This window comes from Enoplosus armatus, chromosome 22 (genome assembly GCF_043641665.1).
Source record: "Enoplosus armatus isolate fEnoArm2 chromosome 22, fEnoArm2.hap1, whole genome shotgun sequence".
NCBI lineage: Eukaryota > Metazoa > Chordata > Actinopteri > Centrarchiformes > Enoplosidae > Enoplosus > Enoplosus armatus.
Window position 1 is genome coordinate 2251024 of NC_092201.1, and position 72089 is coordinate 2323112.

The following is a 72089-nucleotide window of genomic DNA, read 5'->3' on the forward strand; positions in this document are numbered from 1 at the left end:
GGAGTATCAGGATGAGGGTTTTTTTCTTCTTCCTCCTCCTCCTCCTCTTCCTCTCAATACTACCCCCACCCCCCCTCCTCCCCAATGCCTGAGGGTTTATACGATTCCGTCAAGTCAGCAAGAGTTCGCTTCATTAGCACCAGAAGCATGGTGAGGCGCCTTTCAAAATAAAAGCCGCGTCTTCCTAACTAGTGGAGGGAATACTAGAGAAGAGCAAAAACATCAGTAAAAGTCCAGCATTCAAACCATGCTTCAGTAAAGTAAATTATACTTAAATATTTAAAGTATTAAAAGTAAAAGTACTCATTGCAAAATGGTCCCTGTCAGTGTTTTCCTGTTATATATGATGTTTCTGGATTAATGTGTATTTTGCATTTTTACAGCTGTAAGTGAAAAGTGGTAATCTGAGGAGTAATTCACTTTTTACTGCAACAGCTGCACAACATTGCCCCTCGAGATAAATAAAGTTTTATCTTATCTTATCTAGTAAAGTCTGTCTTGATGGCAGCAGCAGGCCCGTTGTGTTGTGGGTTGATTCTCTGTGTGGTGACCGACGTCCAGTATCTCCAGATTGGGTTCAGACTGAATGCAAAGTGAACTGTGGAGTTTGTGTGAATGAATTTCATGAAGGAAGAGGGAAGGGATCTGCAGAAAAATAAGAGAAAAAAACTGGAGGTCCAAGCAGTCACAGCTGGCTGCAGCAAACATCTGTATAATTAAAACACATTTTCAGACTCATCTTATCAGACTGTAAATCATTTTATAAATATCTGAATGTATATATTTGAAGGTAATGCTGTGACAGTAACAGCAGTGTTACTTTTGGAAATATCACCCGTCTTAAATTCTAACTGTGAGCAGTAAATCATACACACACATAAAGTCACAGCACACTTAACACATCAACATAAAGCACTTTATTCTGTATGTGCAGCTGTTGGACGCAACTGTCACACAAAGCAATGCAACATGGAGCTTTAACAATTTAAGATGTGGACATGATTAGAAAACATAAGATTTGTATTAGTTGTTACAATATTTAAATGAACCCTGTAGAATGATAGATTGACAGTACAGCATTGACTTTAATTAAAATAGTTAATTTAAAATAGTTAGATGAGATACAGTATATTTAAACTTTTGTCAAAACCATGCTTTGCCGAAATGGATTTTATTTTGGAAATTGCATCAGGAAGACTTGCTGTGTATATTTTGTGATTTGCGAGTGGCAGATTAGACTCAGTCCCATGGGTTTAAACTGAAAGCCATTAAAGAAAACCACCTACCTGTTTAAAAACAACAGAGAAATAAAACAACATTATTATTATATTATTAATAAGAGAGTGATCACCATAAAAACAGCCTTTAACAGAAAGAAAACAGGCCACAAACAAACAAACTGTTGCTTTTTTTCTGGCAGATGTTGGTTGTGCTGCAGCCTAATCCACACTTCAGATTAAAACCTACTCTTAAATAGATTACAGAGAGTTTAATTTACATCTTTAATAATCTATTTAGACTCCCCAGAGATGTGGAGTGGATTTGCTTTTTAATTTTAACTCTACATACTTTTCCCTCCGGTTTGATTGCAGACATTTGAAGTCGCAGCAGTCTGAGTATAAATCTTCACAGAGGTCCGGCTGTCAAGCCCAGTTAAGCGTGCAGTCGCCCCCGCTGCTAATTCGAGGGCTTGATGGGGCACAATGGAGGCTTTGTTGCTGGAGAATTTGTCTGAGAAGTAATCCTTGACACTGGGCCATTCAGGGGGCCTAACCTTTTGTTTCATAAGTCTCCTGAACGTTACAGTAGGCACCAGTGCATCAGAACAACTTAAAGCAGCGCAAGTCGCCTGGTATGGCAGGAAAGCTGCGGCGTTGACGCATGCGTCTGTCATTTCGGAGCCTCTGACTGTAGAAAGGTCAAGGGTCATGAGCAGGTAGATAGAAACACACACATTCTTCCTCTTAAATGTTAAAGCTGGGGGTATTTCTAATATATATATGTATATATACTTCTGTTTGAGGAACCTTTGCTAAAACACAAAGTATTAAAACACTAAAACATCCACTGTACCTACAAATGATATATTTTATAGTTTAAGTACTCACCATCATCACTGTCAAATAGCACGCTGTATATAATGTATATAGATATGTAAACATATCCACCTATTTCATGTATATAAAGTAAGCTATTACATTTCCCAGTCAATACTTATTCCAGCACTCTGCTCCCTTTGGTGATTGATTGATTGATTGATTGATTGTATTTATGGATTATCAGACACAGGATAGAAAACAACAAAACCAAACAAGACATTCAACATTATTAACACATTATATACTTGTTTACAATTTACAGAAGCATATGTAGAAATTGTATGTTGTTGTTCATTGTTGCTTTTATTACATATATTTATATTCGCATCTATTTTGTTCTACTTATATGAACGTTATGGCTGAATCTTTCTGTTCAGCCGGCTGTCTTTGTTTTTTCTCTCTGTGTAACGTTGAGAGCAACTTCAGTAAAGCTGAAAAATAAATTCTGATCCTAAAAATCAAAGTGTCCCAGTGTTTTAATCACAGAGCCTTCTTCTACGTCTTCTGTGTAGCAACCAACAGGCTTCGGGCTGAGAAACGAAATGACGCTCTGTTGGTTTTGGTCTTTTTATGGGATTTGTTGACTGAAACATGTCCTATCACAAGGATCTGTTATAGCAGATTGTACCAAGTGGAAATGATGACTTAAATTGTGAGTTAACTCTTGTCATTTAACTAAAAATATACAGTTATACTCTACAGACAACTGAAACTGAAAATCTGTGATATCACCTGTTTGTTTTTGGAGCCTGGCTTTTTGTTTACTGCTTCGTGTCATCTTATCATGTGGAGGTTAAATGTCTCGCCCCGTAATCTTCTTTTCTAGAAGGTTCTTTCAATGACTTTTCAAAACAAAAGATGGGGGGAAAAAACTGGGTTTTCTGACCACATCATAAACTAAATGAGAAGACAGTAACATGTAAGCATCTTGTCATTTTAACAAATATAAGCTGCCAATTATTCTAACAGCTACAACTGTGGTGACGTCTTGGAGCACACCGATGTCTGACAGTCATGGGAGATGACACCGTGTGTCAGTCATGTTACACTGATAGACTCTTTAAGTGTGTAAACTGACTGAAAGACTAACTGACTGATCAACACGGCTGACAAGCTGACTGCTTAATTATCCGTCTGTCTGTGTGTGAGTCACTCTGAAGCCTGTCAATACTCATCGTTTAGACCTGGGCCGGCGCCCACACCAACATTCACATGTTATTTCTTGTCTGCGGTCTCTCTGGCCGTGTTCAGGCTCAACAACCCCGTCGCCGGACAAGAACGCCGACATTTGTCAATCCTGCAAAAAACGCAGATTGCGTTTCCAAGACGGCAACTTCAGCACGGTTAAAGTTAAGTTAAGGAAAAGTTAGGGAGCAAACCTTTGGCCGTTGGGCTTCTCTATAATTAAAGTTACAGATGATAGAGAATGAAGTCTGCAGAGTTCAGCCATGATGGAAATACTGAGATGACAATATCTGTCAGTACTTTCAGCCCAGCTGGCTCGAGGGACGACAACGTCAGCCGTCCCCTTCAGTCCGCCAGCAGCTGCTGGATATTTTTGTCTTTTACTGAAGTATTTTAACAGTGTTTGATGGAGATTTGGCGCAGATATTCACAGCGCCCAGAGGGACGTGAAACCTGTAAAGGTGAAAACTCTGTCAGGAGTGGGATTTGAACCCACGCCTCCATTTGGAGACCAGAAGTCCCTTTGCTCAGGAAGGAGTCCACCCTTGAGTCTGGCGCCTTAGACCACTCGGCCACCCTGACGAGTGGATGTGAAGCATCAGTTAAGGTCATCCGATTCTACAGGTTTACCAAACTACATGGTTGTCTACGGAAAGATCAGAATCTGAATTGATTTTATTAACTACTGACGCCTTTTTTTGTCTCTACTAGACAAGACAAGTCGAAATTCGAGAGCTAGCTCTTGTTTTAAAGGAGAAAAACTGTAAGATTTCACGTTTTAATCTGTTTTCTTTCAGTTTTGCTCTCTTGTTCTGTGGTGTCTGTAGATGTCTTTTTGTCCCCGTCACACATGCAGCGTTAAGCCCACCTGCCCTCACTCAAAGCCTGATGTTGACCCATGACCTTTGACCCCATGTGTCTGGTGACCTTTCCACATGCCAGTATGCCTGTATGTCATCCATGGATAATACATTCCCGCTAACTGCCCGTCTCTCTAGTTATCACTTCCATCGTCATCAGGATGTTTCAGTCTTATTTAATGAAGCAACATTTAGAAAAACAACAAACTATAAGAAACACGGCAACAAAACAAACATACACATAAATGAAAAAGCACCACAGAACGCCTGTTTCTGTGTCCACAGTCATGTTATGTTTATTTTAACCGTGTTTTTAGAATATGTATCGCGGGAAGAAAATATAGTTTTCATTATTCAAACCCACAGACCTGTATTTTAAATTCTAGTAGAGACCCTAAAGTTTCCAACAACACCACATCCTGTATGTCAAGTCTGCTGAATGATACCAGATATACACTCTGAATGGAAATGTGGGCTATTTTTGTTTGAGCTGAAAGAGGTATTCAAACACCTCATTATAACAAAGTGTGTGTGTGTGTGTGTGTGTGTGTGTGTGTGTGTGTGTTTGTGTTTGAGAGATGTCAGATGTGAATGATTTATGAGAATGTAAATGAGATTGTTGAACTGTTGAAGGACAGTGAAGAGCAAGACTGTAGACACACACACACACACACACACACACACACACACTCGATATTCTGCTCTGTCAAAGCCGCCAATCTGAAACTCAGTTTGCTCCCCATCTTAAATGTGCAATAAACATCAGCTGTGTTTCTCAGCCAATAAAAACACTCACAATCTAAATGAACTGTTTAAATTACAGACAGCCGAACCAGAAAGAAGCTGCATTTAAATTGAGTCATTTCTAGAAAACAAATGTGTGTTTTTGTGAAGCTATTCAGTGTGAGACTTCTGTCGATGACAATGTCCACTCCCAGAAGTCTTTATCCTTACATGATTATAGATCATGCTTCAATCACATGTGTGGCAACATTTAGCTCTCTCATTACACCAGTAGACACTCAATGAGTAAATACTACGTCAAATCTAACAGTCGAGAAAACGTTTGTAGCTGCCAGGCGTCCTTAAGATACACAAACATACAAAAACATTGGAAAATGTTAAATAACTTGTCGAATCGAAGTCCCAAAATACGTTTTTTGTAGACATTTTATTGACTTCATTCATGATCAGTTACATGTTCTGGAGAAGATGCAGAAAGTTGGAGGTTTTTTTTAATGAAATGCCAAGAATATGGTCTCAAAACTAAAATAACTAAACATTTGGATCCTGAATGCTCAGCACACAAACTTATGCACAACATAATTCCCATAGACAAACAAGAAGAAGAGTTTACTGCGGTGCTTTAAGCTAAATGCTAATGTCAGCATGCTAACATGCCCGTAATGGTAATGTTGACATGCGGATAAACAGGTATAATGTTTACCATGTTCTTAGTTTGCCGTGTTAACATGCTAACATTTGCTAATTAGCGCTAAACACAAAGTACAGTTGAGGCTGATGGGAATGTTATTAGCTCTAATAGCTCGCTGTTCACACCGAAATATCAAAACAGCAGGAAAATGCTTCTCCGTCGTCCTCTTTTAGTTCACAGACAGCAAAAATGATTATTTCGACATATGGCTGGATACTCTCACAGCGAGATGAAGCTCCACTCGGTCGCCTCTGAGTCAACAACACACTGTAGTTGTGAGACGGCCGCACGAGTCGAAAGTAATGACTTGATCGAGGGTCGTAAATGCTGCCTGCCAGCCGCGGCTCATGTAATTCCCAGGCTGCCGGGTTGACCCCTCGATTAAATCACTATTTCATACTTGCGCAGCCGTGTCTCAAAGGAAACATTGAGAAACTGTACGTCATAAAAGGAGTCACACAAAAGGGCTGGAAGTTGACTGAAGCGCTTGAACATCGTCATTCTTTTGAAGGAGGTCTGTGGACCGAAGGCCGAATCAGAGAGAAAAAGATGCCTGCATTAGCGTGGACACGTGAAAGTCAGACGTGTGGATTTCTTCTAGGTATGTTAACATCTTGCTGAGAGCAGAGAAAGTCCGCTTTGACTGCAGATGTGGAGCGAAAAAGAAGAAAACCCTGTTCCATCCTGACACTGCAGCCTGATTTTTTAAGGCCAAATATTGCCCCCCATACATCAGCAGACCAATATACAGTCCATCGATCTCACCCTGCTGTGTGTCAGACAGAGAGAGAAAATGAAAGAAGAGGCCAGGTATAACATCAGGCAGTGGGATGTAAATTGAAAAGCATGTAAGAGCGGGACAATACAATGAACCACAGTGCACCCAGGATGTTATTTAAAAACCTTCATTCACTCCTTCCCGGTGTAATGATGTGTTTTTCTGCGGTACACCCACTCCTCACACTTCATTTCTGTCTGCATGTAAAAACCTCTCCTCGCATGTCTCTGTAACGAAGCCTTTGAAGAGCCACAATAACGGCGTTTTGTGTTTCATAGAAAGAAGATGATCCTGAATACCAGCTACTCTTTCAAATACGGAAAATACGTCTTATTTCTACTGATGGCTGATATAAAAGCATTGTGTTTCATTACGTAAATATCTAAAAAATAACCCTGTAAAAGCAGCTTTGCACTATACATATATTGGAGTTGGGACAAAGGTTGGTTAAAGCCCCAACAAACTAAATTTGCTGATGCACCAGTTTATGTTGCCGTCTGTGAACAGGATACAGGATTGGAAAGTATTGATCGGAGGGAATCATACAGAACTGGGTTCATCTTCTCTGCAATTATGGAAGAAACAAATTGAGCGATTCCTCGAGTCCATTAAGGAACAAATAGAATATCTCACTTACATCAATACGGGACTTGTTAACAGCTCGACCAGCCTGCTTTGGAAGATTAATTGCCCCCGCCACTTTGAACGCCTTCCACCGCACAATTTATTCTTAGAGCGCTGCCAACTGTTGAGAGGGAGTAGTGCCGCTAATGACACCTTTTAATTCACAGTGTAACATAATGCAGTCTGGTATTGATGGAAAGGCACTGCTGGCTAAATGTGCAGTAGTGCTCTCGGGGGGAGTATAAGTAGTAGTACTAGTATGAGTATCAGCAGAGTAGTATCCTGGGTTTCAGCGGAGCAGAGATAAAATAAGAGGATATATCAACATAAGCAGTGAAAGTCGTGTCATGTTGCAAAGGTGACCCCGTGGGAAAGCGAGTTGAGTATGAAGTATTCCTTTAAAGACGCTGAATTTGAGTACATCACAGCAGGCCGCCGCACCTCTTCATCGAGCTGCTCCTTGAGAATTTACTCAGTGAAGACGAACCTCTGACACAGGCCATGTTAGCGCCTTGCTCCACTCATTGACCTGGACAGGGAAGAGCAACCACCAAACACGACCATGCAAAGAGAGAGAGAGTGTGTGTGTGTGTGTGTGTGTGTGTGTGTGTGTGTGTGAGATGAAAATATGGCGGTGGTGACTGCAGAGGGCTGTGAAACAAAGAGCAGGTAGATTGATGATTGATTAGCTGTGGCTGTCTGGCTGACTGAGACTCATTGGCAGCCGTCACTTTGATGAATTACACCGCTGAGAAAAACACACTGCACTCTGATTACTGCCAGCAAGACGAGTGTGTGTGTGTGTGTGTGTGTGTGTGTGTGTGTGTGTGTGTGTGTGTGTGTTGGGATCAAAGGCCTGTGTCTATATAGCCTTTGTTAGGACATGTATGAACTGTGTATGTTGCTGCTGACATGCGTCCCTCCATGACAGCGAATCGCTCTGCAGGGACCGTTTTTCGTGGATGTTGCTGGTGTTGTTTACATGCTAATCCCCCCCCCCCCCCCACACACACACGCACACCATCCAGTGCATCCATGTTCACGCACCCCAAAATCCTTGTTTAGTATTCTGCCAGAGGAAGCAGTACATCCCCACAAGTCTGGCCCAAGGTCCTACGCCACTCGTTTACAGAAGGCGATTTGTTCATATTTAACAAGCTGGATGACAGGCGTGTACGTGTTCGCTCTCCCTCAGCTGCACCTGTCGTGGGATGCGCTGAATAATTGATGCTGATAAAGGCCATTCCGTGTGTTTTGATCCCGGCGATGATCAAGATTTGACGGGAGCGTTAAAGTGATGGGCGATTTATTTAATAAAACATTTCAGGGTTGGACCTACATCAGAGGTTGAAGGCTGGTGTTGGTGTGGGTGGTTTGAAAAGCTGCTGACGGCGGATATTTGGAGCTGAAAGTGTTTTAAAATGTGCAAATCTTTAATGCAAGAAAATGACATTCAGTGTAAAATTTGGACTCGTATTTTCAATCCTCTTACCTCGACGTTTTTAGCCCTTTATCTCTGAACATCAGCCTTTTCCTTCCTGTTTACTGTAAAGAGAGGGTTTCTTTATTTTGGGTCATGAAAGGTGATGAAGAGGACTCTTAAAATGTGGCTTCAGTTGATTAATTGTTAATTCAGAATGAGAATACCTCTGATATTCAAATACCCACCGGTGGTTTATTAACTCTTCACATGAACAGGCAATGAATCCGCATATTGATTTGACTCATTTCACCAGCTGCTATTTAGTGATTCACAATTTGTTCTTGTTTGTACAAAAAGTAGGTCCTGAAGAAACGTTATCAACCCTGTTTTGGACTTTAAAAAGAGCTGCTGGAGAGACGTCGACGTTTTGAGTCAGTGGACCTCCAAAACTGGTCCAATCAAAAACCCATCAATCGTTTGGTAAAATAACAGACACAAAATAAAAGGCCTTGAAGCTTCAGAAGGTTTACGTCTAAGAAACAAACAGAAGAGGGTCTGGATGAAGGGACACGACACAGACCTCGTCTCTCCATCGTCTTGTGTTTGCAAGGTCACTGGTTCAGAAAAAGAGATCAGCAGGTGAGACTATAAAGACTATAAAGACTATAAAGACTGTGAAAGCCTCGTGGTTTTCATTGTAAGTTCCCCTAACCTTAGCAGAGTAGTAATTTTAAGCCAAACCACGATCTTTCCTTAAACCTAACCAAGTCATGTTTGTGCCTAAACCCAACCAAACCTTAACCGTTTTGTTATCACATCATAAAGCAGCTTTGTGACAGACGAATGATGTTGGACTTCTGATAGACGTGAAGCAAAACGCTCATATATATGTGTCGTTCTAGAGGAGATGGACAAAAAAAAAGATCTATTTTGTTGTGACTTTGGAGGACTTGTTGGAGGATTTGTACCCCATCAGGACTGAACACAAAGCCGGGCGTCAGTCTGAATTGCTGCGCTCTTGAGGGGTTTTAAGATGCCTCTGGCAAGAAAGAGTATTTACAAAAACGTCCAACGCAACTGGAATTTTAAACATGAAATTGTAGTTGTTGTTTTTGTCTTTCAATGTTCCACTATTGCCAGAGAGCACTCCATGCTGTGTTTACATATCAGTAATGCTTGTTTGTTGTTTTCGTAGTCTTTAAAGTTGCATTTTATTGAGGTCAGGCTCACTGCATTGTGTCCATCGTATCACAGCTGGGTGACACCTGCCAGGAGAGTCACCATTCAAGGACTAAATGTCGTTCCCAAGATGAGATTTCCTATTTCTGCTTTGGTCTTTGCAGTTTTCTGGCTCTAACTGTGAATAAAGTTTGGATAAGAGTACAAACCTGTCCAACCGCTGCTCCCAGCGCTCCTCCGTCCTTGATGAAGGCTGACCTGAACGCCGTGTGCCGGTGTGAACGCAGGACGTCCTATCTGGCTTTTTGCCCCGAGGCTGAAAAACGAGAAGCAACGCTCAGCAGTGTTTCCCGCAGAAATAAATAACTGCCCGTGTGATGTTACAGTACGTGTGGGTGCTGCTTTGTGACCTGTCCTTTGAGCTATGCAGGATAAACACACTGAAGCCATAAATCAGAAAATAATAACAGTATTTGTTTAAAAAAAAAAGGGCAATGTTAAAAGGAACTCTGACGCCAACCTCTCTGGCCTGCAGGCCTGAAGCAGCACAATTACAGTTGAATAAACAAGTCAATGGGAAATCACAATTCAAGAATACAGCAAACTATACTGTATACTGTAAATTATACGTTATGTGTTCTGATGACATTGTAGAAGCTGATATAAAGGTTTTATGAACATGTATATTGTGAATTATGTGCCAAAGGATTATATTTAGGATTGTGCTCTCCTTGTGTGCATGTGTAAGTCAGTAAGGCCACCGTGGAGCTATAAGCTAATAAGAACAAGGGTTCCCACACTGGGGGGCAGGACCCCTACAAGGGCCTGAAAGACAGATCCAAGGTGTTATGAGATAATTAACAGGACAGAAAAGCTACACCAAATTATATATATATATATATATATATATATATATGCTTTTTGTTCTTGTGAATTACCTGATAATTTTACCTTGAAAATTAGAGATAAAAAAACTAATTTGGATTTAATTACATAGAACAAGAATCAAAACTAGGCACTAACTTTGTGCCCTGCTGCGCTTCAACTTTACCTAATTAAGACAAGGACGCCCTCTAGTGGTCACACTGTTAACAGTAATGGCAGCATGCACAGATATACCAGACCAGATTGTATAGAAATAATTGCCTATTTAAGCCCCACAATTTTACCGAAATCTTTTTATAGAATATACCAACTAAACAGTGTATTTATTACCCTTTATTACATAATCTAACTAACCCTGTACCAAATATTTAAAGAAAAAAGGTACTGGTACTGAATTTATTATTATATCACTGTACTGCCAAACCCTACAGGGGGCATTGAGAAAGTTTGATATAGGAATGGACACAGCTCACAGTTAAAACTTTTCTTTGCCCTATTTGGCCACCTGATAGTATTATTGGTTTTATAATCAGATATTTAACGATCACATGTAGGTAATGTTGGGTGCCCACATAATCGTGTATCACCGCTTTTGCATGCAGGGAAAGAAGGAGCTTAAAATTAAGCAAATATTAATGGAAGATTGGTACACAAATGTGATTTTGATGTCAATAAGCTCTGACAACCCACTTTAGTTTTTATTGAAGCATGTCATATGTGTGACTTCATGCATTTAACTGTGATGGAGGAGGGAAAGTACGACCTTTCATCATAAGAAATACACTAATTTTCTACATCTCACCAGATTCTATCAATTTATGTCATGAACAGGTGGTGCCCTCTGCTCCATAAACGAGTGGGTGGGTGATTTGTGGGTTTGCCTCCTGATATTTCTGAGTTGGAGTCTTTGTGGGTTGCAGCCTCAGCAGGATTGTAGCTGTCAAACGCTTTGTTGTCTTCCCACCCGCTCCCCTCTCATCAAGCCTGCCTCTGTCTCACCTGTTTGCGTTAATGATTAAAAAAAACGGAACTAATTTCCTTTAATTCGCAGGAATCACGTCGAGCTCAGATTGACGTCCTTTCATTAAGGACTTTAACGGCCGGCTGCTGTCGAATAACAGGCTTCACCGAGCAGAACAATCCAATAAAAAAAAAAGTTTTGAATGTGGAATGAACGTTTCCTGCCGCCTGTTATCTCTACTGTCTCTCTGATCACCTTCGAATGTCAAAGAAAATAATGTGCTGTCATCTCTCTGCAGGTGGAGGAGGATATGATGAAAACTTCAGGATGATACTTCATTTCACTCACTATCTTCTGAGTTTATTAACGTTTCAGTTTGATTTATTGCTTTGCTGCTGGAGGAGCAGCTCGGCAACAGTTTGACATGTCAGCAGGTCCCCAAAAGGTGGCAGTACAGACTCATAGCTAATCTGTGTGTGTGTGTGTGTGTGCAATTTTACTTCTATCTTTGAGAGGACCCATGAGTTTTACAGTGAGGACATTTTTGGAAAATGAGAACACTTTTAGAGACTGAGGACATTTTTTGGACAGTGAGGGCATTTGGTGATATTTTTGGAAAGCAAAATGGAAAGTGTCTTCGCTTACTACTATGTCATCACTTTCATAAGTTATTATTATTATTATTATTATTATTATTATTGGAAAATGAGGGTATTTGGCAAGGTGAGGACATTTTTGGAAAGTGAGCACATTTAGGAAAGCAGACATGTTTTTGGAACGCGAGGACTTTTGGCGATTAAGGAGATCAAGGACATTTTGGATATTGAGTACAATTTAGGAAAGTGAAGACATTTATTAGAAAAAAGGAGGATGTTTTTGGAAAGTTAAAATTTTTCAAACGGTCTAGAAATAAGAATATTTCTGGAAAGCGAGGACATTTTTGGACAGTGAGGACATTTTTAACCTCCAGGGATGGCAAAGTTGCTCAGTCGGTCGGTTGGTGTGCCACTTTGGTCCAGAGTGAAATATCTCAACAACTTTTAGATCGATTGTCATGAGATTAGGTTCAGATATTCAGGGTCCTCAGAGGACGAAGCCTTTAACTTTTCCTCTAGCGCCACCAGCAGGTCAAAGTTTGCACTTAACCAGTGAAATATCTCAATATCTACTGGATGGATTGACTTGAAATTTGGTTCAGACATTAATGTTCCCCTCAGGATGAATCTTTTTGGTGATCCTCTGACTCATCAGGTCAGAACACACACGTGTGTGTGTGTGTGTGTGTGTGAGTGTGTGTGTGTGTTTGTGTTTGTGTGTGTGTGAGTGTGTGTGAGTGTGTGTGTTCTGCAGAGGGGAATAGTCCCCACTTCCTGTTCTGGGGCGGCATGTCGGTCAAACACTTCCCCCAGGAGAAAGCTTTCTCACGCTTTAGAGTATTACCACATCAACACACACACACACACACACACACGCACACACACACACACACACACACACACACACACACACACGGATGCAGGGCACATGAACATAGTAAAAGTTGAAACACACATATTATATCAGAAGTGCTGCAACAGACATTCAAAGCAAGACAAAACTGTGAATTCAAAGTGTCACAGGTGTTTCGTCATGCTCATTCTTTATTTTGTCTATTCATAGAAATAATTTAATCTCCATCATCCTTCTCCCTGGGTGTCACTGCGGGTTTTCCTGTGACGATGGGTCACGAGTGCTACTTCCTCCTCTGGTGACATAAAGGTCAAAGGTGAAAGTTGAACAGCTGTCTGGTTTTATGTTTTTTTCTGCCGTATATGAGTGTGTACATGCAGAAACAGAGGAAGAGAGGATCAGTGGGAGTTTTTATCGGACCCTGGGGGAGATTAAGGGGTTAGGGGGTATGGCACTCTGTGTGTGTGTGTGTGTGTGTGTGTGTGCGTGTGTGTGTGTGTGTGGGGGATAGAGGTCAAGTTCTTCCCTTGACAGTTTCTTGGGAAACACTGGTGGATGGGAATCTCCTCACACTGTCCCTAGCTGTGATGTAAACACACACACAGTCGTGAAGGCTGATGTCTCTTGATCTCCCTGATCACAAATCCTCCCACACACCCTCTCTTCCACACACACACACACACACGAACCCCTCCACCTCCACCCCCCCTCTGGTTCTGCCCCTGCCCCGGGCTGTGGCCTCTCCAATGGAATCCCAGGCTCCACATCCAAGATGGGCTTGGGGGGGGGCCCCCTCGTGGGGTCACAAGTTACAAATACTTTGGAGGGAGAAACATATTTCTAAGGTAAAAATGTATTTTTGTTTTTATCTCATTATATATCATTCAGATTAGATGCAGAGGGGATGATCTTCACCATATAAAAGCTGCCCAGGCAACTGTTTCAAGCAGTGGTGGAGGAAGTATTCAGATCCTTTACCTAAAGTACTAAAACCACACTGTAAAAATACTTTGCTACAAGTAAAACTACTGCATTGACAATGTTACTCAAGTTAAGGTATTAAGTATAACGAGGACAATGTACTTCTTCCACCCACCACCTGCCTCTGCTGCAAACTCCTCAAAAGCTTCCACTGATGTTCTCTAATGATCAGCTCCTTCTTCCTGTCCTGTGCTGTAAAGCAAGCTGTCACATTTCAAAATAAAATGCAGCGCAGGTGGACAGAGACTGGACTTACTTAGTTTAGAGATATGACAGGAGGAGAGCTTCAATATTCACAGCCTGAGTGTTTATATTAACTAGCTGGTGTAGCTATATAACGACTATATGTTTTGTGACATGTGTGCTCCACAGACATTATTTTCATTCTCTTTATTATATCTTTTATTCCAGTGAAGCCACCCTGTCAAAATATTTGACTCAAGGCCCGTTTAAAGCTCTTATCTGCTGCTGTGCTGCAACAGAGTTCAGCTAACCTTGTACCGTCAGTGGAGGTGCACTGGTTGTTTTATTAAATGACAACACGCTCCTTTAACAACAACCACACGCTTAAAAACAGCATATTTGAAAACAGACAGCCGACTCAGCTCCGTCGTGCTTATTCGGCTTTAATTTGACCTACATTTGCCCACGTTGTTGTCATGCATTATGAGAAATTTCAACGGAAAAGGCCAGCCACCATATCTGGGAGTGTGTGTGTGTGTGTGTGTGTGTGTGTGTTTCTGTGCCGCTTGAGCGCCACAATACCGTATCTGAGCGGACACGACAGTCAATGTAATATATAGGCATTTCCTGTCCCCGTACCTTCAGTATAAACCGCAATATCATAAGACGTCGCACTGGGGAATTAAGATCCGGGAAGGGACGCTTTGACCCAAAAGCCCACAAATCTGCGTCAGAGGCCGGGTAAGTGTTGGCGAAGGCTTTCCTATTTTATCCTTCTGTCATTCACAGCCAGGCGTCAGCATCCTCAGCCTGATGTAACACTACGGCTTCAGTTTAGAGAAATACTTGCGCGTTCCCTTATTGTGAAAGACAAGTGATTTACACAAGACCTCATTGAACAATCTCATAGTTTAAAGGCTTCCTGCCTCTCAGCAAATATATGTACCTTAAACATATGAGTAAATTAAAATATCTGAATCACTTGAAGACACATCTTCATTTCGGCATCTGTATAATCCACCAAGCACATATATCTCGGCAAGATATGAGCTTGATTCACGCTGGTCTCCATCGCTGCTCACCGTGGATTAGGGTACGTTTGGTGTAAGGGAGTTACAGGCGGGACAGTTTAAAAAGTTAAAAGTTTTATGAAGATACATCTTCATACATTTATTTTTTTCTATCCGAATATAAGAATGAATCTGACTGATTTAGAAAAACAGACTAAGTCAAGTATTATTGATATTGATATGTATGTATACGCGTAAAAACTTTTAATTGCTTGATTTCTGAATTGAGTTTTGGAAGGACGACGGAATCACACTGCATTGTTATGCTGCGCATTACGTGAAAGACACCAGATTGGTTTATTGTTGCCTCATCGATATTTTGTGAAAATAGCGTGCAGGAATTGTATCCTGATGTTCAGAATCCAGCAATTTACACGAATAACTGACAATACAGTCGACAGCGAGGGGATTGTGTCCGCTTCAGGGCGCCCTGCAGACCGCATCCAAGGGCTTCTCTCCGCATTTTAATGCCAAGCAAAGCAGTTTCACGTGTGATTCCTGCATCCCCTCAGATTCAATGAGGTTTTGGATGATTTCACAGCAAACAGGATGTGCATGCATCCAGTCCAAATCAGATTATAGATTTGAGACTAGAGATCATGATAAATATGATTACATTTGCCTGTGTAAAAACATTATCTTTTATGACAGATTGTAGCACTGTTTATTGTTTCACAATCTAGCTATGATATTTCTATGGTGTTGAAAACACGTCATGACTAAATCTACTTGGAAATTTTGGTCTATTTAAATATTTAAAAGCTTTCTCTAAGATAGGTTTTGTAAAATATTGATAACCTGGCAGCCAGAGGATTGGATTTTGTCCTTTTTAATTTGTTATTTTTTAATGATTTAAATACTTTTAAAAAAAAGTAGAATTTCTGTTCATGCAACCCAGCAAAACTGACGCCAGTAACGTGGTTTTGTTGTGCTGCAGAGTTTTAAATCTAGTTCTTCAACCTGGAAATGAAAAGTTATTAGGTCACAAAGAAAACTATATGCCAGAACTGTAACCAGGCGAGGTGATGAATTACTAAGGCTGCAGGTTTGTAAACTGCGTGTGTAACTGGCATGACAGTTGGCTGTTGAAGGAGCCCATAATAAACCGTCTTCTCACCGCTGAACTGGTTCAAGTTTGGAAATCTGATAGGAGGGGACGTTGCATCAAGTTCGCTAAAGTTAAACACAATTGAACCGGAATTTACGACGTTTATACCTTCAAAATAAAAACTGCTTTTTGTTACTAGAGGAAAACTTTAGTGTTCTCTTTGGTGAAATTGATAAACATAGAAGTAAAAAACAAGCAAAATCCAACAAAGAAAATGTAAAGTGGAATAATTGAATTGGGTCTTTTTAAGGCAAAGATCAACCGATTAAATTAGTTCGTGGTATTTTAAATAATTAATGTAAATTGAAAAGGAAGTGGCACTAAGGGGCCTCCTGCATTTGTACCTAATATTGAGACCCTGCCCTGTGATGTTGCCGTGTCAAATACCTTTTAATATTTCAGTTGACATTATGTTCACAGGGTTCATACAGGACACTGAAATATATTTGAATCAACCTACAACCAGACTAAACTAAGTAACACAGGAGGCTTAGTACAGGCCTACAGCTCAGAACATATCATAGTACTTACACTGATAATATTTAGTCTTGACTCCTAATGATGTATTCTTCCTAGTCTGAATAAATTTGTTATATTAATTGTTACGTTTAGTTTTGAGTATTTTATTTTGAAGGACACCACCGGAAGCGCCTGTCATATTCGGTGTAACTTGACATCGTTGGCAGAGACGGGCAGCAGTGTTGGGAGCAGCTGATGTCTTTGCGGGGCTAAAAATAATCAACTTTTTTCTCTCCAACTCTCACTGTATTTTGTTTATGTTCTCCTTCTTCTTTTCCTCTGTTCCTCTGCTTTTTTGTCTTTTTAAAATCCAGGCGTCAGGAATGAACCGGAGTCAGTAAGGATTATTACTTTTCTCCGAGGTAAGTTAAGAGACTTTGGTGTTTTATGTGGTGTTTCTCATTCAGCTAGCTTGACTCAGTTGAATTTAACGTTACTGGCGTGTAAATTAGCTTTCTTATGTCAGCTATATCTAGTATTTTAAAATGATTTGGTTCGATAAATGGGGCTGTAGTCTACTGTAGGTGTTGTCTTTTGATTAAAACTGGAGGTTAATTTGCTTGTCGGCTAAATTTTGATTTTTTTTTATACTTTACTATTATATATAATAGTAATTATAACGGATATGCTATTTCTTTTCTGCTTAAATAATCTAGTTACAATTTCATTATGCTTCACAGTTAAAGGAACCTTCACATGGCGAAAACATAATACTTACAAATACGAAAAATACATTTTATGTGATGCTAATTTCAGTGAGAAAGTGGCGGGAAATATTCACTTTCTCATAGTGGAGAGAAAGCTGTGTCAGCTTCCGGCAGTTATGGTGGATTCGAATGGTGCTTTTAAAATTTGAGAAAAAATATCAAAAATTTAATAGAAACATCTCAAATCACCTCTGCAACATGATATGTTTCTGTGCTACGAGTCCGTGTGCCCATTATGTCCCAAAAAGTGATAATATCTCCACAATCAGGCTCCAAAATACAAGGGGGCGTCTTGTCTCAAACAAAGATGGCAGCCAGATGCAGCTTTCAGCGGCCATCTTTGTTTTTGGTTTTGAATGAATACATAAATGTTAGCATGTAGAAGTGATAAAACTCTACTTCACTGCACGCTGAATGAATGTTTAATCAAGGCAACCAATAGAGGGTATCAAAACCATATTATAATAAATCTCATGACGCAAATAATGTATGACTTCTGAATTTTGACACCACCAACAAGGTAATGCAGTCAAATGTAGGAAATAACATTTATTTTACATAAAATACAACACAACAATGATTAGATTACTGAAATCATTTTAGATTTAAGCACGTTATATCATTGTTTTAAGCCTATCACCTTAAAAGTTCTGTATCAGGACCTCCAGGGTTCAGGGCTGTGAAGCTAATGTTAACTCAAAACTCTTAACAGTTAAAAAAGGAACAACCTGAGTCTCCTGAAACTTAAGTCATGGCGTCATGACAATTTTTAATGACACTTGTAGCATGTTGCCTTTCCAACACTGACATTGGTTTAACTTTAATGCACTATAAGCCAGGGGGCATGTAGCTGGGCAGTGCCCCTGAAATAGCTCTCAAGCCTGACACTGGCCTGCATGTGTGTGTCTGTGTGAGTGAGTGTGTGCACTTGCATGTGTGACATGCCACGAAAATGTCTGACCCGAGTCTCCAAAGTTCAAGCCAAAGCACTGCTAGTGACACAGACGGCTAAGTGTTTAAGGAGCATGGAAAAAAACAAGATTATAACTCACGATACAGTTTATATTCACTAATTCTGGCGTCTTAAAACAATTATGAAATATGAGTTTAATTTGAACTGATCTCTAGTTTTTCTGCATGTGTGTTTTGTTTTCACAGATTGACTCGAGGCCTGTGCGGAGCAGTCGGGTGGTGGCATGGCCTTGTCGTTTTGCGGCAACGACAAGGGTATCAATGCCTACAGTGTGGACGAGGGCGTGCTGAACAATGGCTGCTTCGTGGACGCTCTCAACCTGGTTCCACATGTCTTCCTGCTCTTCATCACCTTCCCCATCCTCTTCATCGGTAGGTGATGAAAATTGAAACGCATGAACATACATCTGTTTGTGCCCACAAATTTTGTATTGACCTATGTGTATTCCCTGAAAGGTGTACCCTAACCTTTCTACCCAAAGTAAACTTCAACTTTAAACCTTGTACAGTATCAAAAATCAAGTATTAAACCTGAAATACTAGCTGCTTGCGAGGTCAGTCCCCTCTCCATAACTGGATGGAGGACACACACACTAAATGATGACATATTTATTCCAAACTACTCTCTCTGTCTATATATATATATATATATATATATATATATATATAAATGCCACTATAATAAATATATTTCAACTTCTGAAACTATTTTGAAGGGTGAAATTAAAAAATAAACATTTTCATGAGTAAATATTTAGAAGTGCTGGATGTATTTTGGAACAAAATTATCTGGATTAAGTACACAAGAGTTTCTATGCTTCTGCAGAAAAGGTCACAAGTGTTATGTGTTTTCTGACAGATGTTTAAGTGTTTCCTGCTTAAGCCTCTTAAAGCTTCACCTTTTCTGCTGGAAAGACTCAGAAATCACTGCAGGTGTCAGGATTGAAGTAATCCTGTGAGGATTATTGGAGCAGAGTCAGACAGTTTGATCTCTGTTCAGATTGTTTGATACATGTTTAATACAAATCCTCTATCACAGTATGTAATTTTATATTACGATATCAATACAAATGTGACCCTGATGTTAATATGTATTGTAAAATAGTATAATTTAACTGCTTATTGATTTGTAACATTGCCCACAATAAACGAATACACCCAGAGATATTAAAGACATAGCTAACATGTATGTGAAAATCTCTGATGTAGACAGATATACAGTATATCTTCATACTCGATCATCTTGTTTTACTCAGGTAGTCTCACTGAGGTCAACATCTCTTTTTCAAGCGAGAGAACAAACGTAGCCAGACATAATCAAAAGGACATGGAGCATCAGAGACAAACATCATTAAATAGATTTTAAGTTAAAAGTTTAAAATCGACCGGTGGGATGAGACATTCACGTTTTAAAATCCTCTGTAATTCATTCCATTTATAGTATTGAATGCTCCCCAAGTTCAGTATATATATAAAAATGATAGGATGTAGTTCTCTTTTTGTTGCTCGTGACTATAACTACAAATTGTCATGTCGTCCAACTGTAATTGATGAATCTTCTAATGAGGATACTTTAATGTTTTGTGCTGATTAGAGTTGGGTTTCTATGGCCAGTTCCATTTTGGATCTTTGCTCTTTTTATTTGCAAAGTGAAAATGTACAAAAGACCTCAGGTAGCATGTTAGCTGGTAGCCAAAAAATGTCAAACCTCACCCCAAGTTAAGGTCATCTCGGCTTTTCTGTAAAATACTGTACAAGAAGACTTCACACTGCTTTTTAATACAATAGTTGGACTTTTGTTTTCACACTATGTTGCTTGGTCTTCCAGAAGTTGAGGTATTGGGGAAAATGCTGCCTGGACTTTCCAGGCAGCATTGCTCACCTCACTTCCATTCCATATTTAAATTTTTTAAAATCTGAATGTAAATGGATTTAAATTATTCAAATTCGATAAAATTTGACCCTAGTTATGACCAGGACATTGACCTGGAAATTTCTTGACAGGGTTGTGATTTGAGAGGCAGTGAACAAAGAAGAAAAACAGCCCTGAAGGAGGAAAACTTGTGTTGGTCCCCACTGAGCTGTGTTACAATAATCTGTTACTCCATGTCACCAGAGCAGATGTGTTACCGATATTAACTCTCTCTCTCTTCACGGACACACACACACATTTCAAGGCACTTTCTTGTCACCAGTGTGGACATTAAGCAGCTTTGAAGGGTAGTTAAGATAGGATTAGAGCCACAGTTCAGTGATCCAGAGGGACTGCTGGACTGTTGATGCAGGAAATAGTAAAAAAAAAAAACGTAAACAAAACTGCAATAAAAACAGAACGTAGAGTTAGCAGTTCATTTCTGTAATAATCAATAATCCTCTTCTACATATGTTTCTTTTGCTGTTGAACAATGTGTTCAAAGAAAGATATTCCAGTAATATAGGAAGGATGGAAGTAAGAAGGGAAGGAAAGAAGGAAGATGAGGGAAAATGTATTTATTATTGGTTTAGTGTGGTATCAGTAACTCTGCGGTTATTGCTGTATTACTTTGCAGAGAATAACATGTCCTGAATGCGTGGTTATATGTTTGTGTGTGTTTGTGTGTACAGTAGTTTATGGGAATAGTTCTGACCAGAAGCCCTCAGCGTGTTCCCCTGAGGACTGACTAATTGATGCTTCCTGGTTCTAGTTTTTTATGGTCTCCGTCCCCTGTGCCTCCCAAATGGCTGTGGTCCATTTAGTTAAGAACAGAAACAAACATGATACGAAACACTGTCAGCACAAATAAAACCACTGAGCTCCCATACTATTACCCATTTTTACCAATAAACTAAAGTTAGATTAGATTGACACGTGTATATGTACTTTCATGTGTGTTAGACTGAAATTTAGAGCTGCTGAGGCGTCAAGACTTTGATTTTATGTTGTATTTAGAGCTGCAACGATTAGTTGATTAATCAATAAGTCGGTTTTCAAGCAAAAATGCCAAATCTTTGATGGTTCGCATTTGTCAAATGTGAGAATTTGCTGCCTGACATTATTGCAAATTGGATGTTCATGACTTTATTGAGAGTCTTATTTTCTCTTTGGTCAGAATATTTTACTTTCTAAAATATTTCTGTCTGTCAGGTTGGGGCAGCCAGAGCTCCAAGGTCCAGATCCATCATAACACATGGCTTCATTTCCCTGGCCACAACCTGAGGTGGATCCTCACCTTCTCGCTGCTGTTTGTTCACGTCTGCGAGTTTGCAGAGGGCATCGTCTCCAACAAGTGAGACCTCAGAAAGATATTTTATCAAATTATCACCCACAGTTTTTGTGTGTTCGGCAACGTTATCCAAATAATGTTAGTGAAATATTAATTAGTTTGTTCTCCAAGTCATTTTCCATATTAATTATATTTTGTGTTTGCCTCTCGCTGTAGGATGATGGCAACCAACCACCTCCATCTCTTCATGCCAGCCTTCATGGGTTTCATAGCAGCCACGACATCACTGGTTTACTACCACAACATAGAGACGTCCAACTTCCCCAAACTGCTGCTTGGTAAGACTCAACACTGGGGGAACTGGGCAGGTTAATCCAGTTGGACTGTTAGAAATAAAGGATCATAATTGAGCCAGAGATATCATCTTTTTTCCCCACCCATTCTTTTCCTTTCCAAAATGTGGCACCTACGGTACATTACCCACAGTGCAACATGGCGGCCGACGGTTAGGTCGGAGATTTGGGTTAGTAGCGGCTAACGTAGCCTCGAGCTGCAGTAGTCCTCGACACATGTTAACAGACTTTGATGTTTAAAATCGATTCCCCTTCAATCTGTAGTTGAAACTGTCTATTAATATTACACTATATACCTTTTCTCTTTCCAAACAGTCATGTTCATCTACTGGGTGTTGGGGTTCATCACAAAGTCCATCAAGCTGTGGAAGTTTGCAGAGTACCATGTTGGACTACAGCACCTGAGGTTCTGCATCACAGCCCTGTTAGTGCTCCTGTATGGACTGCTGATGGCCGTGGAGATCAACGTCATAAGAGTCAGGGTGAATTATCATGTTTCATCCAACATCAGTAACTAAATAACCTTTAATGTGTTAAAAGGGAAACAAAAAAGTATATATATATTTTTTTAATAACTGCATTTTCCAAAAATGCTCTTCTATGTTTATTTGTTCAACTTGTGTGTATGTGGCATCATCCTGGATATGTTCATTCTTTTATAGTAACATATCTGTTTTTGTTGCTTTATTTTGTCTTTTTCTCTTCCCGTAGAAATACGTGTTCTTTGCCAACCCGCAAAAGGTGAAACCACCAGAAGATTTACAGGATTTGGGGGTTCGCTTTCTGCAGCCGTTTGTCAACCTGCTGTCTAAGGTAGACACAAACACACAGCTATCTTTCAAATTTAAAATGATTGATACCATCAGGGTAGTCTGAAATACAAGGAAAAGTAAAGTGTCTCAGTATCAGCCAAACTTAATGTTTAAGGTCTCATAATCAATATCAAGTGTTACTAGAGCACTACTTGGCAGCATAGCGGAGTAAATGGTACAAATCTTTGGCACATCTCTAGGCTACATATTGGTGGATGAATCCTCTCATCATTGGAGCCCATAAGAGGCCAATAGAGCTGAAGAAGATCGGCAAGCTGCCCATCGCCATGAGAGCCCTCACCAACTACCTTCGGCTCAAAGACGCCTATGAGGATCAGAGGGTGAGCAGATGGAGGCCCTAACCTGATTTAACACTAATGTTCCAGCTGTTCGTTTTTACTATTGACCAGGATGTTGTCAGTAGCAGATGTTGTCATCGACCCTCTCTCCACACAGACAGCTGAGGATCCGGATCGAGCTCCGTCGATCTGGCGCTCCATGTATCGAGCGTTTGGTCGGCCCATCCTGCTCAGCAGCACCTTCCGCTACCTGGCTGACCTGCTGGGCTTCGCCGGGCCGCTCTGCATCTCTGGCATCGTAAAGTACCTGAAGACTGGCGATGATGCTGCAACGCAAGACAAGACCAAGGTGGGTGTATGACCTGTAATTCATCAGCGACGTCGCAGTCAGGTTCGATCCCTGCCTCTTGGCTTTACCTGGAGCAGAGAGAAAAAACCCTCCTGCTGCAATGGAATGGTTTTGAGACCTTCCAGAGAGATAGAAGATGGGCTTATGGGATAAAAAACAACACATGGCTGACATTTTACTCTACAAATCAAAGTCTGGAAGTAGGTTGTGACACACATTGAGTGTACTGTATATAGCTGCTACATCTGGCCGTCATTAATTTCCCTTTAGAGAAATCACTTAAATCCATGTTTGTATGTTTTTGCTAAAGCCGTCAACAGGTTTAAGTGTTCACACGCGATCATTTTATTAAAGTTAAGTTCAAAGTAGTGCATTGTCATGGATCGTACGCTTTTCTCACACACACACAAATCGTATCACTGCCTGCCAGTGATGTTGGGTGGTCCAGCCAACCAAGGAATGACTCACGCTCACTGTGATGTCACCAAGGCGTTGGTCGCAGTCATCATGTCACCACCAGTGTGTGTGTGTGTGTGTCTGTGTGTGACTGCATGTCTAAGTGTGCGTACGACGCTGTATCGGACGTGATAATATGTCTGTAATGTCATAATGATTCGCTGGTGCTGAAATGACATCACACACACACACACACACACACACACACACACACACACTTGGAGTTCTATACATGTGAGGACTCTTGTTGATGTAATGCATTCCCTGAACCTATCATGACATATGTAACCATGACAACTACATGCCCAACCCCAAGTTTAAACTTATTTAAGGTTACTGAATTTATAGTAACTTTAATAGTGATGTAATGGTCAAATGCTTACAGTTTCAGCACTACGTTGAATATCTGCACAAAATATCGACTTTTCACGTCTTCATTCCAGATACATCAGGATCTGCAAAAATACAATAATATCTCCCCATGACAGCACAATAAAGAGGGTGTAGCAGACAGAAAAAGAGCAGACACTTTTACAGATGGTCCATTTGGCGAAAGGAAGACGCGCTGGCAGAGCTGATCACAGACATCGGCGCCTCTTAAATCCATGCCAGCGTCTTCCAAAGGTCATAACACGGAGAGAGCTGTTAGGAGAGGCAGAACAGATGCTTTTGTAATGACATTACATTTTCTTTCAGTCCATTTGCCTGTGCGTTCTTATAGTTGATGTTAAATGTGAGCTGTTGTCGGGTCCGTGCCTGCCTCTTAAAGTGGGTATAATGGGCAGCAGAGATAGAGAGCAGAGCAGGGTTGCATATCTGACTGACATGGAAAATTTCCCTCTCACCTCACACTCTCTGTCACAGTTTAACACGGAGGGAACGTCTGCTGAGTATCAGACTGAGTTTTTTGGTACTACAGTGTATGTGTCATAGATGAAGTATGTATCACATCACAGCATCTGTACGTTTATGTCGCTATATTGATATTTAATTTTCTGGAAAATAAATGCAGAAACAGTTTTTGGATAAAATAGCCAAACAGGAATGTCATCCTTTGGCTAATTAAATCAATTGGGCAAATTAAATATCTGACAAATACAGGTACTTCATCACATTGATGCAAAAATCTTATAAAATCCAATATCTCTTGAAGTCAACCTTGAATTCGCTGATTAACATCTGCTGCTTCATTCATGCTTCCCCATCACTGGCTCATTCATCAGTTGCTTGGTTACCAGCTGACTAGTAATCATAATCCAATCATATTCATACACAGTGGGACATCAGTTCTCCCAGCAGAGTCCTTACAGCTGCTTTTCTGCTAAATCTAACTGTGTAATCATTTGCAATAATGCTACCATGCTATAAACAGTATAACAAACTTATATCAACTCGTCTGTAAGTGTATTCTGTTTTCATAGTTTTGATAAACCAGTTTGACCTTACTGTGTCCAACCTTTTTAAGAAGAACTTCATGTAGATATATTTTAAAGTTGAATGTCTCTCAAGTGCGTGTGCTTTGTTGTAGGAGATGTATTTCGGTGTGTACTTCATGTCCTCCACTGAGCTGCTGCAGAACACTTCAGTCCTGGCTGTGCTTCTCTTCCTGGCTTTAGTCCTGCAGAGGACCTTCCTGCAGGCCTCGTACTACGTCACCATAGAAACAGGCATCAACCTGCGGGGAGCCCTGCTGGTGAGTGAAACATCATGGAAATTTAAACGTAGACGTTTTGTTTATATAGTGAGGTGTTGCTTTGCCAGTTTGCAGCTCCATAGAGGTTTTATAGCATATAATGTTATGCTGTATAAAACTGACAAACCATCCAACTGGTTTTGAGGTCAGTTTTGAAAACAAACAGGGCAGCATGACAGGGTTCCCCGGGTTTGAAGTAAATAACTTGCACTTGAAATGTTATCAAAACATGCGGTACACATTTCTGTAACATTCAGTTGTGACGGTCATAAATGTATTTAAATGAATCACTCAGTGGGGCAGAAAAGCCTCTGGCAGTTAAACCATGGGACTTAAACGATCCACTAAACCACAGGATACTACTGCAGCTACTTCGGCTGAATATATTAATAGAAACCTGCACGTAATCTGCTGCATTAGGCCGCATTCAGACAGACAACAGGACTGTGTGAAAAAACACAGTCCATTCATTAATTTGAAGGGGACTTCTGTGTCGGCTCAACAGCAGAAAAGCTGAACCTGGATATTCATCATGATAGATGTACTGCGTTAGCATTATGTGTAATTGTATATGTTTACATGTCTGTTTCATTAACTAGGCGATGATCTACAACAAAATCCTGCGTCTGTCCACCTCCAACATGTCTATGGGGGAGATGACGCTGGGGCAGATCAACAACCTGGTGGCTATAGAGACCAACCAGCTGATGTGGTTCCTCTTCCTCTGCCCCAACCTGTGGGCCATGCCTGTACAGGTAGGTTGAACGGGGTCCTCCACACATTTCTGACCATATTTAATCTCATACAGCAATGTTTAAGTGAACTTACCATCTCTTTTTGTGTTTTATTTCTGTCTCTGCAGATTGTGATGGGAGTGATACTGCTCTACTATTTGTTGGGCTCGAGTGCCTTAGTTGGAGCAGCTGTCATAGTTCTGCTGGCTCCAGTCCAGTACCTCATAGCCACAAAGCTGGCAGACACACAAAAAAGCTCACTAGTAAGCAGAATACTTATGTAATTGTTTTGTTTTGAAATGCATCATATCTTCACTGAACTTCATGATATAAATCCATCATTTTACAGCAGCATTTTAACTATTTTGTCTTGTAATGTCCTTATCTTCTGTTGCCTCTTTCAGGAACACTCTACAGATCGTCTGAAAAAGACCACCGAGATCTTAAAGGGCATCAAGCTGCTGAAGCTGTATGCTTGGGAGAATATCTTCTGTGACAGTGTGGAGGAGACCAGAGGCAAAGAACTCACCAGCCTCAAGACCTTCGCTTTTTACACGTCTATGTCCAGTAAGATGAAAACAAAATCTATCACCTTTGATTATGTCGATTGCATTTGCGTTTGACTGCAGGAAGTAGATTCCTTTAGTCTTTATCAGGATTGGTAAAAAGACTATGACCTATCCTTTGTGTATATTGACTTTGGCTTTCTTGTCACACTTATTATTATTTCCATAATGTGGTATGTAAAGCACTTGAAGTAGGTTAAGTTCCAAGCTCATATGACGCATTGCACAGTGCAATAAAACCTGTGTTCTCTCTCTGTACAGTTTTCATGAATGCTGCTATTCCCATTGCTGCCGTTCTTGCGGTAAGACAAGAAGGAAGACAATCATTTATGAATTTGTTTCTCCTTTAAATGTGCAGGTTTTTTTTTCTGCTTTCTTCAACCATAATATTATTTGTCAATATCAGCAAGGGTCACTGAGAATGAGCGAGGGATGTTAAAATGTAAAATCTTGCCTTGTAGACGTTTGTGGTACATCACGTCATTAATGAAACCGGTCCCAGTCCCTCTGAGGCCTTCGCCGCTCTGGCGTTGTTCCACATCCTGGTCACCCCTCTCTTCCTGCTCTCCACTGTTGTCAGATTTGCTGTCAAGGCTCTGGTCAGGTGAGTGTCTGATTCTGTACAACTGAAAAAATATTCTTCCTACTGTGCTTCATGTTGACTGTTACTGGTGAGGCCAACTGGTAATGCTGTTTTGGCTAATTGAGAAGGGGACGTGGACACGACTATACCAGGAGGACAAACTGTGTCACAAACTGGATGTGTGTTAAATCTAATTAAAGGAACATGGAGGAAACCTGTCAGCAGTGAAGAGAAACTCTAAACTCTGGAGAGATTACTGGTATTGGTATCATCACAATCACACTTATTCATGGACTGAATGTGTGTGTGTGTGTGTGTGTGTGTGTGTGTGTGTGTGTGTGTGTGTGTGTGTGTGTGTGTGTGTTCACAGTGTCCAGAAGCTCGGTGAGTTTCTTCAGAGTGACGAAATTGGAGACGACAGCTGGAGAAATGGAGACATGTCTGTTTCCTTCGAAGCTGGAAAAAAACACCCGGGGGTGGTGAGTGTTGATTAAACCAGATCAATCAACAAAACTGAGCATCGACAGGGAAAATGTATCATCAGTTTTTATTTTATAGCTAGATTGTTCAAGAAAACTTCTTTTGAACAGTCTGGATTGTATTTTTGTTGTTTTAGCCTCAAGTTTCAGTTCAGTTTCAACTTGAAACCAAATTATTTATTTAAATTTTGATGTTGAGATAGATTGTAGACCAGGTCGCAGGTCAAAATGAAGGGGAAACCACTGTATATTTCTGTTATAATCCTTGATTGCTTTGTAAAATGATATCTCTGAAACTAACCTGGTGATTTAAATGTAACCAAACAATGAAAATATGACTGAGGTAGTCAAAAAGAGAAATTTGCCTTAATGTATTATAACATACGAGCCCTTAGGGGCTACAAAAGGGAATTTAATCCCTTCCTAACTGAGATTATTTGCTCAGTAACCAGCAATGGGACCACTGGTTTAAAACTGGTGTCACTGGGGGCAAATTTTCTCTGCAGACAGGAAGTCAAACTTTCTTTCAAAAATCAGCAAACATGTTATACTCAGACTATATGTCAACATATAACTGGACCTGACGTCAATGTTTGAACCTGCTGCAAAGATTTTCTTCTCACTGTCCTCAGTTAAGGTCTGACTTCTGCTTAATGAAGACCTTCAAACTGTAAAGAATCCAAACATTTATCCTCTATTTAAAACAGATGGCATTAACACAGCACACTGTGGGTGCCAAGAAATGGCTTTAATATGCCAAGTTTAACAGCCTGAGTTTCCTCATGGACAGCGTTTAGATCAATGAGGTGTGCCAGATGACACGGCACACATTCCTTCCATGTTACTCCAGGTAACTTGTGTCCTTTCCACTTTGGCGACAGGTTGTTTTAACAGGATGTAGAGGGACGTTGTGTAACGTCAGCCCTGACTCCTGCTCGGACCAGATCCTAATGAGCAATGGGCAGATCCTCTCAAGGAATATACAGACAGCGATGTGCAATGACGCACAATTATTGTGGCTAGCAGCAGAGCATTGAGTTCATACAAATAGATTTTGAGAAATAAGAAAAAGGAAACCAAATCAGTATTATTTAGAATTAGAAGAAGTGGCTTATCTGTATTTAAGTAATAGAAAACAAAGCTTTTTATAGTAAACTAGTATTTAAAGACATCAACAGAGACATGAAAGACAACCAAGAAATCCAGAAAGTACCAGTAAAGTTTATGGTCTAATATTTAAATACCAGCTTGCCGCAGAATTATTATTTAATCCTTTTGGTTTATTAGACAATGTTGTATAAAAGCTGTTCACAAGCTGTGAAACATTCAAGTCCTTTGGTGCTCATCAAAGAGGCCAATTCTGAATTTAAAGATGAAAAGAATACAGTGACCCCAACCTTAAAGCCCGCTGTGCTGTAACTGCTCAGTCCAACTCTGAAATGCAACGCAAACCACACGTCAAAGCGTTTAAATGTCACAAAATTTCACTTGAATTTCAAAAACAACATGCAGTTTTGGTTCAGGTTTTGGCTGTGATTGGCTAGTAGCATTGCTGCAGCATAACGCAGAAGAAAAAAACGCTATGGCAGAATTTATTCATCATTAAATACGTTATTTCTTCCACCTACAGCTATTAATAATAATCATTAGGCTGTGAGCATAGAATATAGCGTGTGTGTTACTTCACTCATATTTATATGTTGTGTTATTTCCTCAGGAGTAATTGTTATGTTTTTGAGGCTGTCTTCCAGAACGTCACAAGCCGGTGAACTGCAGCCCTTTAATCGTGAGGCTGTCTGAGGTTTCAGGCGACTGAGTCACATGGTGGCTATTATGTTGCAGTGAGATTAACACCGTTTGTGTCAGACCACAGAGCCGAGAGACTCACAGAACTCTTTAGAGGTTTAATGGTTTTCAACTAGGATTGTAAGGCACAATGGCAAAACATAACATACACATTTTTATCATGGAATATTTCTTTAGATTTATTATTAGTAACTGAATTCAACAGTGTTACTATCAGCTACTTAAATGCAAACGGTAATATTGGGCTCAAGCAAAGTTTTTCAGTCTTTCTGGTGTCATTTTTATTGATTTCTTCTTCTACTTTTACTTAACGTGAAAGCCCCATTTGCAGCCACTTTGTAGCAGCTGCATTATGTCCCTTTTTATGAAGCCAGTACAAACTCAAAGTGGTAATTGCTCATTTTAAAAAGTTTTTATATATTTGGAGCTAAGTGGCCACTGCTGTGGTGTTATTGGACTGAACTTTCCATAAGATTACAAAATCGATCAAGCAGTGTTGCAAGTAATGTGACTTCTTTGAGTTTCTGTAATCTAATGTATCCTCAGCTGTACTTTTCCCCAATTCATCATTTATTCCAAAACCAAGTGGAAATATAAAAGCAACACTTCCTGTATGCTAGAAGACTTTTCCAAGGAAAGAGCCATTAGAGACGGGGTGTAGAAGACATCATGTACTGGACATACTGCAGGTTTAATCACTGTTAGTGATGCCAGTGTTGGTCTCTCACTTTGTCTTTCCATCCACCACGTTGGTCCAGAGCAAGTTACATCTTGACAACTACGGGCCAGATTGTCATGAAATTTGATATTTCCTGTTGATTTTGTTGGCTCACCTAGCTTTCATCTAGCTCCCCTGTCAGATAACCACCACTTGATAAGGAAACTTGAAAAGTAATGGGACGGATTTTTAAGACATTTGTGGTCCCTATGGGATGAATCCAGATCTTTCCTTTACAGTAATCCCTCCATCAGGCTACATTTTCCACTTGACTACTTCCTGTATGCTTCAGGCATCAGATGACTTATGGAAAGTGACACGATGCTGGATGATGTGGCCAGCATGACCTTTAGCCTGGCTAATTATACAACAAAAGTACAGTGGTTTTTGGTGATGTTTGTGCAAGTATCTATTATATTGTGCGTTGAAATCAGTTGTACAATGATAACAGGACTCAACATGAAGTACAAGGACACTTATGTTTGTATGTTTGTATGTACAGTGTGTCTGGATAGGAAAAGGATTATGTACTCGCAATGGGATTGAACCCTTTGGGGCAACATCCTCTAGACTCATATCAGAGGGAACCCCCTCTCTTCTTCTTCTCCCCAAGGAACTAAAGCGGATGCAGGAAAGTCTTAAGTTTATTAGCTAACGCTAACTTAATATCTCTCTCTTTTAATATCCCCCTCAAGACCAAAGCCATCAACAGGAAGAAGCCAATGCGCTACCAGATGGACAACTACGAGCAGCCGACCAGGCGACAGATGAGACCCACGGAGACGGAGGATGTGGCTGTAAAGGTCGGGGTCAAAGTTCACATGTTGGGGAATAGTTGAAGGGGGGTAAGGACAGAAAAAGAGCATGAACTCTCTAAGACACCAAGAACGTATCTACGAGTGTCCAAGGTTAACGGTGCAAAAGATATAAGGTTTTAGACTTTTTAGTCTTGGACTTGAGAAAAGTTTCTTTATGGCACGATTTGTCTTCTCATGTTTTGTAAATAAATCAAGTGGTCGATGGTGTCGGAGGCAGCTGATCTTTATCGGCAAGGAATTGAGAGGCAGAATAAGCTCTATAAAAGTAACCTGTCTCAGTAGAAAACTTTGTCTTGATGTCAGACTAATTGAGTCTTTTCTGTGTGAGACGCTGAGTGAGGTGGTTAGAGGCAGCATAATTCAGGAGTGATGAACTCAGCTAAAGAGACATTAGGGGATAGACACATTCAGGTACCGAGGGATGGGTTGCCAGTTTGATAGAAATGGGACTAGAAGAGGGGGCAATTGCAGGGGTTGCATTCCAAGTGGCATTTTAAAACCCTATTTTCAGCCAGTTTAGACTAGAAAAATAAGATTTTATGTTTCTGATATTTTTATTGACCCTTTTTGTTGACAGTAAAAAGCAAAAATAATGAGCCCAGACAGGCTGCCAGGCATTCCTTGACCAACTGTGCAAACCTAGAGTGTAGACAATATAATCAAAAGACCTTATGATAAAGAGCATTACCATTGAGCTAAATCATAATTAAAATGCAAATACTGATTCACAGGCAAGGTCACGTTGACAAGAAAACCTGCTTTATGGCAGCTTTAAAAGAAGTCTGACAATCACACTTTCCACACATGTCAGACAAGTCTCCCTAAACAACGTGGATTGGTATTGATATGATGATATTAATACATTCACCACATCTTGCATCAAGTGTTTCATTCATATGAGGAGGTCAGTAGCACTCACACATAGACACGTAGGAGCTGCACCCTAATACCATCATTTATTTAACTCTGTCAACAGCTGTTTCATATCTTGACAGTTTGTACATCCTTTAGTCTTTTGTGGGTGCGTGGAATCATACATGTGATGTGTGTTTGTGTGTGTATCTGTGTGTGTGTACTCTCTGTGTTCTCAGGAAGTATAGGATTCACACGAGAATTCATTGCCCCTTAAAGGGCCTTGTGAATGTGTCGACATTTTCTCAGCCTCTCTGTGAAGGCTGCTCTTCCTGTCTCATCCCTGCAGGGAGACGCCACCGACCAGACGTGTTCCTCTAATTAGAGAGCAGTTTTCCATACTAAACACACTCTTTGTTGATTTATTACCTAATCAAATTAAGTAATAAAAACAGGTCACTTTTCACACCCAAACATTACATCCGTATCTGATAGCTGAACATGTGATTTCGAAATCATCTCTAACAGCCGACACTTTTCTGGGACGGCTTTCCACCGGCGTTCCAGTTCCTCCCAAAGATGTTGGAGATGGGTTCTTCCTCACCAAAACCGAAACATTTCTTTATGGACTTGGCTATGTGCACGGGGGCACCGTCTCGTTGAAACAGGAAAGGTCCTTCCCTAAACCTTTTTAAAGGAAGTTTTCTGCCCAAACCAGGAAAAACAGCCCAGATCCAAACGTGTGTGACCACATACTTTTACCCACACTATCAGTTACGACGAGGACCAAGGGCTGATTTTTATGTGTGAGGTCCCAAAATCATAGTTTTCTGATTTGTGGTACAACTTCTGGATGAGATGTCTTTGGGTTAGAGTGGGTGACAATTGTAGGAAGTTTCAACCGTCACCACACAGGCTTTAAAATTTGTTTTTATTTTGCAAGTGAGAAATTCACAGAGAAATAACATTAGATTTGTATCACACGTGAACCCACATGTAACCCCATATTTCCTTATTTTCATGTTTCACTCCCCATTTTACATATCTCCTCTCCACTTCCGTTCTCTTGCCCTCCTCTGACTTCTTTTTGATAGTATCTGATCTCGCTTTCCTTTTTGTACTTCATGCTGTTTTTTTCTCGCCAAGACATCAATCTGTGATTTCTGATGTTTGTTTTATCCCAATCAGTTGATTTAAGTATGATGCTAATGCATGGCTATTGTGTGTAATGGAGAGGTTCAGTTGTTACTTAATCTTTTTATAATTTTATTCAGGAAACTTCTAAATTTTAAGATGTCCTTGGAACATCTGATGAGAGACTAACTTTAATGTTACGTCATCTCCTCTCCCCAATGTCTAAAGCAAATTGAAATATGAGTTTTAAGTTACTATTGAATATTTTCTTCCAAAAGAAAAAAGATGTTTTTATCTCTAAGATGCATTTTGGGAGAGAGGAACAGTGGAGGAAAGACTTGGGGGGGTTAAAATAAACATAAAATAAACAAATAAATGCAACAGATGGGAGGAATGTAAACAGAGTGCTAGCAGGAAGCAGGGTGATAGATCACTGAACAGGGATCAGATACGAAGGCCTGATACGTGTCTCTGCGGTTGGACAGTGTTCTCTTTTCCTGGGACATTTAATGCAGTGAAAGACCCATGAAGTTATTAGTTACACAGTGAGATAGGAGAACATTTGGGTCACACAGTGTCTCAGTACACTGGATGGACATATAAATCTGGGTTTGACTGGGATATTTTATTCTAACCCCAGTGATTATTCTCCCATTCACCCTCTCATGAATACAGAAGTGAGGATCAGGATCAGGCTGTGATGGGAGTCCTCAGACAGCTTTTCTGACAAAAAAAAACAACTGGACTACTGCACCTGTCCCTCTTGTGTAATGACGTTTTATTTGTCAGCGTACATTCAAAATGAACTCTCCAGATCCTCAGAAATACATCACAGGATGACTTTGGTCATCTGTCCCACATACCATGAGCACAGTTTGTGTCCGTCATTGTGTAATACAGTTATCTCAGCAGCTTTCACAGCTAGGGTTTCTTAAACTCTGTGTGAGGACATAAAATGGGTCTTGTGCTTTACTGGCGGGTCGACACATAACAAGAAAACAGCACGTAGTCTGTCATGTGTTACACAACGGCAATTTACTGTGAGAAATCCACTGCAAAGAATAAATGTAATGGCTTTTATATAAAGTTTAATTTGTGACAAATTCTGTTTAAAGCCTCTGTGCTTTAGAAGAGACATTTCTGCATTGGATTTCTCTTTATCTTCCTCTCTGTTCTTGTTAAGGTGTGCAACGGATTCTTCACCTGGGGAAGCAACCTGTCCACGCTGTCAGACATCAACATCCGCATCCCCACAGGTAGGACTAACCATTCCACCAGGTAATAAATCATTTATAGCCAAGCTTAGATCCATTTTAAACATTTTTAAAATGGAGTGATACCACCTAATCCAGTAAAATTGCCAGGTGACCCAGAGAAGTTGATATAAATAAATGCAAAATATTTGTGAATATCCTGTTAAAGTAGATCTGTTTCTGAATGTTGGTAATTGTGAGTAAATGTCTCGTCTTTAGTCCTAGTCTGTAGTCCAACACAGAGTCAACTTGGCTAATCTAAACTGTTAAGTTTTGGTCTAGTTAGTGACAGGTATAGGTACAGTTTATAGGCACAATTACCAAAGCAATGTTAATGTCAACGTATGACTATGTGATACCTTTGAAGCTAATGCTGTCTGAATCACACACACTTGCATCCTCCCCTGGGAAGTGACTTGCTTCCTCTCCCAGTCGTGCTACTACTAAGACAAACAGGATTTGTTGTTCTGCCAAGTGCTGGTGTAATGTTATTTGTAATAACTGTAGTGTGTGTGTGTGTTTCTGTGCTTGTATCTCAGCATGAATCACTCTTTCAAAGCGAGGACATGTTCGGCTGGTCCTCACGTCTTAATTCAGAGTTAGGCCTTTGGTTCAGAGTAGGTTAGAGTAAGAGCAGGGTTAGGTTTAGGCTTTAGGCATGCAGTGCTGATGGTTAAATGTAGGAAATAAGGAAGGAGTGAACTCATTGGAGAGATATTTGTATGTGTGTTTGTCTGCTTTGACTTTAGCTCGTGTGTGACGTGGAACTTTTTTTCACCTTTTTATCAGAGGGATTAGAACGCATTGTGTTAGAGTATGTATTAGAGTATTGTCCCTCTGTAGTTCAAAAGCATGCAATATTAACAAATTATAATATAATTGAAGTTTAGAATCAATTCAAGTAAAATTTGAATATGTTGTATTCGGCTTAGATATCTGCGACCTCATCTGCTTATCAAGTGACCCCATGTGGGATCACAAACCGAACATTGGGAAACCCTGAACTCCATCATGCTCTTTATATTATAGGAGGACAACACCAACAATAACATACTCTACTTTTTCTATGTGTTCAGGTCAGCTGACGATGATCGTGGGCCAGGTGGGCTGTGGGAAATCCTCCCTGCTGCTGGCCATGCTCGGCGAGATGCAGACCATCGATGGAAGAGTCTACTGGAGCAAGTAAGACATTACAACAACACAGTATCTCATGTCATATGCAAGTGAAGTGTACAATATACATGTAAGCTTTCTTGTTAAAAACGACTATGACATCACAGTCAACCACTGAGGCACTTTCAGCTCTTTTCTGAGACCATCTTGTACGTCTCAAACACACTTTAGAGCTGCGATTTACATCTGTAGCTAATCTAATGCTAATCCAAGTTTACATTACTGTATAATTCTGGCCAAGTCCTGTCATTTTTCTCTCAAACTCTTCTCCTGTTCAGTATCCCATCAAGCTGTTTGTGTTTCCCATGATCCTTTCATATCTTTCTATTCTTCTTTGTGCCTCTTTGTCAATTCTGTTCTTTGTCTTTCTTTCAAATGTTACTACCAAGACCAATGGCACAACGTAAGAAGAATACACTTTATTACATGCATCACATACAGTACAGAGGAAGATTCTCGGTTTGAGAGACACTGTCAGCAACAAATTATTTGTCCATTAGCATCGTGTCCATGAGCAGTTTTCAGTATGATTTAATTTGTAATTTGTAACTGCTGTTCAATGGCTAAGACGTGGGGATATTGAATTATACTAAAGAGGCTTTCATTATGAAATTACCACATTAGTGTCACTGTCAGTATTTGTTTGTCTGTTTCCATTGCAACAGACAAATTTACTGTGAGATTACCTAAAGTCTCACACAATGGCACAAAATGGCCGGTTGTTAGTCATTAAATTAATACTTATTATAGAGAATATTGACTTAATGAGAAGATATGACAATATTCTCACAGTGAAGGTAATTTTGTTCTAATGGAAAGCAATGAGCCATCTAAAATGACAGGACAGCTACCATTATCTATATTATTGAATTGGACTTGTTAGAAGGCATTTATTTACCATGACATGGACTTGTACAGCACCCCCCCCTCTTTCTCTCACTGATATAAGGTAAAGCTGTAAGCATCATAGACACCCCTCTTCAGTAATGTTTAACTGACATGGTGGAAGGACTTCTGTGATGGTTTTCACTGTAACTTGTCGTGTTAATAAAACAGACTTCTTATGATAAAAATTAAGCATCTAAAACGACTTCTGCTGCCAGTTTTGATGAATAAAAAAAATGATCGTTTTCCCATTTACTTGAGCTTTTTTACTCATGCACAGTTGAAAACTAAGCTGCATATTTTTCTGAGGATTGACAACCTGTTACTGTAAAGGTTGTATAGAGTATTTTTAAGTGTATGCTTTATTTTTGTGCTTACAGCTGCATCTTAGAAACCTGTGGTCTAAGACATTTTGCCCAAGTTTCCTTCCTGGAATTCCAGCTTCTGTGCTTCTTACAGGAAGTCTGAATTTCTGTCATCATCTGTGCTTCTTCTGCAGTTTTTCAGTCCATCCTTAGATCACAATACCTGCAGATTACAGATACATATAAGAGGCGGCACACTAACCTTTGCGTGTGTATGGTGTGTTTGCCTCTGTTCATGTGACTGCATGTATACGTGTGTGTGTGTGTGTGTGTGTGTGTGTGTGTGTGTGTGTGTGTGTGTGTGTGTGTGTGTGTGGTTTCTATCTCTTTATCTCCTGCCTTCTTGCCATATCAGGCTGCCTGATTGTGAGATGGCCCACGAAGGGAACATAAGGTACTTTCTCTCTGGTCTCGTCTTTCTAAAACATAATCATTTACACAGACAGTAAACATTCACATTTACTTTTTATCCATTTAGCTGATTTGTCTAATTTACATAGATTTATATCAAGTTTAATTTGCTTGAACCACCTGTATCGCCAGCAGTGAAATGCAGCATGTCTCAAGGTGGTGCAGGTGGGACTGAGATTCATTAGACCAGGAGATGAGTCCTGATTAACACACTATAAACACTTTACCCATCTAAAAATGCTCCTAGTACTGCCCCAGTGTTTATCTACCAAGGCCTGCCCAAAACTGGCCAAAATCTGATTGAAATGACTATATTTCAAAGTGAAGTTACAACCTACTTTATACTTAAATATAGTTATTTAAATGCAGTTGAAACAACAAATAAATGTAATGTTGATGTCTTAAAAATGGTCACTTTCCAACCAAATTTAGCTCAGCTTTAACCCAGACGTCTTTAGATCTTTTGACCCAGAAATCACCAAGTTAACGCGTACTGGGACTCAAAAGGCAATTGAAAAGAGAGATCCCACTTCTTTTCTAAGGGCAGGGTTGATATTTTATAGGTCAGCTAAAAAGTGTTATCTCAAATATCTTTAAAGGCCAACTGAATATATTTAATCCTTTAACCCAGGGCACAGTTATCAAACACACACACCCTCGTGTTCATAAAATATGAGACGTTGTCGAAGAAGCCACCAAACCTAATTATCACAGACAGACAATGACTGCATCACTTACATGGCTCTTCTTTTCTGGGTGGGAAGGTTAACTCGATTAACAGTTGGCGGCTGACATCATGTCTTCATTTTCTGGGGTTTGGCATGAAAACACGTTTGTCTCCTCCATTTTTATTTTTTGTTTCTTTCTCTGTCTTTCTTCTTCCATGTTTCCTGTGTCTCCTTCAACAGAAAAGCTGTCTCTCTCTCTCTCTGTCTCTTTCTCCTTTTGCCTTCTTGTCTTTTATTCCATATTTCCACTCACAAACACAAATATACACACAGTTTTTTGCAGTAGGCTCATTCTAACACAATGACGTGACTTTGACAGTTGGTCAGAGACAGAGGAGACTGACGAAGACATCAGGAGGTATACGTTCTTCTTCCTGTCTCCTGCTTCCTGTCTCAGATGTGAAGTGACCCTTTGACCCCCTCATTCACCTCTCCTCTTTTTGCTCTCATCTGATTTAACTCCCATGTGTCATCTTTACTCTGTCTCTCAGGAGAAAGTACTGTTTTTTTACTGCACTCCACATGATTTCTTGCAGTATTTCAGGCTGGTGTGTTGTTCATGGACACACACATGGGCTTCTTTTATTAGTTTTTATGTGCAGTACACTGTGTTGTGTTTAGTTTTCCTGATATTTCTTTTGTGTACGTTGTGTTTTTTACCTTTTTATAGATATTTTAGCTTTATGATAATAACATATAGATGTATGTGTAATATAATAAGCTTTATTTATAGCACCTTTCCTACACAGAATGCAGCTTAAAGTGATATACAAAACAAAAAAAGAAAAGAGTAGACATATAGAGCAGAAATATGAAAATACATTTCAAAAGAGGAAAGTAAAATAATATACAGTAAGAAAACTTATAATACTTTTAGTCTTTACTGTTTACAGAATGTTTGCTTACAAAATCTATAGATAAACATAGATAAACACTTACACATCCAACTCTTCTGTTCTGCTTCACATTCACACCTTGAAGCTGCAAAGTTCAACTAGTGTTTTCGTATTTTGGTCACTGAGAAACTCCACAGTTGCAGCAGTTAACGGTGCCCTGGTCATGTAAACAACACAGTTTTCCAACCAGTTGAGTTAAATATTGTTAATATGTGTGTGTTCAGGAACAATTGTGTCAGCCTTTAGAGCGTACTGTCTTCTGCTCATCGAGTTGCTCTTCTCCCATTGAGTTCATTATTGGTGTTTTTGGTTTTGTTTCATCTGATCCTGGTGTGGTTTGTGCTTTTAATGCTGGGAGTCATTACCCTAACTCAAACAAACAAACAAACTCAAACATGCTCTGCTAATAGAGATGTTTTATTTATGCACACTCAGTAGGCAGATTTATGCAGATTCAGTTACCAGTTTGTGTCTTTAATCATTCATGAGCCTCACATAAGTGCTTTCGTTCTATAAAGCTTTAAAAACATACATTTGGTCTGGAAGATAATACATATAACACTCGGATAATGTCTTTTTAGCTATTCTCCTCTGTGACTGTGTGATATCTACAGTTGTTGAGTTCATGCATTGTATTCCATATTTCTGTATTGTAATAGTTAGCTCAAACAAATCTTTAATAATCAGTATGTTCTGACAGAATACAAAATGACACACAACTTTGTAAAAATAAGTTACCATAACGATCAAATTTTACATATTAGAGTAACTCTCTCTATCAAACTATTTTGTTGATGCAGTCTTGAATTATTCTGTTTTTCTAAACAATCTAAACAGGGCCGCTCTCAGATCAGACTCCCAGCAAAGTGCTTCGGTTGTTGTTGTTCTTGTTTATGTTTGTGTTGCTGTAGCTGGTGTTATTGTTGATGATTTGCAGCTCATCATTAACCCGATCCATATTTCTCTCTCATATCTGACAAAATATTTTTTGTGGTGGAGTTTGACGGCTTCCAAAACATAATCCTTCCTCTCGTCCTCCTTTTTCTTTTATGTTTGGGTGTCGCATTTGTAAAGCTGGTTAGAACAGGAGTTCTGATCTGATATAAGCTTTACTAATCCAGTGTTAGGCAAGAGATGTAAGTGGTAGCTACAAGATGAAATTGCAGTTGGATTTGTAAAAGGTGTAGCGTGACGCCTGAAATGTTTAGGGGTGGATGTGATGGGTAGAAATGCTGAAAGGTAAAATACATGTTCCTGTTATTCGATTTAAAACTTGTTTAATAAATTCCTTTTCCAGTAGATCATATCAAAAGTAGATCCTGCTAATTATATATTTACATCAAGGAAAACTTAAATTAAACCTGCATTTCAAAATAAAAGGATTATTCAAAATACATTCACTAAGGCATGTTTAGCTTTGGCAACAATAAATGCTGTTTCAGTAAAGAAATCGTATTTATTAAGCGTTACCTTGAAAACATATATAATAATATAATCTTGATGATTAAACTGTAATGGTCATAAAACTGACCAGTGACAGCAGATCAGTGCTCCTGCTCTTTAAAGCTTTATGAAAACAGGACTTGTAGTTCTTACCTGTCTTGTTTGCCTCTGTTTCCCATGATGCACCCAGCAAGAACAGATACTCTGTGGCCTATGCTACCCAGAAGTCATGGCTGCTCAACGCTACGGTGGAGGAAAACATCATCTTTGGCAGCCCGTTCAATAAACAGAGGTAAATAAAAACACACAATGCTGTTGCTGTTTGACACTGAGATCTTTTCTGACCTGAAGTTCATGTGATGATGGTGATTTCAGGTACAAGGCAGTGATTGACGCCTGCTCTCTGCAGCCAGACATCGACCTGCTGCCTTTTGGAGACCAAACAGAGATTGGAGAGCGGGTATGTTTAACATGTTTGATTTATTACCAAATAGATATGTATGAGTATTTATCATTATTAGGGTGTGCAGCATCTTTAAGAAGTTAGTCATTTCATTTGAGATCTTTCGTGACATTTCTACTTCTTTATGGTAGTGAAAGTTTCTCATTGTGTGTTGCTATGATTCAGGGCATCAACCTGAGTGGAGGTCAGAGACAGAGAATCTGTGTGGCCAGAGCTCTCTACCAAAACACCAACATCGTCTTCTTGGTGAGCCTTAAAAATATACAAAAGATTATAGATACTGGTGTATTTCCCCCCTTAATGTATGTGCAATAACACATTCTGTTTTTTTGTGTTCTGATTTCTATCACAGATGAATTATTTCTGAACACGTTTTAATGTAAAATACTTTCTGTATCACTGCAGTTTTGTTGTGTTTGTCTGAATTAGATTACCAGAAAGTACCACCCTTTCTTTACTGGATTAGTTTCATATCCTAACCGTACATTTCTTTATGATACAACACATAGTACATGTTGGCCTTTGGGATGAGGAGGTGTCCGTCTCTCTCTCCGCTGTGCTGTCATGTGTTTATCTTTCTGAGGAGTTGCATAGTTTCCTGTTGCCACCGCAAGCTGTAATTGGTTATCAAGCATACATTCCACATTAAAAGCTATCAGTGGCATTCTTTTACACACCCATCACTCTTTGTAATGTCTAGAGTGGTAAAAAAATAAACATTCACACATTTCACTATGAAAGTGTAGCTGATCATATCTGATCTCTGGATTGAAATATGCGTCATCGAACACACTCATCATTAAAATGCATCAAATAATCATAACCAGAACTCCATTAGCACATGATAGCACAACTCTATAGCACCGACCCACCCAGGAAGATAAACACTAATGGAACAAAACAGATTTACGTGTCTTTGCGAGTGAGTCAACATCATAGAGGTCTTATAGACGTGACTGTAAGCATTTAGAGGCAATCCAATTATCCCAGTGATACTTAATTGACTTCATGGAAACTTCTCTGATTTTCTAGAGAATTTCCATGAGTTAAAAATGTTGGTCCTCTTCTTTTTCCCCCTAATTAATAAAATACTGAACAGACTGTTTTTTCGTTCCTGCTGACCTGAAAACCATCTAGTATGATGAGAATCTGAATTATCACTAGACACCTGCCTCATTCACCCTCTGACACTTGCCTTATTTCTCGTCTTGTCTCGTGTCTTTATAGGACGATCCCTTCTCGGCGCTGGACATCCACCTCAGTGATCACCTGATGCAGGAAGGCATCCTCAAGTTTCTGCAGGATGATAAGCGGACTGTAGTCCTGGTCACCCATAAACTGCAGTACCTCATACATGCAGACTGGGTAAGAATCCTGAACAGATACAACGATAAATAAATTACTATACTCCTCTGTGGAACATATACGATAGTTTTAATACATTCAGTGAGCAACGTTCATTTCAGTAACTGTGCTTTAATGTTTTTCTGTGTGTTTTCTGTGTGTCTTGTCCAGATCATAGCAATGAAGGATGGCTCTGTGTTGAGAGAGGGAACTCTGAAGGACATTCAGACTCATGACGTTGAGCTTTATGATCACTGGAAGACCCTGATGAACAGACAAGACCAGGAGCTGGAGAAGGTAGACATGGTTTCAACTTAGGATACAATAACAGCATCTCCACCAGATCCTGGGAACTGTGACCCATGTTTTAACCACACAGTGCTAGTCTAGCTTTACTCTGTTTCTAATGTAATCCACTGTGTCTCTATATGTAGGACATACAGCAGGACAGTCAAACAACTCTAGAGAGGAAAACACTGAGGAGAGCTTTCTACTCCAGAGAGGCCAAGAACCAAGTAGACGACGAGGACGAAGGTACCTCATATACATATAACCGAGAAGATAAAACAAATGTAAATGTTGGATCTGGCGAAGAGTGTCCAGGAGAACCACTGGTACCTTCGATCCTTTTCACTTTTTTTTTGTTTTGCTTGCTTTTTAGTAGTTCTGTATCTAATACCTGATTTTCATCCTGTCAGAGGAAGAAGAGGAGGAGGAAGATGATGACAACATGTCCACAACCACTAACAGAAGGTCAAAGATCCCATGGAGGGTAATCCATCTAAACAGCTGCACACATTTGTTTGGCACATACAGAACTGAGGAAACTATTAGCCCATAAGTTAATTACTTAGCTAGTTAACTTAGTAGCAAGACTAATATTAGGCACCTTTTCTCTTTCCACTTGCTTTTTTCGGTGGACTGGTGGAAGCTGATTCTTTAGCCATGCATACTTGTTTAGCTCAAGCAACAATTGTCAAATTCTAAAGAATACAAAATGGTAAAAGCACCCATCCATCCGTCTGTTGTCATGGCCGCTCTCTCGTCTCTTCAGGTGTGCTGGTGTTACATGTCTTCTGGTGGGTTCTTCATGGTCTTCCTGATGGTGTCCTCTAAACTTCTCAAACACTCTGTCATCGTTGCCATCGACTACTGGTTGGCTATCTGGACCTCCTCCAAAACCAATCAGAGTGCTGGAACGGGAACTGACGCATCTAACGGAACCAGCCTGGCCAACGGTATCGACGCTAACAGCACCCTGCCCACGCCTGGTATTCTGGGGGCTCAGGTATATTATTAAGGGGTTTTAAGGTTCAGGCCAATATTTGTGGATTGAAATGGCCAGAATTTACTTTGTGGAGGAATACATTTATTTGTGTCACCTGCTCTACATGGGTACTCCCCCAAATAGCACAGGGTTGCATTATATTCTACATATTGTAAAATTAAAAAGATACCATAATAAGAATTATCCACATTTAAGTGATATTGATTCCATGAATTTATTACATTAACAATATATTAAATATATATATATATATATATAAATATTCAAGGTAACATTTTATTTTACGGGCCCATAATTTCAGAATAATAATTTCCATGTCGTTTCCTGAAAAGACGACATTCCTCTTTTCCCTTTATTTAGCAAACAAATATATAATTTCTTTCAGGAAACTTCTTGGAAAGTAATTATTTGGGAATTACAGACCTGGAAATGTGTTATTTCCAGTGGTACCATATTGAAATATATACAAAGACAAATATTTGGCAAGTAGAAAGTAATAATCAGATTTTAAACAATTAATGATATATAGCCAAGTATTGTTTTTACATGGTGTGTGTGTTTTTTGACTGTGTGTGAACCACAGAACAACGGCCACTTTCTGCCTGTGTTTATCATCCTGTGTGCGGCTGGAATCACATTATGCCTCATCACCTCTCTCACTGTGGAGTTTCTGGGCCTCTCTGCGGCCACCAACCTGCACCACAACCTGCTCAACAAGATCATCCACGCTCCCATCAGGTGCACAAACACACACAACTCAGACAAGTCCAGACATGGAGCTAGAAGCTCGACATTTTCTCACATTTATATTTTAAGTAAGTTGAGTCTAGTTGCTGACGTTGGTAGACTTGGCTTTAAAAAAGGATAAAAGGCAGGAAAATAGCACTTCATACACCAGTCCCGTCTCCAAGGAAACACTTTCCTCAAAGTGATTACACTCGACCTGGCTTTTACTGCTTTATTAAGTAACCACAGTGAATTAAGTAGAAACGCTACATCAGTGTGGTCTCTCTCTTTTTTGGGGAGTTGGTTACATAACCTTTGTTTGAATGTCAGAGCTGGAAACAACATCCAATGTGTGCTTTAGGTATTATTTGATGCATTTATTACCTCTCTCCTCAGGTTCTTTGATATCACCCCCCTGGGGCAGATCCTCAACAGATTCTCAGCTGACACCAACATCATCGACCAGGTACGTAGATGATTTCAAGATCATTAGCATGACTGTGACTCTGTGTAGAGTGTTATTATCCTGTTATCCGTAAACGAAACGACAAGTCAAAATTCATCGTCTCTCTTTCTCTCAGCATATTCCTCCAACACTAGAGTCTTTGACGAGATCCACGTTGCTGTGTTTGTCAGCCATCGGGGTCATATCCTCCATCACTCCAGCTTTCCTCATCGCCTTGATTCCCCTGGCGGTGGCCTTCTACTTCATCCAGAAGTACTTCCGGGTGGCCTCCAAGTGAGTCCACAGTGTATTTGTTGGAGATGGAGTGCGGCACATTAAATCTGGCTGAAAATCAGTTTAAACCTCAACTTTTGTTAGACATCGGGCAATTAGCATGTGTAATACATATATACATATATGTGTGTATTCATAAGAAATTGCATTTTAACTCACATACATATTGTGTGTCTCTCTCTCTCAGGGACCTCCAGGACCTTGATGACTCCACACAGCTTCCTCTGCTCTGCCACTTCTCTGAGACTGCTGAAGGTCTCACCACTATAAGAGCATTCAGGTACAACACACACTAACTAGTTTTGTCACTTTGGGGACACTTTATTAACATCCATCCTGTCTGTACTGGACGTATTTCTGTGTGTTTTTGCGACACAAAGCACATTTTTATGCTTTGTGTGTATTTTCTTCCACCTCACGCAATGCAAGGTGTTACATTCAGTCTCTGGAGGCTTCTTCTACACAAGCAGGACCTCTACATACCAACCCTTAACCCAAATCTAATTTAAGCTTAATTCTCACTGTCTTAACCCTAAAATAAACCTTATCCCGGCTCTCTCTGCTGTCCCCAGATAGGGGACGAGTCCCCACAATGTGACTGTATAAAGAGATCTATATAGCCTATTAATTGCAGGGTTGGTGGTTCAGTCCCTAGCAGTCCTTAATAATAATAATTATACATTATATGCATATGTCTAGCTGTTAGTAGCAGCTGTAGTCATGACTACACTGATAGAAATAAGCATTATAATGATGTTAGCAGTACGTCTCTCAGTAGCGTTTTTAATAGCAGCCGTTTTAGAGCCAGTAGCAGTAATATTAGTGTTAGAAGTTGTAGTTGTACTTTTAACTGTAGTGACAGAAGCATTAGTAGCTGGTGTTGTAGTTATATTGGTGGAAGCAGCAGCAGCAGCAGTATCTTCTTGTATTTCTGTCTTCACCCTCTTTCCCATCGTCGGTATAATCCAGCATTAAACAGCTCTCACGCTTTTTTTCTCCTCTCCTCCCTGAGGACTTCCTCTTCCTCACACACACACACACACACACACACACACACAAATATACAAACGCTGAGAGACTCACACATGCATACGCAAGCACGTATCATGCACACACAGAATGAAGTGAATCTGGTGTTGAGACAGATTCTTGGCAATCATTGGATAGTTCCCATTATCATTATCCCCTGGTCTCCCTCCAAACCAAGTCTGGTTTAGATGGCAGTGATAGATTTATTGCTGAACACAGATGATGATAAAACCTTGAGATTCGATAGACTGAGCAGAACCATTTTATTCTTTTAACTGAATATTTACTTTTTCCCGGTTTGCACTTTTATTCATTTATTGTATTTATTATGTGTCCTTATAACTCATTCAATACTTCAATTGTGAGTTTATTGTTTTTAAATTTCTATTTCATATTGAGTAGAGGGAGTTTGAACCCTGTCACATCCCGAGGATTGAGTTAGTGATCAGAGGCCAACAACGGGGGAAAGGACCGCCGAGTGCAAACACCAACAACATACAGCTTTGGTGAAGAGATTCATAGAAGAATGGAGGGATGTTTTGTGTGTCTTTATATGTGTTTAAATGTTTGTTTCAGGCACGAGGCTCGTTTTAAACAGCGTATGCTGGAGCTGACAGACACCAACAACACAGCCTACCTGTTTCTGTCTGCTGCCAACCGCTGGCTGGAGGTCCGAACGGTGAGAATCTGTTTTATGAGTATGAATATTGTCCGCTGAGATCGGCTCCAGCCCCCCGCGACCCTCTAAGGATAAGACGGATGGCTGGTTACTTTTCTCACAGATACGGTAGAAGCATGTGTGTTTGGGTGGACAAATGTTCTTCCACATAGTCAGTGGCCAAAAAGGTATTCAAGAGAGAAGATATAAAGCTCATTCTGCTTAAATGTTTTGTTGCTGAGACTCTTTCAGCTGTTTGTTTTTGCCCCTCTTACACTTTTTATTGGTTTTTTGGTTTTCCCCCAAAAAGTGCAACTTTCTGTAAATGTAGATTTTAGATGAGTTTAGATGTTCTGTGAGTAAACATTTCTTCTCCCTCTCCGTACAGGACTACCTTGGAGCAGTGATAGTGCTGACAGCAGCAGGAGCCTCCATATGGGGTTTCGGTCTGCATTCTGGAGGCCTGGTGGGCCTCGGACTCACATACGCCCTCACTGTGAGTTCTCTCTTCAAGGGTTCTCTGGTCTTATGTTCTATCACACTGTTTCACTTTCTTTTCTTTCAACCTACTTACATACCTGGCCATTTTCAGTCTGTGCAGTAAGTTTACTGCACATGACTTCAGTCATTCCTACAGCTACATCTGCTCAGTCTTATTGTCATTTTTGTTCTTTTAAAGGATGATGCGTTATAAGATGCTGAGAGCAGACATATTGACTGTGTCACTTGCACACCTGTGCAGGTTTGTTGCACTCTGAGGTTCAGCTGGCTGCTGTAGAGCAAAGTAAACAAGCTCATACTTATAATGTATAATGTAATGTGGCAGTGCAGCCAAGTGATCAGAGGCTGTCCTTTTGTATGTACTTTTAAGATCTTTGTATTTCAGTTGATACTAGTACTTACATGGTGCATGTAAATACATTTGTGTTTAATCAAATTACACCAAGCCTACGGCCAAGTGATATTGCGATTTTTGGTTGCACAGGTAGTATCGGCAAAGGACTTCTGGTTGGTTTCTTGGTAAAATACTGTATATTATAAGCTGATGTGTGTGCTTGATGGTGACAGGGAATGGAAGAAAGGGAAGTCATTTTGAGCTGGTTTATATAATGTAAACATTATCTTGATAGTGGAAACACGATCCAGTCTCTTCTTTGTGTGTCCCTGTGAAGGTCACCAACTACCTGAACTGGGTTGTGAGGAACCTGGCAGACCTGGAGGTCCAGATGGCAGCTGTGAAGAAGGTCAACAGCTTCCTCAGCACAGAGTCCGAGAACTACGAGGGGTCTATGGGTAAAGCTCTTCTCAAGCTGACGTACACCAACATCCATCCAATCTTACAAATTACAGACACATTTAACTAGCTGGAAGTCTTGAAGACATCTCAGACAGATCAGATCCAACTTTGCAGAACTTTGCATCTCACTGCGTTTTGACATTTTCATAATGACCCAGATAAGCGCAAGAGGAGAACCACATCTTTAGTGCTTATTTATTCAATTGTCAGATTTGATATCTCTGCAAAAAGAGGCCAGAAACCTTGGGAAGTATCTCATTGCTGCATTCCAGCAGTAGCCTTCCACCAGCATCAGTGATAAAAAAAAACAAGAGTGAAAAACTTTAACTTCTGCAGGAAAGCAGCATAAAGTAAGACCTCAGTATTTTGTTTTCCAAGTACAAAGAGATGAAGATGTGTTAACGGCTCCTGATTTATAGAATGGAACAGAATGACCTGATCTAATGATGAACCAGCTATTGTTGTAACTGCACTGTGTGTGTGTGTGTGTGTGTGTGTGTGTGTGTGTGTGTGTGTGTGTGTGTGTGTGTGTGTAGTTTTATCTTTTCCTTAGGAGTCCAGTAGCTGTGTATTTCAGGTTTATTGGATGTGCTTGTTGCTATGGTGAAATACAAATTGTTGCTGGAATTTCTTCCTGGCAGGACAGATAACAGAAAACATGGAGACTTCTCGTTATTTAACTTGTATTTAATCAGGGTAGTGTCATGGAGATTAGTAATATCCAACAAAAGCCAAAGCAAATCTAACCAAACCTTTTCAAATCTTTCACCAAGACTATATATATATATATATATATATTACCAGCTATTTCTGGAAACATAACTAAAACAATTCCTGAGCTTGAAGGACGGCTGGAAGAAGGTGAAACAGTTAAAAGAAAAAGAGAGAAAAGCTATTTTTCCCCCATTCTATTATAAGTATTAGAAAAGGAGGCAAGCGGAGTTAAGGATAGCGTTTCCATCTCTGTGTCTCATGTAAGGGTCATTTGTCTCCTTGACTTTTCCACTAAACCTTGTGTTTTTGCAGTAAATGACCCACAAAGCCTTTAAAACAGTCCCAAAACTCCGGAGTGACTAAGAACAGATAGATTCCTCCTCTCTGACATCATGGAAGCTTCCAGCGAATTGATAAAAGTAGAAAATTCTCCAAAGTTAGGGAGGAACAAACTAAACGAAGCCTGCAGCTGAACCACGAAACCCTTGTCTTGTCAGTGTAGGAATATGAATACTGTGGATCATAGAACTATACATAATCAGGACAAACATACACAAGTAAAATAATGTTAGAAAAACAGATATCATGCCTTAATATACTAATAAAAACATGTATTGTTATCAAAGTAAATGTGCCCGTTAATTGTAGTATAGCTTTTAGGTTTGGAGGCTTTATAGGTTTAAAGTGGGAAAACACTTTAATAGGAAGACTCTGCCACTGTATATCTGCAGTGTTATGACTTGGTCCATATGGTCTATGTGCTCGTGTTTACACCAACCAGGACTGTCACATATACACAACTGGCAAGCAACGAGTGGTCTGCTTTATGTTGCAGCGGTTTTCCAGTGTTGCCTGGTCCGATGTCTCTCAGGACAAGCGAGAGTTAAAATCAGAGAGAAATAACCCCCCCCTCCCCCGTGTTTCTCTCCCCCTCCAGACGCCTCTCAGGTGCCTGAGAACTGGCCTCAGAACGGTGAGATAAAGATCCAGGACCTGTGTGTGCGCTACGATCCAATGCTCAAACCAGTGCTCAAACACGTCAACATGTACATCGAACCAAGCCAGAAGGTAATTAACGCGAAGCTGTGAAGGGAGCAGGCCAGGGTTGAGTAGAGGGGTAGAGTTGGACCTATGATGCCCAATATTGATCATCTGTGCTGATATTCAGTATTTAACATTTCTTCAGAAATGTATTTGATCTCTTCGTTGTTATTTTTTAGACGTAGCAGATAGAGGGACAATTTAACAATTATAACCTCTCCTATCGAGACATAGTTTATATTATTACAACTGTTTTACACAGTTACTCATCACTGCACACTTTTATGGTGACCAATTAAAATGTTGCTATTCAAGTACAAGTAATACCGTCGAACTACTGCTTATCCTGGAAGTGTTTGACACCAACTTTCCAATTTGTAGACATCAGTTTTTCATTGGCAGAAAAGTATTGAACTGATATTTCTGCACATTAATCCACAGAAGTTCCAGAGCTTTCTCTTTAAGGGCATCACAGATGTTTTCAGGACTAAGTGATGTTAATGTAACAGTTGAACTAGCAGTGTTGTATTAATTCATGCATTGAAGCAACTTTAAATGGCAGGTAATTCACACTCTGTTGCTGGGAAAGAGGAACCTCACATCACACTGAAATAACAAAGGGGTGAGGGAATGTTTAACAGAGGGGCAGGAGAGAGGACAGGAGGAGGTAAAGAAGGATGTCGAGTTTTATATAAATGCAAACATAACCTTTTTTAATGATTTGAAACTACTACAAAAAGATGTAATGTTCCTGGTCACAGCAGATTAGTAGGTTGTGTGGGGATACGAGAAAAGTAGAGTCCCTGTAGACATCCTCAGCGTCGCTCTTCCAGTCAGATATTTCTGTCCCTCCACTACCTTCAACTCCCTTCTAAGAATAGAGAAATCCACTACCATGTTCTTGTTTTCACGGTGGAAGATACAATAAGGGGGATTTTCCTTCATCTTTATGTCTATTTTATATCAGATTTCAAAATAATCTCTTGTATTAAAGATTAATGCACTTTCAAATTACAACAATCTCAGTACAAAGCATCTCAAATAATCAAAAAGTAATTTAAACTTGCATCACTCATTCAGTCACGCATTGATCCTTTTTTACCGGGCAGAGATCGCTTCGTTGTCTTGTGAGCTTGTTGTTGATACTGTTTAAATTAACAGGTACAGGCTGGAATGTTGAAGGCTGTTACGAAGACGGTGGATGTTGTTTAAATGTGGACTTTTCCTTTGAAGTCGCAGCCATTCGATAAACTGTGAAGTGACACCTGGTGACCAAAGTCCATCCACACTCAGCACGTTCCTGCCACGCTGTTATCATTCAGGTGTCTGATGTCTCGCAGCAGTGTCACACTGAAGCTTATTGGCCGTCTCTCCTCTTCCTGTTAGGTGGGAATCTGTGGCCGCACAGGCAGCGGGAAGTCCTCTCTGTCGTTGGCCTTTTTCAACATGGTGGACATTTTTGAAGGTGGGTCTGTCTGCTGTCACACTGTTAACAGAGAGAGAGAGCTTTGTTTCTATTCCTGCGTTCTCATCTCTCTTTGTCTCGCTGTCTTTCACTGGTTGAGTTTGTTTATGTCTCATTAAATGGAGTGATTCTTCAGATAGTCCCTTGTCTGTTTGGGAACATAGCGGCAGGATTTCCCTCAGGGTTGTTGCCTTGAGTAGGTCTTGACCCCGACTTCTACTTTACCCTAAAAGCAACACAACGCTGTTGGTCTCTCGTTTAGTCTCTCAATTGTCATGTTCCTTCTTGGACCATTTCCTCTGATCCACTTACAAGATAAAGAAGATGTACTTCAAAATAAATTGCTGTTAGACAGGAGGGCGCTTCTAGACTGATTTAATACATAACATGACAACCTTCACAGACCAACGGGTGGACGAGAGGCTTTTGCTACTTGTTCATGTTTAAATTTTCTCTGCAGACATGCAGAGCTGTCTGAAGAGTAACATTGAACTATTATTTGTGTTTTTATTGTTCCCTCGCAGTAAAGGTACCCTGTAGAGTTTGTGACGACTAGTTGCTATGGAGCAATATTTTTATGTTATGTATGATGCAATACACATCCCTGCAGCTGGTTTCAGGTTGTTCCGCTAATGGACAGTTGGTGTTAGCTCAATGAAACCAGGTTTAAACAATCGAGATGATCCCTTAACATAATTTCTAACTGAAACTCCTATAGGGTGCAGGTTCTTGACCCAACAGAAGAATAACTCTTAACATCCAAGCAGACTTTTCTCACAAACATTGAGTTTAATGTGTATTTCAGTACAATAAGCAACAGAAATGTATTAAACCACCTGTTTGAGCCCTATTCTGCACTGCTCTCTGCTTCCAAAAACCTTTGTGCACCCTCGGTTTCGAGTCGCTTGGATCCCCAGATACCTGCTCGGTCAGTCTTTTTCACACTGGTAGAAAGAGTGAGAGGAAGATGGAAAAATGACCTCCCCCATGTTTAATCTCTTCAGGGAGGTGGATGGAAGTGCAGAAGTCAAACAAGTTTTCTGGGAAATCACTTGTTATATTTAGAAAACACTCAAACTAACAGCACTGATTGGATGAGACTGAAATATTTATAGTAATTCTACTCTGATATCATGATGAATCTAACAGCGTTTGTAGTTTTTATTCCTTTTAACTCAGAACATAATCACCCTTTCAGTTTATAGTTCCTTTCTAAATGGTGATCATAAACCTTCCCATCTGTAAATCCAGTCCCTCTTTGTTCCTCTTACTCACTGTAGCACATTACGAATGTGGCCCGAATGTCATCTGCTGGACCCAGAAAGTATTTAGTCTCACCTTCACATTAAGCAACATGGGACTGAAATGTTTATTCAGTGGGGACTCAAGCTGAAGTGGAGGCATTAGCGACTTAAAACTGGCTGCATATAAGTTTAAACCAGTTTAAATCTTTTAAATGATCCACACTCACTAAACTAGTCCAAAGGCTACAAATGCTTTTGACATTTTTTATTAGCAAACAAGGAATGAAGACAGCAGAAGCCCTCAATCATTAGGTGATACAATTAGATGATATAAAAGATCATAACTGTATAACATACTGAAGAATCGACTATGAGTCGGGTCTGTGAAATATCTGTGAAATCACAAAAAAACATATTTCTGCTTCTGAGTATTTTTTCTGACTTTCCCCTAAACTTTCCTTCTTTATTCTCAAATACTGGAAAGTGTTTCATTGTCAGCCGTCTAAAAACTCTTCAAATGAAACAATCTAAGAAGCAAGACATAGAAAATCCAACAAATCCAATGAAAACACCAAATCCGACACTGAATGTATCTACTAACAAGTATTCTGTGTGTATCACAGCCTGATATATCTTCTTCCTCTGTGCCACAGAGCTCCATTGTTGTCCAAAAACTATTAACAACACATCACTGTTGTTTCCTTCATCACCATGAACACACACACTGTTTATTTTGACTCAATCCCACATACACCGTCCTGCTGCCCCAAATGTGGATTATTCCGCCACTGAAAATAGTCCCCAACAAATGCACTATTTCCTCCTGTTTGCCACAGACACGCTGTTAGTTTTGGTCTTTTCACGAGATTACTAATAATTAACGTGATTTATCTTTAAAGGATCAGAACCCAGCAGGGCATCCTAAATGTAAAGACAATCTGCTCTAGAATTTATCCACTGAAGCAAACCATTAACTTACATTTAAACTCAATTGCAGATAAACATGTGACACAGTCAATAAACAATAACCATAGATATCTTTGTGGCTTTTGGTAAAACGCACTCCTGGAGGTAAATTAGTCCTCTAGATTGCCTTCAAAAGACGTCCTGTGTCATCTCCAAACATCCACCATCCAGCCTGTAGTATAGTAGTGTATGTTTATGTTAGAGAAGTGTTTATTTAACCATCCCTCCTTGCATTTCTGCTCTTTTTAAACACTCGTGCAGGTCTCTCTGAGTGAGAATCTTTTTGTTCTTCGTGTGTGTTGTTTCACTTTTAAAACCCTGAGAAGAGGACCTGAAGTAGACTCTTCTATCAGAGGAGTAAAATAAAGACATAACAAAAGACGTGGCCCATTTTTTTGGTAGTCGTTTTCAGTCTCTGGGTCATATTTTTTCAAGACGGCAGTCATAAAGTCTTCAAACTGTCTTTTTTTTATTTATTGGATTTTGAAAGCGAGTCGTAATCTTGTCATTCTGTTTTTAGTCTGGATGAAAATGACAGCTCCTGGACAGATTATTCGGACAAAGATGAGATTACACAGTCACTTTTTCCATACACACACACACACAGCTGGCCATTTCATTTAACAGTAAATTAAGATGTGTGTCCGGAGCATTTCCTTATAAAGCAGTGAAATAAAACCAGAGGAGCGTCCTGGCGATAACTCTCCTGACTGAACTGTACAGAACAGTCTCGATTTCATTAGCCCAGAAATAAAACATTGTATTCAACAGAGCGCAAATATTTATTCAGTGTGAATGAGAAAAGGAGTTTAAAGCTTCAAGGACAAATTTAAGAGGATATTTTAATTTAAAAATAGAAAATAAAGAAGCAGAAAGTTACGTTTTTTTAATCCTTTTGGACAAAATGGGCATAATATTCTGTAAATAACGGCAAAACAGTGTCATTAAAGTATTTAGCCAAGAGATATTGCGTGCACAGGGCAACAGATGTGGAATAATCCTTAATGATCTGAATAAATTGTAACAAATGTGAGCATTTGTTTGACTACTTGCAGGGAAGATCGTCATTGATGGGATCGACATCTGTAAGCTTCCTCTGCAGACGCTCAGGTCGCGGCTCTCCATCATCCTCCAGGATCCTGTGTTATTTAGTGGATCAATAAGGTACAAGAACACACACTCAAACAAAGCTTCACTGTATGCTGTTTAATTATCATCATGCTTCCTCTTAATGTTTTCATCTTCTCTCACTTCTCACCGTCACTGCAAACAACTTCCTCTTTATAGTTTTGTTCTTGGCAGACGTGTAAATAGTGTTGACGGCACTCTCCGATCATAATAAACCTTTGAGGCTTCTATGTAGCCTGGTCTGTATTCCAAATCATCCGTGTAAAGCCAAAGAGAGGCAACGACAAAGACGGTGTATTTTCCAAAATGCCAAACTGTTTTTAAACGTCACCACCACGGCCGAATGGTGTAGAAGTTTTTTAGACAGCCGAAATTACATCTAAAAAGTTTGAAAGATTGAATGTGAAGAGAGGAACAGCTAAGATGAGAGTTCAACTTCTAATGTCAAGTGCTGTGTTAGATGCTCATTTATCTGGGGCTTTCTAATATGGAATAAACCCTCAATGAGAGATTGTCACAAGAGCTCGTGGACCCAGAGAGGAGGTGACATCAGGACTTTGGCTCTTGAAAGCGACCACAGCTGGACGTCACACTCATCTCACCACATTAACCAGAAAGATAAGTTTAAAACCTCAGTCGTGACATTTCGTATCTAGCAAAACCCAAACTGCTGCAGCAAGTGCTTAAATAACTAATGGAAAAGTGAATTGTAGTGTTTTGTCCTGAAAGACGTGTCACATGACGACACACAGTCCCAGCTGTGGGGTTAGTGGTTGAAAACACAGTGGGAACTCTGGCCGGGACCTAATCTGACTTTTGTCACAGACGTCACGGACTGAGGAGGTCGATGGAGGGACGAAGGACCCTGCGACGTTTTCTTCTTCTCTGTCGTACACACTCACGTCTGTGTGTTTGTGTTACAAGAAGACACAGTGACTCTGTGTTTGTTATAAAAGATAGAGAGCATGTGCTATTTGTTTGGACAGATAATTGTGTGTGTGAGAGTGTGTGAGAGTGTGTGTGTGTGTGTGTGTGTGTCTTGGCTTTTCCACCGGCTCTTGTTTATGTGAACGTAAGCCCGGGGTGAATGGTCGACAGTAACTGTTTCACGCTGTTATCTTCGATGTTCTGACACCGTTTGACTCACTCTGATTCTGCCACACACAGAGTCACATTTGTCACATCGTGATTATGTCTGCAGTTACTCCTCAAAATCTCACAGAGGGAGCCAGAATTATATTATTATTATTATTATGAATATGACTATTATTGCATTAATAACCTCTCTGTGTGACCAAGAAATACAGAGAGAAAACTTCTTTTTTCTTCAATATTTTATCTATTCTTGCTTTATTTTCTCCCAGTCAAGCAGGTAAATGGCATCATTTAATGTGTTATCTAGGGAGACACGCCGGTAAACAAACAGTTTTACCTGAAGTTAGCTTCATTTTCACTCGCATCTAGTTCCCTCACACACGCCTCTCTATCCAGGATCTCAACCAGACTTTGACTGTCAAAGACTAAAAAAAAATGGTGGAAACAATCTTTGTGTGTGGTTTGTCCGGTCTTTGTAGGTTTTAGCTAGTCTTCAGGTTTGTCCAAAGCTTTAGCGTAACCCAACTATAACTCATACTTTAATTGTCTTGTCGCAGGTTTAATCTCGATCCGGAGAGGACGTGCACTGATGATCGACTCTGGGAGGCGCTGGAGATCGCTCAGTTGAAGAACATGGTGAAAGCGCTGCCTGGAGGAATAGGTGCTCAGATTAATGTCCTCATCTCAAGATAGAATTAGAGTTTTATTGCACCAGCAGTCAGTTTTACGTCATGCATGAATAATCAAATAATGATTTGGTACGTCTGATTAGTTGAATGTGTGTTGTTTTGTGTCCAGATGCTGTTGTGACAGAAGGCGGAGAGAACTTCAGCGTCGGTCAGCGGCAGCTCTTCTGTTTGGCCCGAGCTTTTGTCAGAAAGAGCAGCATCCTCATCATGGACGAAGCCACAGCATCTATAGACATGGCCACGGTGTGTGTGTGTGTGTGTGTGTGTGTGTGTGTGTGTGATATCAGATAATGTACAGTTCTCAGTGATCATCTACCTTAATAGATCCATATGTTTCTTTGGGATTGTGTATTCTCATCCAGTTTACTGATTCATTTTTACTTGTTTCTTAATTATAGTTAGAAAAATTAATTGAAATAAAGTTCAAATGTCAGTTTATTATTTTTAAATAATGTTACATGTCTGAAAATACACTTTCAGCATGGCTTGACACAAAACATAATACTGTATATTTCTGCCACTGAATCTCTTTGAGAAACTGAAATCAATGCCGTTATTGTCGATTTCTTTTAACATCTCTTTTCTTCCTCGCAGGAGAACATCTTACAGAAAGTTGTGATGACTGCATTTGCAGACAGAACAGTCGTCACAATCGCAGTAAGTCCTTCAGTCGGTTGATGTTGTTGAAAATGAAGCAAAGGGGACAAAAACCACAAGCTTTATTTGAAGTAGACGATGGACAAACTGCAGTCCTTCTGATAGCTCAGGCTCTCGGTTTGTTCAGTGCTGATAGATGCAGATGTACGCTTCATGTGCATCTATTACATTATGTTTTCCTCAAGGATGCTTTATGCATCTTTTTCCTGCTTTTTTTTCCCCTTTTCACACTAACAGTTTTTCCATAAAATATCTAATATAGTTTATATTCCAAATGCATTTAGCATCTTTAATGTAAAGTCATTCTGCTCTCCTTTTCTGACTTTTCTCCCTCTGTGATGCTGTCTTGTCCTGTTTCTCTTCTTTCACCCATCTTCTTCCTCCTATCTTTTTCCTTCAACCCTCTTCTCTTTTCTTTCGTTCGTCCATACTTCCCTTTTTGTTTGATTTTCCTTGCACATTCTTTCTCTTTCATCCTTAATTCCTCACTTTCTTCCTCTCCCTTTTCATTCATCTTTTCCATTTCTGTCCTTCCACACTTTTCTTTTTCTACCACCCTCCCTCCCTCTATCCTTCCCTCTCCCCCTCTCCGTGATCGTTTCCATCCTGTCCTTGTCCTCCTCTCTGTCCCTCCGTCCTGCCGGCAGCACCGCGTGTCCTCTATCTTGGACGCCGAGCAGGTGTTGGTCTTCTCCTCAGGGATCTTGGTGGAAAGTGACTCGGGTCCCAACCTGCTAGCACAGAAGGACAGCCTCTTCAGTGTGCTAGTGAGGACTCACAAGTAGACCTGGATCAGCACAGACCACTTTGGCTCTCTTCTGTCTTTTCTCTTCCTTCCATTTTTCCACCTGTTACTGTTTTTTTCTACTTTTCCTGGCTGAGTCTGGGTCTGCTGAAGTCTTGCTGCCACTGACAGCCTGGTTGGTATAAAATATAAAAAACTACTGCATGCTCTTTTGTCAATATTTCACGTGCATGCAGTACAATCTGTGTTACGATTTAAAACATCCTTCAGAGAGCATCATGCCACTTGTTCAGGTGTTATTTTCTTCAACAACTTCTGTTAGCTTTATCTGGGGGGTGTCGCAGGCAGACCCTGGTATACTGGGAGATTTAGACCTGCAGTTCACCCAAGAATATCCCCCCAGTTGATCAGCTGGCTAAACTTAACACGTGAGGATAAAATAAATAAAAATACTAGCTGATAAATCAAGGGCTTTGTGTCTCAGCCCGTTTTGAACTCCCATCATCCAATGCTGCATTCAACATTAACAACCTTCATGTGTCTGAATCCTTCACTCGGGGTGAAAGCCTGTTCCCTTCATGAAGCAGAAAGGGCAACATCATCTGCAAACAAACACACAGTGTCTGGACCTCAAATGACTCCGTTTCAGTCTTTGTGCAGTTTCGATAAGCACTAGCTGAATAACACACCTTTATAAACAGTCCCTTTACAGTGTTTTAGAGGAGTATTTTATCATTGTCTCTTGAGACAAACAAGGTGACAGAGAGGTGTGGTTTTTAAAGAAATCCAAATTTGTTGTTTGTTGGAACTGTAAAAAAACAACCTAAAAATGAATACTGAAAACCATAATTTTATCAATCTACAGGACTTGAAGTGGCTCAATCATGACTACTGAGATGCATTTATTCCAGGATCTTATTGTCTTTGTTGTTTTTGTTCCCAGCACCGCGTCCACACCATCCTGACAGCTGATCTGGTCATCGTGATGAAGCGAGGGAACATTTTGGAGTACGACAAACCTGAGACTCTGTTGGAGCAGGAGGACGGGATGTTCGCTTCGTTCGTCAGGGCCGACATGTAGACACACACCAACTGACTGTCGGTTGCTCGATCTACTTCTTTTTTTCATGTGTTTTTTTTAAATGAGGCAGACAGACATCTGTGACACTACAACACTCCAGTGAAGCCAATAATACACTGTGTTATCTCTGCGTATTCAGATCCAGAAACAGCCTCAATCACCAGTTGATATATTTTAAAAGTTGTACTTGAATCATTCAGTCAGTCAGCCAATTAAAAATACTGCCTTTTTTGAGAACTGACACGTAGAAACAGACATCATTTAAATGATAAACCAGTTACCAAGTCCATCAATCAGTTTTTACAACTTTCAGAGTTTTTTAATATGTTAAACAATGGAGACATTTTTAGATCGATGACCTTAATGCAACCAGAATTAAAGGTACAAAGTTAGAATAGAAATATATGAAAGAAAAAATAAATACACTAATGGTTCGATCTTGATTTATCAGAGAAAACGTGGGATAACTAAGGCTGGAAGACAGTAAACAAATGTGATCCAGGACTGAGAGTATTGAAAGCATAAAGCTATTCTATATTTTCCTTAATGCCAACAAATGCCATGAAAAGACCAAAACCAAGTGTGTTAGTCCGCCTGTCAGCCCTTTCTGACTTCCTGTCTGTGGCTCTCAGCTCAAAGCCCATTGGTTCCTACTGAAGACGCACATCTTTAAAAACACCTCACAAATATTTAGTTTCAGGAGGAAATGGTGCATTTGTTAGGGACTATTTCCAGCGGCGGATTAATCCACATTTGGTGCTATGGTGAGTATTTGGGGCAGCAGGACGGTGTATGTAGGACTGAGTCAGAATAAACTACAGTGTGTGTGTTCGTGGCTTTGGTCTTTTCGTGGGATTTATGAACTATAATGAAAATACAGAACGTCTCCAGACTTGTGGTTTAGGTTCTGTCCCTGGTCAGGACTTCCATCGATGAGCGTATCATTTGAAGATCAATCGCAGGTCAGTTTTAAGTGATCTGTTTGTGAAAACTGCAGAATTTTAAATGACGCGTCGAGACTTCTTTATGCTGCACTTGTGTTAGTTTGAGCTGAACTTTTAGCTCCTTTTTTAAGGATCATTTTGAAGTCTTTAATTATCTTGTTACATTTGAAACTTATGCACAACACGTTATCAGTTTTATTACTCTTTAGCACTTGTATTATGCAATAATAAGGACGGGAGAAACTTGTATTTAAAATCCGTTTTTGAATAAGTGAATGTTGGCGTTGGCCAGTGTTTCTGTGCTCTGCATCAGTGCGTTGTGCAGCCTCTCGCTGTATTTTAGACCCTGGTGTAGTATGTGCTACATTTTTATATTAAGTTCTGTAGAAATGATACTGATGGATATGAACTCTTTGTTGCATCAAACCAGACTGTACAAACAGTTCCTGCCCGAGGCTGCGTTCACATCACGTAAAGAAGTTGGAGAGCAGGACGATGTCTCTTAGCTACAACTCGAAGCTCTTATTCCCAAATCAAAGACGAGGACTGTGAAGTGACGACTTCTCCTGAACAAGCGTGACAAAGGAAATCAACATGAAAAGGATTTGCTGCTATTTTTGATATCTGTTCTCAAACACTTGTACAGTTTGTGACGCCATAAAAGGAGACATCAGACCTTAAAATGTCTTCGTCTTCTACTTGCATTTTCCACCAGGAGGTCGACCCGTTTTTCTTTTCCCAGTTTTCAGCGCTGCTCGATGTCAGCAAACATTTCACTGGGACAAGATCGGCAGACATCTTTGATGCAACAAAGGGAGTGTCATGAGTGTGTCGGCAAACCAACTTTGGTGTAAAGAAGATGGAAATATACCAGAAACAAGTCCAGAATTAGCTTTTTCTTTCCAAAGATTCACAGCTCTGCAGAATGATTAATTTTATTACATTTAGAAGAAGTACAACCCAGACTGTCTCTTCGTCAGGTTATCAAACTGACCGCTGCCATGTTGTGTAACGGTTCCAATTTACCTGTTTTGTTTCTGCTCACCTTCAAGGTGAATCAGTTTAAGGACAAACTTGTTGAAGTCCATTTACACGACTTTGCCAGCAAGGACAGCAACAACACGCTGAGTCCATTCAACCAAACTTCTAATAAAGTTTTTGTGATTTTAGAGTTAATCGTATGTTTTCAGATTGAACCTTGGAAGAAATATCTAGTAAATAAACAAAACAATGTAAGAAAAAACGGTCTTAAAAGGTTTGCACAAATGATTTACTTCCACCTTTCCTCTGCTCTGCCAGTTGTATTTCTACGCCTACACTAGTACAAACACTGTAGGGTGTCGTGGCTCAGGCTGAGGCCGGTGACCCCGCTGTCTGTCTGTGGTCATGCTTTGCTGAACTTATTATTATCCTCGGGGACGATAGACACCCAACATGAGCTCCCGTTAACTCCAGAGATGTTGAACAGTTTGTTGATTTTTAAGATACTGAAGAGTTCCTGTGGAAAGTTGTTTGATCCAGAATCCAAACGTGAATCAGTTCCAGTAGCTGAAAGGATTCAAAGAGTTCTTCAAAGCTCGAATGTAAAACTTAATTAATATTATTTTGTATTGTCAATGAATCAGAGTGATTATTCCTTTAAAGCAATAGTTCAAGAGAGAGTTAAATGAGAAGGTTGATGCGACTCATATCTGTACAGTAGATATGAAGCTGGTTAGCTTAGCTTAGCACAAAGAGTGGATACAGGGGGAAACAGCTAGCCTGGCTCTGTCCAAACAAAATCCACCTGCCAGTCTCGTTTGTTTAAAGTGTAAAAACAAGTTTAGTTTAATGGGAGGTAATGTGCCAGACTACCATGGAATAATGTCATATTTAGTCATGATTTTATAAAGAGCCTAACGGGTCAACAGTGAAGATATTTAGTTTACAATCCTCTCTTCAACAACGTTTGTGCTTCTGGACGAAATAACGAGAAAGCAAACTGCAAATGTTTAATTTACGTTTGACACTTCAGAGAGTCGCACTGTTTCTACAAGCTGTCTGTACGTTTTGCAGCTTTTCTAGAGTCACTCGTCCTCTGTGGGAGTGGTGCAGTTGTCCCTTTGTATTATTGTTGATTATACTTATTATATGCTTTTGAAAATGAGATTTTACAACGACTGTACTGTACAGCCTGAATGCCAAATACATTCTTTTGCAAAGATTTCAGCTTTTTTTTAATATTGTATTCACAGATGTTTCATCTCAAGATGTTGCCACTTGAGTTTTCCAGCTTGGTGGTTTTTTTCCTGTTACACAACTCATCCTGTAATATATTAACTACGACTACAGCAGTACCTTTTGCCACGTGTTGATCACAAGCATGGAAGCACACTTACAGTTTATTCTTCTCTCCATCTATGTGCTTTATTTTTACACTCACATCATCTGTCTCTGCAGTTCCTCCTCCTCCTCCTCCTCCTCCTCCTCGTCTCTTAATGACCGAGTGTTCTTTGATCCAGAAGTACGTTTCATAGATCTCCTGTGCTTAGTTTTTGCTGCGTGTGTGTGTGTGTGTGTGTGTCTGGACTCATGTGTTTCCATGCAGTTTCAGTCAGAACCTGCAGCCTTGTAAAATCCAAACCACATTTTGTTTTTGAGACGCTGTCTGTGCAAAAACAGACAAAATGTCCATCTTCTGTCGGTGGAAAGACGAATTATTTTCTTTTATATTGTGTTAGGACTGATTTCGGATATTTTTTTTAACATCTTCCTTCCAGTCTTTAGTTTTGGGGAACAAATAAATGTAAAGATGTTTAATGTTTCTTATTTTAAAAATGGCACAAAGGTGAAAATGTGGGTTAAATTGAGGGTTGACAGCCCATAAACCTTTTGCATGTAACACTGAATGAACGTTACATGATATAATATCTACGCAGACTCTCATGAATGCACATCTGACTGTTAAAGAACTTAAATACCAGACATCAAGTACAGGTTAATGATTTTTTAAATTTTAAATGTATGTAAATGTACATTCTGTATATCCAAGACTTTGAAAAACATATATAGCAAAGTATTATTATGTGTGCCTACTTATTTACTTTTTTCTTTTTTTTTTTACACTTGAAATGATATTAAAATGGTTTTGAGTGAAGTGAGTCTTCTTCTGCAGGTCATGACCCTCAACACTTCGGCTAATATATCATATATGTTGCTAAATGGCGCCCTCTGCTGACTAAGTCTGACATTTCAAGATATGAAATCTCTAATGTGAAAATGCAGCTGCTGTTAGAGCAATTTAGAATTTAAAATAATTAAAATGACATATGATCCACAAACACTCCAGTTTTGAAAAAAAAAAATAAATAAATTGGGGGCTATTTAATAAACACTGCATCATAAACACATTAAATTACGTTGTCTTATGTTTACATTTGTAAAGATGTGGCTTATTCATTTTTGTAACACAATAAGTCATACACAAACAAGTAGTATTTAGGGTCTTATTTTACCTATGTGGTTATATTTATTAGCTAACTAACAATTAATTCTACATCTATAAGTGTATAAAAAGGCCATGTATTTGTTTTACACCATTACATTTGGCTTTCCTGGAGACTATTTCTATATCTTTTCTTGTCTAATTATTGAAGTCCCTTTCTGCACTAACTGTTTCTATTCAAAAAATAGTTCTGAATGACCTGAGACACTTAGAGAAATCATATATATATATTGCTTGGTTGTGGCTGCAAATTAAAAAGGCCATAAAATGTTGCATTTGATCCTTTATGGGGCCGTTGATAAATAACAATATAAAGCCACTCTGAAAGGTTATAATGAAGTTCCATTTTCCACCTAAAATAAACTAAATTAAACTCTAATATACCAAATGAAAGGCCATAACAGACCAAAAGTGACCCAATGTTTGTAACAGACACCTGAAGGTCTCTGTGTTTCTGGAATTAGTCCTTTAAAGTCTAAAAGATCTGATCTGATGGTATTACATTAATAATTAAGGGGTTTAGCAGGTGATTGAACTCAGCAGACTTCATTTAAAACCAGACTTAAAGGGTGTGTGAATTGGTTGGTTTAAAGGAAACTTCGATTCGGTTCATTTGACTTGAAATGTCGCGTTTTCCCGACGGTCCATGAACAGTCCTTGAAGGCAGCAGCACGCCGGTCTGAGCGGGTCTGGACTCTGGAAGTTGGACTACGTCAACAGGAGAGCGGAGACCGTCCCAGCCCTCAGAGGAGCTGAGCGGAGGCGGCGCGCTGCGTCGCTCCGAAACGTCCCCAAATGTCGACAGACGGAGAGGAGTTGGTGCGTCTTTGAGCTGCAGGTGGACGCGTTTGATCCACGACTGATCCTTGATTGATCCATGTTCGATCCGCGCGTAAAGACGCACTGGAGACGGACTAAAAAGTAGCTTTGACGCCTTTTTCTTTTCTTGAGAGCCGCAGCGGGAAGATGTTGGCGAGGAAAAGCATCATCCCGGAGGAGTTCGGTCTGCCGGGGCTCGCCTCCCGGATGCCCCGCAAGCCGGTGTTCAGGGACCGCGTGAACAAAGCGCGCTTCATCGCCAAAAACGGCTCTTGCAACTTGGCGCACAAGAACATCCGCGAGCAGGGCAGATTCCTGCAGGACGTCTTCACCACGCTGGTGGACCTGAAGTGGCGCTTCACGCTGGTCATCTTCACCACGACGTTTGTCAGCAGTTGGCTGCTGTTCGCCATGAGCTGGTGGCTGGTGGCGTTTGCGCACGGAGACCTGGACCCGGAGCGGCATAACGGGACCCACTGCGTCACCGAGGTCAAGTAAGAAAAGACACGGAGCGCTGAGAATATTATAAAAGTGTAATTTATATTGTTAAAGTGGGTTTGATGAGACTTTAAACGTGTTTTTTTTTTTTTTGTCACCAAAATTCTTTCTCTCCATCCTTATTGATCCAAACCTCCCACCCTGCTCTTCCTCTTTCTCCATTTTTAAATTTGATAGAGGAAGAGGAGGAGAAGGAGAGAAAGATATTAATTATGACAGGAAGTCAGGGAACTTTTGCTCTCATTATTTCAGGGGAAATAAAGTAAATATTACAGGAGGAGGAGGAGGAGGAGGAGGGAGAGTTTGGCACCTCCTTCCTACTGTAGCTCACCAACAATTTAATCCTTCCTTCCTTCCTTCCTTCCTTCCTTCCTTTCTTCCTTCCATCCTTCCTTCCTTCTTTCCTTACTTCCATCCTTCTTCTGTCTCTCCTTTCCATCTTTTGTCAGGCTTCAGGTTACCTTTCTTCTTTTTCCACTCCTCAACAGTGCTGCGAAGTAACTAAGTACCTTTACTAAACTAATATTTTGAGGTACTTGTAATTCAGCAGCTAGAATATTTCCACGTTATGTTACTAGCTAACTGTATATAAAGTACTTAAACTAGCTAACTGTATATAAAGTACTTAAACTAGCTAACTGTATATAAAGTACTTCAACTAGCTAACTGTATATAAAGCACTTAAACTAGCTAACTGTATATAAAGTAGTTAAACTAGCTAACTGTATATAAAGCGGTTAACACTAGCTAACTGTATATAAAGCGGTTAACACTAGCTAACTGTATATAAAGTACTTAAACTAGCTAACTGTATATAAAGCGGTTAACACTAGCTAACTGTATATAAAGCGGTTAACACTAGCTAACTGTATATAAAGTACTTAAACTAGCTAACTGTATATAAAGTACTTAAACTAGCTAACTGTATATGAAGCGGTTAACACTAGCTAACTGTATATAAAGCACTTAAACTAGCTAACTGTGGATAAAGTAATCAAACTAGCTAACTGTATATAAAGCGGTTAACACTAGCTAACTGTATATAAAGCGGTTAACACTAGCTAACTGTATATAAAGTACTTAAACTAGCTAACTGTATATGAAGCGGTTAACACTAGCTAACTGTATATAAAGCGGTTAACACTAGCTAACTGTATATAAAGCGGTTAACACTAGCTCCACTTTGAGCAGCCACAACAGTAAATGATGTATCAGTATGGATGGATGATGGATTATTCAGTCGCAGGGGAGATTTTTCTGCAGAACGAGTACTTTTACTTAAATAAAGGATCTGGATACTTCTTCCATCACTGCTCCTCAACCTTTTCCTTCCTCCTCTCCATCACTTCCATTCAAAACCTTGAACATCACATATCGTCAGCACCATTGAGCAGCTGCAGGGTTGTAAGATGTTATTTCTTTCGTTCCATGTTGTTGCTTTGTGAATGTTTCTTACTCTCATAACTGATCAGTTGACCAAATACACCCAAAATGATGCCTTAAATGGGAGCAAATGTTCTTGAGAAAAAGAGCCAGACAGATTTAAATTTACTGAACACTGATCAGAAAAGTTCGAAGCTGCAGGAGGAGATTCTTTCTTTTTCTAAAAATACACCCATCATATCTGCCAAAAATCTCAAAGTGGGCCCCGAGACTCTGAGGAGGGACTCTGTTTGGTAGAATGAATCTATTCTGATGAGTGCGTTGAAACAGGAAGGATCCTGATTTAGGTCTTCAGGTCGTTTAGATGTCAAGTCCAACAAGCCACGACTGAAGCTCTTTCTCTCCTCAGGTCGTTCACGTCAGCCTTCCTGTTCTCCATCGAGGTTCAGGTGACCATCGGCTTCGGGGGACGCATGATAACAGAGCAGTGTCCGACTGCGATCACCGTCCTCATCATGCAGAACATAGTGGGGCTCATCATCAATGCTGTCATGCTGGGTAAGACTTAGAAACTTGTTTCCCACGTCAGGAAACTGTTTCCTCAGTTCAGGTTGCTGATATTTTGTGTGTTTTTCCCTCCTCAGGTTGTATCTTCATGAAGACGGCTCAGTCAAACCGTCGAGCAGAGACGCTGATCTTCAGCCGTCACGCTGTGATCGCTGTCAGAAACAACCGCCTGTGTTTCATGATCCGTATCGGGGATCTCAGGAAGAGCATGATTATAGGAGCGACCGTCCGGTTACAGGTGGTTATTCTGTCTCTAACCTCTGCACTAGTGTCACAAAGTAAAGTTATATTTTTGCAGAGCAATCTTCAGTAGTTTCCTAGATTATCTCCGAGAGAGACGGAACCTTTTTAAGTTTATTTCTGTAAAACACACCTAATCTCCCACAATCCTTTATGTGTACCTCTGAGTTCTTCTGTAAACTCTGTCATCTCTTCAAAAAAAAGGTGCACAAATAAGATTTAAACGAGCTGATGATTAATTAGAACTAAACGTCGCGTGTAGGTGGTGAGGAAGACGACCACTCCAGAGGGGGAGGTGATCCCCATCCATCAGATCGACGTGCAGACGGAGAGCGCGGTGGCCAGCAACAGCCTGTTCCTCCTCGCCCCGCTCATCATCTGCCACGTCATCGACAAAAACAGGTACAGGGACTCCGGACCTGCTGCATTGTTCTTTTAAAATACTCAAACATTTGGCCTCTTTGAGCCTCTGAAAAGCATTCAAATGAAACAATAAAAGAAGGCATTTCGGTCCTTAAACTGCAGATTTAAATGTGTGACTCACCACCTCCATCTGCTGGACAGACACCAACTTACAGGACTGTCTCAAACACTAATTCTACGCTGTTAACAACAGTTATTATGCGTGCAAACTGACAGACTGACTAGTTTCCCACAATGCATTGCACAGAGGAAGTGAAGGTGGTATACCGTAAGGTCACTGTTTTGTTCCACAGTATTTATAATGAAATGAACGACAGGACGCTCTGAAGATGTGGTTGTTGTTTCTGCTCGCAGCCCGCTGTACGACCTGTCAGCCATGGAGCTGCAGTGCAGCGACTTGGAGGTGATCGTCATCTTGGAGGGGGTCGTGGAGACGACGGGGATCACCACGCAGGCCCGGACCTCCTACGTCTCCGAGGAGATCCAGTGGGGTCACCGCTTCGTTCCCATAGTGACGGAAGAGGAGGGCGTGTACTCTGTGGACTACTCCAAGTTTGGTAACACAGTCAAGGTGAGAAGAATATTAGAACAAAGTCTTCCTAAAGATATAAAATGCTTTTGTTTTCTTACTTTTGATACTAACAATATCAATATATATTATACATGTTTCATATTTCTATAATATATGTTAGCATGCTGATGTTAGTTTGTAGAGTTTTGTCTTCTTTCTTGGTGAGCTGTGTTTGACTGCTTGATTTGAAGGTATTCTGTCACATTTTTTAAAAATGCTACGCAAATTAAACTCACAGTAGCCTGAAGGGTGATTTATAACATTTAATTACAATATATTTCTGTTACAAAGAAGAGGAAAGCAAGAAAGAAAGCTGCAAAGTGAGTTTTAAAAGCCAAAAGTCAGGTGGATTATTGCTCAACCTGAACCTCCTGCATGTTAATTACAGAAAATGTTCCGTTGTTGCTCTTGAAGGTTGCGACGCCGCCCTGCAGCGCCAGAGAACTGGACGAGAAGCCGTCCATCTTAATCCAGACTCTCCAGAAGAGCGAGCTGTCGCACCAGAACTCGCTGAGGAAGCGGAACTCCATGCGACGCAACAACTCCATGCGTAAAGGCGCAGGAAGCAGCGGAAACCTGCGCAGGAACAACTCGGGGCTCATACCGCCTAAAGTCCAGTTCTTCACCCCGACCGAGGGGGGCCAGAACCTGAATGCCGTCACCTGACATGAGGCCTGCCTCCTGCTGGCTGCCCTGCTCCTCCTGGTGGGAAGGAGGATTGTGGGTGTTGGTGTGTGTCCTGCTCTGATGGGACTCGTTCTCTTTCTGTTCCCTGCCATATCTAGACTTGTCTCCTAACACTTTTACTGCTAGTGTTCCTCCATGTTTTCGTGCGTGGAGTAATCTAGTTCTTATTGTAGAATTAGCTGCTCAAATCATCGACGTCCTGCAGTCACAGAGTCACCACAAACCAAAAGCATTTCTCTTCATATCATTAAAGCAATAACTACAAACATGGGGCCTTTGTGCCTCTTTACTGTTTTGGGGGAGATATATTTTATTACTGATTAAAGTCACAGTCTAACTACTAGTGGCAACCAATCATTGTACTGTAAATGTATATTTTTCACTTTATTTTGTCGTTTGTGTTGTTTGAGAATAAACGCACTCACTTCATCTGAATGTGGTTTCAATATCTGAAGTGCTCAAATGATCCCAGTGAGTCAATTTGTTCATTTAATAACAACATTAATTCAATGAAATGCAACATTACACATCTGGAAAATGTCTAAAATATCAGCACACAAAAAAATCAGGTTACGTTATGTTGAGAAAAATAAAATATGGACATAAAGTATGAAGATTGAGCCACACTGAATATATGAATTCTGTATAAATCAACAGATCTTACGTAAAGAATGTAACGTAAAGTCACCAAACAGCAGTGCAGTCTATGTTAAGTACACTATTTTTCATTTAACTTATAATTATAGCATATATTTTATGAAAATTAGGTTAAAAAAATATGTTGTTGGAATCAAAATATAACATGCTGGTAACTGGTTTCTCTAAGCACTATTGACTTAATATTAATTGGAAATTAGACCTAATTTGGTAATTTAATAACAAATATTATAAAAGTATATATTTGAAGCCAACAATTTCTAAAATATATATAGAAATGCCTGAATTTCTGGCTCCTGTGGATCTTTGCTCTTCTTACGTTGCGCTACGTGTCGCTGACGTCGTCGTACCCGGAAGTGAGAGTGGGAAGGTGAAGCGGCGAGGGTAAACATGGCTCGTAGTTTAGTGTCCAGAGGTGTCGGTGTGTTTCAGCTCAGCAGGACAGCAACACCGCTGACAGGGACTCGTCTGTACTCCCAGACTCACCCGGAGCCGCCGACGGTGAGACAACAGAACAACGGAATAAGGTGCAGTAACGAAATGTGTCCGTCGTCCTGGAGCTGTTGTTCTCAGGTACTCTCAGGTAGATTCCGCGTATTTATGGAGAGAATATAGACTTTAACAACAACAGCATGTTACAGTGGTACATTTAGTTCTTAATTACACATGCCAAGGTCTTAAGGGGAATTCGGCATAGATGTTATTCCCGTGTAAAGTATATTTTTGTGATAAAAATGTCTTTGGATTTCACTGTTCCCTGCGAGCATTGTTGTTTTTTTTGTTGTTTTCAACTACAGTTTTGAGGTACTTTTTTGCACTTCTACTCCACTATATGTCATATATAAGTTTGCACTTGAGTATAATTATTTGACAGCTAATCAGTGGTGGAAGAAGTACTACAATACTACAGTGTAGAAATACTCAAGTAAAAGTATTTATGTGGATTTAACTACCAAACACATAAAATAGTTAAAGTTAGCCCCAATTTGGGGCTATTCAAATGCAAAACGTTTTACTAATAGTAAAATAATAAAAGTACATTTTGCTGATAATACCTCTGCACATGTGCTCTGTCTTACTTGTTATGTAGTATTTTTACTTGGTATTGCAACCTTTACTTAAGTAAAGAATGAATACTTGTTCCATCACTGAATTTAGGAGCTTAGGTTTTTGGTAAATGCAAAGTCTTTGTTATCAAGTAACTATGCAGCAATTAGAAAACATGTAGGAGAGTAAAAAGTACAACATTTGGTGGTGGAGAGTCAACGCGCATAAAGTACTGTCATGAATTTACCTCCTGTAGAAGAAGTATTCTGTTCATTAATACAAGCACTTAAGTGTTATTGTAGTAGGTTTGTACCTTTTCATAAATGACTAAAGGATATTACTACATACAATTCCTACATGTTTAAATAGACAATATAAGGAAGTGGAACAGAATCAACAGGTGAAACAGGTCAGTTTGTTTTCTGCAGCAAAGTTCGGCGCCTCTTTGACCCACTAATATGGCTGCAGATCTCTGAACTACAGTATCAGTTTAGTAGAGAATTTCTGTAACAAGCTGTCGTGAAACATAACACCGATGTGAAATGTTAATTTCTTCTTCTGCTTTTATTTCCAGGAGAATAATATTGAACAATCCCAAGAAGAGGAATGCTCTGTCTTTGTCCATGCTGGAATCCCTCCGAGAAAACATCCTAACTGATGTGGACAGCGATGATCTCAGAGTCATTATCATATCCGGTAGCTATTTATTGTGTGTGTGTGTGTGTGTGTGTGTGATGGAGAGAGAAAGATGCTGGTTTAACCGTGTAATGTGTGTGTGTGTGTGTGTGTGTGTGTGTGTGTTGTCAGCCAAAGGTCCAGTGTTTTCCTCTGGACACGACCTGAAGGAGCTGACGTCGGCTCAGGGCCGAGAATATCACACAAAGGTGTTTCACACCTGTGCAGAGGTTAGCTTGTCTTCCTCATATCATGTCATCACGTCATCAGCCTTTTATTAGCTATTTATTAAAAGTCAGATCTGCTTCACCTCTGATATGATGCACTTTTTGCGAGCGAAATCTCTCTCACACGCACAAACAACTCTCCGGCTGTCGTGCTTCAGGTAATGACTCTCATACAAGACATACCTGTTCCGGTGATCGCCATGGTGAACGGTGTCGCCACGGCGGCTGGCTGCCAGCTCGTTGCCAGCTGTGACGTCGCCGTGGTGACGGAGAAGTCCACCTTCGCCACTCCGGGTGTCAACGTGGGTCTGTTCTGCTCGACGCCGGCGGTGGCCATCGGCAGAGCCGTGCCGAGGAAGGTGAGAACTGAAAGGCTGATGTTTTCATTTGTGTACTTTTGATGTTTTTATGCGATAAAAACTTTGAGCGATTAGATTGACACGTTTAGTAAATAATGCATTATCTCACAATAATAACAGAATCGATAATTAATAAATCTCTCAGTCGTTGTTGGCTTATTACAAATAATAATGATAAAAAAAATGTGTTTTAGCTGCATTTTATGTTTTTTATTTGAAAGTCATGTTTTGGAAATCAAGTTTTTATTCATTTATTATCTATTATTATCTTTATTAGATTAATTAGCAACTTTTTTCATTACTCATTGATCGTTTAAATCATTTATCGAACAAAAATACCAAATACTCTCTAGTTCCAGCTTCTCAAATGTGAGGATTTGCTTATTTTTTTAAGTTTTTATATCCTTGTAAATGTAACATCAAGCCCTAATTTATTTACACTTCTGCTTCCTTCTTTTTACCAGGTTGCCATGGAGATGCTGTTCACGGGAACTCCCATCTCTGCCCAGGATGCTTTGCTGCACGGTCTGGTCAGTAAGGTGGTGCCGGAAGAACGGCTGGAGGAGGAGACGTTAGCCATCGCCCAGCGGGTGTGTCGGGCCAGCCGACCTGTCGTGGCCCTCGGCAAGGCCACTTTCCAGAGGTGAGGGTTGTCAGAGGACAGACAGACTTTTCCTCGTGGTTATCAGTGTGTTTTAAACTCCAGGGATGC

The 72089-nt window shown here is 40.1% G+C and overlaps 3 protein-coding genes and 1 non-coding gene across 5 annotated transcripts in view; 3 read left to right on the plus strand and 1 right to left on the minus strand.

The window, feature by feature from the left end:
* Positions 1–3755: 3755 nt before the first annotated feature.
* On the minus strand, positions 3756–3866 carry trnal-caa (transfer RNA leucine (anticodon CAA)). Its single transcript has 2 exons — positions 3829–3866; positions 3756–3801 (listed from the first exon to the last, which is right to left on the minus strand). It is a non-coding gene; the product is annotated as a tRNA-Leu (tRNA).
* A 14776-nt stretch (positions 3867–18642) lies between these two features.
* On the plus strand, positions 18643–58945 carry abcc9 (ATP-binding cassette, sub-family C (CFTR/MRP), member 9). Of its 2 annotated transcripts, none has more exons than XM_070929339.1 (42): positions 18643–18790; positions 21543–21684; positions 21838–21959; positions 22290–22456; positions 22686–22787; positions 22987–23127; positions 23243–23434; positions 23745–23762; positions 25419–25583; positions 26183–26338; positions 26446–26580; positions 26722–26884; positions 27145–27185; positions 27345–27487; positions 27837–27945; positions 30512–30514; positions 31165–31272; positions 34457–34529; positions 35603–35708; positions 38408–38446; positions 40618–40719; positions 40803–40887; positions 41056–41136; positions 42118–42255; positions 42406–42531; positions 42669–42768; positions 42933–43006; positions 43289–43426; positions 44106–44260; positions 44645–44714; positions 44830–44987; positions 45175–45267; positions 46593–46695; positions 47063–47170; positions 47847–47967; positions 49623–49753; positions 51113–51191; positions 54457–54565; positions 56182–56285; positions 56423–56556; positions 56908–56970; positions 58659–58945. In XM_070929339.1, the coding sequence occupies exons 1-42, from the start codon at positions 18643–18645 to the stop codon at positions 58794–58796; spliced, it is 4683 nt and encodes a 1560-aa protein (XP_070785440.1). In that variant the 3' UTR covers positions 58797–58945. The 2 variants fall into 2 exon arrangements, with proteins under 2 accessions (XP_070785440.1, XP_070785441.1); XM_070929340.1 differs by lacking the exon at positions 58659–58945 and adding an exon at positions 57618–57755.
* A 5245-nt stretch (positions 58946–64190) lies between these two features.
* kcnj8 (potassium inwardly rectifying channel subfamily J member 8) lies at positions 64191–68391 on the plus strand. The gene is made up of 6 exons (XM_070928675.1): positions 64191–64537; positions 66334–66482; positions 66569–66729; positions 66994–67133; positions 67509–67725; positions 68140–68391. The coding sequence occupies exons 1-6, from the start codon at positions 64191–64193 to the stop codon at positions 68389–68391; spliced, it is 1266 nt and encodes a 421-aa protein (XP_070784776.1).
* Positions 68392–69444: 1053 nt separating this feature from the next.
* echdc3 (enoyl CoA hydratase domain containing 3) overlaps positions 69445–72089 on the plus strand; it is a 3353-nt gene continuing 708 nt past the window's right edge. The window contains exons 1-5 of the mRNA XM_070929052.1: positions 69445–69596; positions 70691–70812; positions 70924–71021; positions 71177–71377; positions 71842–72020. Coding sequence (XP_070785153.1) covers positions 69460–69596; positions 70691–70812; positions 70924–71021; positions 71177–71377; positions 71842–72020 — 737 coding nt within the window. The 5' untranslated portion in view covers positions 69445–69459. The remainder of the gene's footprint in view (positions 69597–70690; positions 70813–70923; positions 71022–71176; positions 71378–71841; positions 72021–72089) is intronic.

Coding starts and splice junctions, on each gene's coding strand:
- abcc9 (XM_070929339.1), top strand. CDS start 18,643: ATGGCCTTGTCGTTTTGCGGCAACGACAAGGGTATCAATGCCTACAGT. Junction 42,256..42,405: donor ACCTCATACATGCAGACTGG/GTAAGAATCCTG, acceptor TGTCTTGTCCAG/ATCATAGCAATGAAGGATGG. Junction 44,261..44,644: donor ATCATCCACGCTCCCATCAG/GTGCACAAACAC, acceptor CTCTCTCCTCAG/GTTCTTTGATATCACCCCCC.
- kcnj8 (XM_070928675.1), top strand. CDS start 64,191: ATGTTGGCGAGGAAAAGCATCATCCCGGAGGAGTTCGGTCTGCCGGGG. Junction 64,538..66,333: donor CACTGCGTCACCGAGGTCAA/GTAAGAAAAGAC, acceptor TTCTCTCCTCAG/GTCGTTCACGTCAGCCTTCC. Junction 66,730..66,993: donor GAGCGACCGTCCGGTTACAG/GTGGTTATTCTG, acceptor CGTCGCGTGTAG/GTGGTGAGGAAGACGACCAC.